Here is a 72089-nt window from a genome sequence, read left to right as displayed (position 1 = left end):
TCATGGTCAAGCAGGAGCTATGGCCAGCAGTGTCAGTAGATCATGCTCAGTCCTGGTTGACTGTCCCATGTGGACTCCTTACCTTACTGCACCAGAACATCTGTCAACTCAGCAGGAGCCTTATGCCTGGTGTGGTGAGCAAGCTCCCACGATCGTCCTTGACCATGTGGGCCAGGTGCAGAGAGCCCTGAATTGAGCAAACTTGTGGATACAGAGCTAGAACAGTTTATGCAGTATGCATAGATACACAGATTATTGATCAAATTATTTAAAATCATTCCTTTTGGCAGTGGGCTTTGAAAAGATTTTATTTTAGTTTTCTTTTCTTTTGGTTACTCTATGTTACTTAGTCTTTCTATAATAATGATTTACTTCTGAATTTTGGGAAGTATCAAGGTATGTTATTTTCAGTGTAGTTTTGGGGGCACTGATGTACTGGGTGACCATTGGATTCTGGTGTAAAATGGCCACATGATGGGGTGCCTTTGAATATATAGGAAGAGCGTTATTGTGGAGTAATGGAGTAATGTCAGTGTAGGTGTCCCTACTGCCTGCCTGTCACTATTGACATTTGTCACACAGGGTCGAATATTCAAACACTTCATGAACGCTGTTATTCCAACACAGACAGATCTGCTGCCAAAAAATCACAGTTGCATTTCCATTTCTGCAAAGAGAAAAAAAATTTTATGCTGAAATGTTCAGGCTAAGCATAACAAAGGAAGCCCAGCAAATGAATTATGAACAATTCTCCATGATACAATACAACACAACATGAATCTCCTGGAATATACAGACTTCAGCATTACTTGTGAGGTATATGGTCACTTGCAACTCACAGAAATAAATAGTTTCATTCTAATATCTATATTTTCACACTCTCTCCTTCATATGTCTGGCCAGTGTAGCTATAAATTTGACAGTCAATGCATTTCTAAAGATTATATGGGTTTCCAAGATTTGTTTTGAACACACCTTTACTGTTCTTTTATCCCCTTCTCAGTAGGGTCAAAGACAGTGTCAGCACACTGAAGGACCCAAATAAAGCAAATAACCGAGAACTCATTAACACCCAACCATCCATCCAACTATCTATTTATCCACTGAAAAATACTTCTGAATATGAATAGTACCTCTTCTATTTTATTTATTTATTTATTTATTGGTCACACCGCATGGGATGCGGTATCTCAGTTCCCCCACCAGGGATCAAACTTCTCCCCCACTGCAGTTGAAGCACAGGGCCTTAACCAGTGGGCTACCAGGGAAGTCCCCCACTACCTCTTCATTTTACTTGTAATATGACCTAAGGACCTTTAGGTAGACCATCTAAAACTGTGGCTTATATATTCATATGACTTGGGAGTGATAACTCCTATGTCACATAATGTTGGAATGATTAGATGAAGTTGTATTTACCAAGTGCTTCTGATCATTCTTTTTTCCTATCTGGTTGGGGGGAGAGATTATAGAAACTATAATTTAGTTGCCCAAATATTGAAATTTCTGCAGGGTTTCAACGGAGTGTTTGAATTACAGGTAGGACACCTGAAGGGAATTTTAATATTCTAGGCAAGTCCAGAGTAGAATGCCCCAAAGCTTCTGGCAAATCTGAGGTTTCAGGTTCCTGTAGCTCATTTGGTTATATTGAGAATACTCTTTTCACATGTACTGCCCTGAATTTATGAAGTCATACTCAATTTTTTCAACTCTCTGCATCCTTTCCCACCTCACAGAAGTGAGTCAATTTTCCCCCAAAGACAGATGCATCCAATACTTCACCATCTTCTACAGTGTATTTGGCTGAAAATAGTAACCTTACAAAGTACATGGGGATTTCTTCATACTATACACATCCCAAAATGTATCGGATTATAGAAGATTAAAAAATAAAATACTTATATTGTTAAAGTGCTCTTAGGAGAAGTCCTGTCTCCTGTTACCCAAAAATAATTTGTTTTAGGTACCTCATGATCTCCCTTTTCATACCATCTGGGTTCTGCTGTTCATGCTATTGATTGGATGACTCCCAGGCAAGCTACCAAAGTAAATAACCACCAAGTCAACTCATGAATATTCGAGCCCAAGAAGACCTATTTTGAAGCTTGGTGACCAGTATTGGATTTCCATAGAAACCATCAGGAAACTCATGGCTATGATTTTGCTGGGCTTTGAACTTTCCAAAGGTTCAGTGATTCCTAGCCTTGGCTGCAAATCCTGGAGACTGCCTTCTACGTGCCTAGATCCTCCTGTGGTGTCAAGTGCATGTAGGCCCTCTCCCTGTCTGAGCTGATGGGTCCAGACACTTCTCTGTTGTACTGAGGGACTCTGAATTCACAACAATAAGAGAGACCTACCCCTGCTGCTACTCTTCCACACCTGCTACCACCTTTTTGTTAACAAAAGTCACCAAATCAGTTAAGGTTATAAATGGTTTTACATTTGCACCAAGGAATGATTTCCTTTGGTGTTATTCTTTTCTGCTGAATGTGTTCTTTTATTCTTTCCAGCATTTAATACAGTGACAGAGAAAATCAATTAGAACATATATTCACTATCCATTTCTACATTTTCCTCTAAAATAACCTTTTTTCCTATTCATAATTTGTGATTGATGTTTACTATTAGTTTCTATCTTGATAGTGGGTGTGATGGTTAGTTTTATGGGTCAGATTGGCTGGGTCATGGTGCTCAGATGTGTGGTCAAACATTAATATGGATTTTCTGTGAGGATGTTTTTGAGTGAGATTAACATATAAATCCGTGCACTTTGAGCAAAGCAGATTGTTCTCCATAATTTGGGTGGACCCCATCTAATTAGTTGAAGGGAGCAGAACAAAAAGACTTACCTCACCAGAACAAGAGGGAATTCTGCCAGCAGAGACCTTCAGATTTAAACTGCAACAGTAGCTCTTTCTGATCTCTACAGTGTTGGTCCACCCTACATATTTTAGAATTGTCAGCCACTATAATCATGTGAGTCAAGTCTTAAGATAAATCTATTTTATATATATACACAGCCTATTGTTTCTATTTCTCTAGAGAATCTTGACTAATACAGTGAGTTGGTCCAATCAAAGGCAGAATGTTATGTAGATTCATAGAATCAGCATGCTCATTTGTTTGACTGAGATTTATCATTATTATCATAACTATTGTTGTTAAATACAAAATTTTATATAAGAAAAATTTTACCAGTTATAAAAATAAAATTACATGATTTTGGGGGTATATCAACTAAGGGAAGTATAAAATTCAGCAAACATAGGTAGGTTTAATATAATATGTGCAATGGGCTTTATTGTAATGAAAATCTGGAGCACAATTAGGAAATAATAAAGTCAATTGTGTTCGGTGTAAATCAGAAAACATTCAATTATCATCTCTGCAAGGACTCTGGCCTGGGTAGAATAAGGGATGCAGGCATAACTAAGAAAAGTCCTTCACCTTAAGGAACTGTTTGTAAACCAACTGAACCTTTGAGCAAGAGAAGACCTGTAATTTCATTGGTTCAATAAACTGTTCCCTGCAATACTCAGGACTAAACTCCTGTGGCAGTTTTAAACATGTCATTGATATGCCTCCTATAAAAGAGAAGACTGTGTGTTCTTCCCTTTTCATCTGGGCCAACTTCAGTGACTGACTTGTAGCCAAAAGAATGCAGCAGAAGTGACATTATGTAATGTCCAAGGTTAGATCATAAAATGTAATACAGCTCGGTCTGTATTACACAGACATTGCTTTTGACTCCCAAAGCCACAAGGTAAGAAATGTCATTACTCTGAGGTCACCATGCTGTGAGAAAGCCCAGGCCATATGGAGAGGCTATGTCATGTTTCTGTCTTTAGCCCCACCTGGGGTCCCAGCCAACACAAGACACATGAATAAAAACACCTTCAGATGGTTCCAACCCCAGCCGCTGAGTCACCTCCAGAGGCTATATCTTCCAGCTGGGGCCTAAGTTATTACTGAGAAGAGGTCAGTCACTCCTTCTATGCCTTGTCCATATTCCTGACCCATGGAATCAGAGAACATATTAAAATGACGCCATAAGCAGCTAAGTTTTGGAGTAATTTGTTACACAGAAGGAAGTAACAGTAACACCACCTTTCTCATCATGTGGTCTAAAGGACCTCTTTGGAAAAGTTGGATTGAAAAGTGGAAAACTGACATGGGCCAAAGTAATCAAAGGTCATTTGTTGACCTCCAGATTTGACACTAAATTTCTGAGTTGCTTTGAGCATTTCAAAGGCATTTTCAAATAAATGCCTCAGTTTGAACAGTTTTAAAATATTCTTTTTTTAAAGATTTTGGTTTATGTTTTTCATAATTCCAAACCTACTTTCTACCAGGCACTGCACTAGGTTCTCACACATATGGCCTTTATCCTTACAAAAAGCTCATGGGATTGGTGTGATTATTCAGATTAAAAGATAGGGAAATGACCATCAGCAGTCAATGGCTATTATTATTTGAGAGCTTATGATTTGTCAAATACTTTCTAAGCACTTTATGTGTAGTATCTCATTTCATCTTCATAATAACTCTGAGATAGCTGCTATTATGATTTCCATTTTATAGCTGAGGATAACGAAGCACAGAAAAGCTATGTAACTTAGCCAAGTTTACCCAACGAAAAGGTTGGTAGTCTGTGTCTTTGCTCAGGATTCCATAACAAAATACCACAGACTGAATGGCTTAAACAACAGACATTTATTTCTCACAGTTCCAAAGGCTGGAAAGCCCAAGATCAAGGTGCCAGACAATTGGTTCCTGGTGAGAGCCCTCTTCTTGGCTTGCAGACAGCTGTTTTCTCACTGTATCCTCATAGGGCAGAAAGAGAGAAATAGCTCTGGTCTCTCTTCCTCTTCTTATAAGGACATTAATCTCTTTATGAGGCCCTACCCTCACCACCTCAGCCAGTTACCTCCCAAAGGTCCCAACTCCAAATACAGGTCATACGGGGGGTTAGGGCTTCAACATATGCATTTGTGGGGGGACACAAACACTCAGAGCATAGCAGTCTGTCTTCAGAGTGCACACTCTTAACAACTGTGCTCACTCATTAAAAATACACCACAGCACACATGGAAAATGTTTTTTAAAAAAGTGGAAAAAGTCACAGAATTATATATCCTCCCTGATTAAAGAATTGGTTAAAAACATGCATAGGAAAAAGTAGAAAGAATACATCAAAAAGAAACAGGAGTGGGAATAGTAGTGTATTCATCCTTTTTTTTTTGGTCTACACTCAAGATTTTCTGTAATATTATATTGCATCCATAATATAAAAATAAAGTTCAGTATAATAATTTTATAGGCCCCTGCAGAGAAATGTCCATGCAGAAGACGAACATTTATTAATGAGTAAATAAGTGGAGAACATGTCATATTTCAATGGAAGCTCTTATGTTTTGATCTCATGCTTTGAGACGTGCTGTCTCCTTGAAAGGGAAGGAAAGCCCATAACTCCCACACCTGGTAAACCAGATGACTGCTGCATCCAGTGGGTTTTTGAGATCACATTCTGGACAATGATGGGAACAAAAGACAGACCCTAGGTTCCTGATGGATCAATAGGTAAATGTTTCTGATTCTTTCCACTTCCAGGAGTTAGGACAAGAGAAAGAAGAGGAAATTGTGTAACCATTAAAGGGCTTACTCAGATTATCTTGGCAGAATTTGGCACTCAGTCATTTGCAAAGTTGGAGAATTCACAGAAAAGGGAGGCAGGGCAGCACTGAGAGAGAGGTGAGGTAGGAGCAATGAAAGCACCCAAAAGAGTCCCCCAGAGGACCCTGCAATACCACCATCTCCAAGTCTGAGATTGTGCATCTTGAGATGTGGGAGCTGGTGTGAAGACTGGGCTTGGTCATTCCAGGTTGTCAAGAAGGGAAAGAGAACCCAGGTCTGTGTGACTCTGATTTTCTGCTCTGGCCTTTGCTGTGCAGAAATGCTCTCCAGAATAGGAGGCACACCCTCTGGATTCTAGGCCTAATCCTAACACAAATTAGAGATAAGAAGGGTTGGGCAAGAGATTTTATCTTCTGATGCCAAAAGGACATCAGGTCCTCATTAGAAAGAATGAGTTACTTTCCACCAGAGAGTGTTTTTGAGAATTTACCAGGATGATATCTTGGAGTGAAAATAAAAACTTTGAAAAGAAATTGTACTTTTCTTAACTTATTAAATAGCACCTCTGACCTGACCTGAACCTAAAGGGAGTTAGTTTACAGCCGCTAGGTCTGATATGTAGTGTGAATTTTCATGAGTTTCACTGCATAAATATTAACATGTTTGTTCATGTGGTGCTGCCCCTGGGTCCCCTAGGACAGCTGCCTAATATTAGGGAATCATAAAATCTGGAAAACCTTTATGCATATTTGGCTCTTCTAGTTTCAGATAAGGGATTGTGGGCACCTATTGCATTCATAGATACACCATCTTTCTTTCTCCCGGCTATGAGGCACATGTGGTCAGGTTTTAATCTTTATTTATTAAAACTGTTTGTGACTGTGACATTAAACAGGGGCTTATTCAGTGAATGCTATGTGCTCAGTAGCCAAAGACTATTCTTCTTCCCTAAGGGAAGAGATGGGAGAGAAGGATGCTTAACTATCTCTTCAAATTGGTTGTTTGAAAGATGATTTTTAGTAGCTCTATGTGACTACAACTATCTCCAGGGCAGTTGGGCAAGAGAAAGTATGAAATAGATTCTAGAGCTAAGAAACACAAACAAACACAAAACAGGGGTTTAAAGAAGGACACATAACAGCAATTGAAGAGCCCAGACTTTGACGTCAAATTTGGTTTCAAAATCTCATTCTGTCTGCTCTTTGTTCTTGGGCAAAGAAAAATTCAGCATTAGCTTTTAAATGGCAGTAGCAATATATCTCTCATAAGGATTAAATAGAATAAATGAGTCTTAGCACAGTGTCTGGCATTTTAACTACCTGCAAAAATAGACATTGTTTTAATAGAATGCACATGTTGATATAATGTTTACTGTGAAGTTTTGCTGTCGCAAGCTGTTTGTGGCAATCTTGACCCTCCCCAATGAAGTCTATTTTCATCTCTTGCTCATTAAGTTACTCACAGTGGCTGGAAATTTGACGGCCTTGATTTTCGAACTTCTCAGCTCTTCTAAGAGCTGCTGGTTTATTTTTCAATATTTTGCCAAACATCAAGCATCACTGAAGAATCTTCCCCAAAGACCTATGAGTGTTCTGCTCCTGGTATAATGATTCATAGTTGCAGGTTCTGGGCCAGAAAACTTAGGAAGGTGAGATTACCACGGCTCTATAAGGAAATATCATCTGTTTCGAGACTCCTGAGTCAAGAAACCATTTAAACCCCAGAGCTCTCAGCAGCTGAGCTCAAACATCAGGCTGTGTTTAGAAAGCCTTCCCTCCTCCTTTTTTTTAATGGGCCCTTATTACAGAGGGAGAAGGCCTATTAACCCAGCACCCAGAGCCTACCACCATAAATTCACCATAAAATCCTGTTGACATTGGTTGACTGTCAGGAACATAAAACTGTCAGTGGCCACATTTTCAATTATAAAGGACAATTACTCTGTGCATGTTAGTACATGCACACCACAGCTCATGTGTGGGAATCATCCCAATCTCAGACATGTATGGGAATAGTGCTGACCTGTCTTCCCACAGTGAGCTGGGGGTTTCAAGCAGTGCAAACAATGTTCCCAACACCCCTTGGATGTTAACACTGGGAAAAGAGAAGATATACTCTGATTTGTTCCCATAATGTTCTGGGCTATGTCAGAGTGCACTGAATTTGTCATTTTATTATCAGTCTCCCCCACTAGCCATTTAATGACCAAAGTTGTGTCTATTACTTGTTTTAATCTTCAGAATCTGGAATAGCACCTTCTATGTAGATGGTGTTCTGTAAATATCTCAACATAAGTCCATGACCTCAGTACTTTAGACAATTAAGCTGAGTGTGCTTCTATGCCTACATCACCTTCAGTCTCTGGGAAACTTACCTGCCAAGCAGCTATTTTAGAATGGATGCACTGAGACACATTCTCCCTGTGCCCAAAGCCAAATGATCCAACACTGGCTGAAGCAGACATCAACATTCAAGGTGAGTTCCTACTGACTTGCAGAAGACTGCTCTCTGCCAATCTGAATCCCTTCCACTTCAGGCTGTCAAAACTATCTCCAGCAGATTACCCTATCCTATCCACACAGATGGGTGCACCCTGCTAAGAACCCTACACAAAATGTTGATTTCCCAAATACCAGGTGAAAGTCCTTTATCCTAGTTTGAGACCCATTATCTCATCCCTTCTATCCAGTTCTGAAGTGTTTTCTGGAACAGATGCACTCAGTGAGATAGGTTTGTAGCTTCACCAGGGCCATGCTACCTACCAGATTTGAGCAGTTAGACAGGTCATGGTTTGACTATGCTCTGCTACATCTTAACCATGTAACCCTGGAGAGATTAGGAAATCTCAGTGAGCCTCACCGTCTTCATCTATAGAATAGGAATTAAGAGTGGTACCTGCGGAGTTGAGGTGATGTTTACATGAGATACTGAATGCAAAGTGTCCTATGGATTGTGGTGTAAAAAAAACACTAGGTCTCTTACTATAAGCAAATGTTCTCATATATTAGTTCTTCAATTCCACCTGAAATAACTTTTCCCATAATCGCTCACTATCCAAGTCCTATCATCCTTCTATAAAAGTCCAGGCACACAGGCATTTGTAGTTCGCAAAGTGGTTTTCGTATACGTGGTGCTATTTGATCTGTACCCACACAGTGAGGTAGATGACAGAGGCATTGCCTCCTCCTCACAGAAGATAAATGGGGATGTTGAGCCCAGAGAAGATAAGGGACTTTGCAGAGTGATAAAACACTAAGGTTCAGCTCTAAACACAGAGCCAAGTCTTTATAAATCAAAGTTCCTTATTTCTCAGGCCTCAGCTCCTTAGAGCAAGGGATGCATTTAGACACACTCACTTGTCCTCTTTGCTATCTTTACAGATCTCTTTGCAAGGACCCCTCTTCTTATGGCTCCAACTCTTCACCTGCATCCCCCTTTATATGGATATGGGCTTTCTCAGACCTGTTCAATATTTTCTGTGGTGAGGTTCAGTGGTATTAACTGTTCATCTTCACCGATTTGGATTTTCAGAGGACACATCGGAAGACCTATAATGTGAATCCCTAAATGTCAGACTGTAATCTTCTGTGGCATCCTGAAATAGAGGAATTTAGAGATGGAGTGAGGATGTCAAAAAAAGCACACACTTTGCTCCCTGGTCAAGGTTTCCTTTCTTTTATAGTTTTGTTAAATGCATTGATCCATTCCTGCAATATTTTGAAAATTAAACATCTTGAGTAAATGTTTTGAGCATATATCCCCAATATATGCATGCTTATTTATTTGGAAATTGTGCATATGTTCTAATATACATTGAAAGGAGATGATATAGGTGACCTAATATGTTAAATGCCTTTCTAATTGTGGTGACATTATAGCAACCATATAAAACTCAGACATCTTATATAACTTTTTTGCTTCTCATTACTAAAGTGGGATTATAATATGTAGTAACTGTATATATTTATTTTATAGGATATGTAAGTAACTTATGGGGTATCTATAACCCATGCACATAGAATTTTATAACACAATATATAGAATGATATGTGTATGATAAGGTGTACACCCCACTATTATTAACCTTGCATTTTACCCGCAATTCTGATGCTGATGACGGTGGCTATGAACCTGTTTATAGTGTTTTTCCAGGGTTTATTTTGTTTTGTTTGTTTGCTTGTTTTTTGTCTTTCTGTGTGTCCGAATTGTCTAGGTTGGCATTATTTTTATTCATTAATATGAACAGTAAAGACCTTGGAGAAGAAGAACCGTCAGTCCTGCCATTTTCTTGTTTACAAGTGCTTTGCTTGTGTTACCGGAATTTTCTTCAACCAGTCATTTCTTGTAGAAAGCCTGCCAAACCACTTGCTTACTCTCTGAGTGTTAGCAAAGTTGACATGAGATCACACAACCTGTAAATATAATTAATGAGGAGTACATAAACCCCAGTGCATTATAATACATGCTGTAGAGACTGTTGGTTGCCCAACCCCCTTGGTAACTGTGCTCTATAAAAAATAGACGTATTAGCTGGATGGGAAGATTATGTATCCTGGTGTCCCTTGCAGCTAATTTGACCATTTGACTACGTTCTGTTTAATGGGATGCAAACAAATTGATGAGTACAACTTAAATAAAAAAGGAATATGCTCTCTCCTTCTCTTTCTGTCCTACTTTCTGCAAAAGCTGAAGCAGCCATCCTGGTTCACAATAGGGAAACCTCGTGCTCAGAATGGCAGAGCAACACTATTGTAAGGTCATGGGTGTCCCACACCATGGGGCTGCTACTTCAGCGCTGGAAAGCTCAGGCCCACGCTGTTAGGGCAGTTAGAAATGAACTTTTTAAAAGTCATTGATATTTTAGTCTTTGTTAGTGCAAGAAAACCAGTATCCCAACTAATAAAATATACTAAAAGTGAATAAAAAGTGAATAGTATGGGTGACTATCAGCCCCCTTGTGTTGTGTATGTCTCAGTTTTCCCCCCACCCCAAAGGATACTTTGTTAAACATGTCAATAATATTCACACAGATTTCTTTTCTACCTTTTAAATTAAAAATATAACAGAAATTCTATTTTTTTTCTTCCTGTGCCTCAGTTTACTACTTCATTAGGGTGCTGGCATTCTAGTAGACCTCTGATTACTTGTCTTGAAAACCAGACAATTGTGTGGAGTTTTTTGTTTGTTTGTTTCTACAGATTATATGTATTGGTCTTAATCAACCTAGGGTAACTGCAACCCTCTTGAAAGCAAGGCTATTCTGTACACTTAACTGTTTCTATATTTCAGTTGATCAAAATATGCTCCTGGAATTAGCATCACCTGGGAATTTGTTAGAAATCCAAAATCTTGGCCTGCACTCCAGATTTGCTGAATCAGAAACTCTAGGGTAGGCCCCCCAAATTGGTGTTTTAATAAGCCCTTCAGGGGATTCTGAGGCCATCTGATGTATGAGAATCATGATGACTCTGCCAATCACTCTTAGACTTCAAAAGCTTAAGAAGGAGCAACTTTCTGAGCTATAGTTGGAAGTAGGGAGTGTAGAGATGGCTAAAGCTGTGCTAGACAGGAAGTGCTATAGGGGTCCACAAAAGAAGGGGGTTTGAGGTGTCCCCCCCAGTGAAGGACAGAATGTTTTCACCAAAGGATTAACAGCACACGCATGTCATAGAGGTGTTATTGTGGCAGGTAATAGGGCAAAGAACTTCCTGAAGGGAGTGTGAGGATGCTATTGGGATGGCAGAGGTGGGAGAGGTGGACTGCTTGCATGGTCTGGGTTACTGTTGGGTTCCACAAGGAAGGAGTATGAGCACATTTCCTCCCAAGAAAGCACACAAGTGTGTAAGCATGATGAGAACTGGCTACGCTAGTGGCCCCCCAAAAATGAAATATTGGCATGAGAGGATACAAATAGGTTTTATGAAAAAAAAAAAAAGATTCTGTGAGCAAAAAAATTTGGAAATTGCTGAGTTCAACAAAGTTAAATACCTTCTCTAATGCAGTACTTCTCAGAGCCATTTAATATGCTAATGAGCATTTTGAATCTCCAAGAAAGGGTACAATAGGTAACATTGTCCAAAATTATTTGACCACCTCACCCCAGAGCACTTCATGGATTAAAGATTCTTTGAAACGCATTTTGAGAACAGTGTGTTACAAATAAAATGTGTACAAAATCAAAATTTTGAATAAAGGAAGGAATTGGATGGAGTGAAGACTGAGCCCAAGGAAGGAGATTCTTGGGTAAGTTCTATAAATACCAGTGTTCACAGTTTACCTTTGTGACTTGGTAAGGGTATGACACAGTTCATTCTCAAATTCTACAACGTGATTGTGTATCACTAGGTTTTCATGATGGGTGTTTTATAAGTTGTATTCTATTGACTCTTGCCTCTTCTGATATAGTTTATCCATTATCCTAGCACCAAAAGGCCCACGAAGTAGGGTGGTTGTGGTGGGTGAAATGTGGCATCAAAATTTTTCTTTAAAATAAATAAAGCTTGAAAAAGATATGTACTATGCCATTTTATACAAGAGACTTGAGCATTTGCGGATTTTGTATCCATGTGTGTTCTGAAACCAATCCCTTGTAGATATCAAGGGATGACTGTAACTGCTGAGGTAAAGATTCTGAATGGCTTGTTGTGTCTGGTTCAGGATACAGTCCATTACTGAAGGTATCAAGAGAGTCTTGGCCAAAATTAGCCATCAGATCAGGGGAATGGCAGAAGTAAACTTGGTTCAAGATGGAAGCAGCCCAGAAAGGATACTTGGATGTATATGGGAAGGCAAAGCAGAAACCTAGGGGGGAAATGGCAGAGATCCGGGTCTTGTGGGAAAATGTTTGTGGCTGATGGGCATATATGCTCAATCAAGGCATCTCAAAGACACTATTTGGAGATGGAAGGCTAACTCCAATGGACTACATCCATTGGTTGTCTCAGCCCTCTCCTTTCTGGGGAAAATAAAATTTTAAGGCTGGAGAAAAACAATTAAAATGCATTAGTTTGATTTTTTTCAAGGATTATCATTATTGTCCATATAAAATTGCCTGGCATAAAACTGTGGTAAATAAATAGCAGCCATTATTAATATTATTTTAGATCCCATCTACTGATGAGTCAGTCTAAGGTTCCTCAGGTTTGATGAAGATTGAATCGGATGCTAGCTGCATTTGTAGGTGACAAACACCTGTGAATGTTGCTGAAAGGAAGTTAAGGTAATTCCGAGGTTTTGTGACTTTCCTAAGGTCCCTGCTTGCATGAGTTGCACCTGGGACCATTTCTATTTTCTAAATTCTCTTTCCACTAAGCAGAGCAAGGACTAGTCTAGGATAAGGATAATAAAGCACTCATCTCAGGCACAAAATTTAAAGGAACACCAAAATAACTCATTAATCAAGATAAATAATATCATATGCAGTACTTTTTAAAAGTAAAAAGTTATGTAAAATGTTTCATGATGAGCAAAACATCAAAAATTTAAACAAAGGCCTGTTACACTGAGCAATACTGTATCCTGAAGCAAAAGAAGAAAATCAGCAATGCTGATGTTGTCTTTATTTAAATTGTTGACATTTTGTTCACCATGGATGCTTGCTTGGGCTTAATTTTGATTTTTTTCAAGTATTGCATTAAAACATTATTTATCTTGACTACTGAGTTTTAGTATCTCTTTACATTTTGTGTCCAAGATGAGTGCCGTCCCTAACCCTGGTCTTGGCCCTTCTACTAAATTCTCTTTCCACTATGAATATATCGATTTTTGCCTCTAAATAATACTGTTGGGCTTGAACCAAGTCTCATAAAACAAGCAAACAAACAGACAAACAAACAAAAAAATGGTTCCAGTCCTCAAGTCATGCAGTTGGAGAGAAAAGTAGAAAGGAAAGAAAAGAATGAAACTTCTCTTGCACTGTTATTTTAGAACACTCCAAGTAAGTTTTGGGGACAATAGATTATATCATTTCTTGAGCACTCAGACAGCTCAGATAGAAGGATGCCCATTCTCCATCTAAAGAAAGGAAGAAAATACAGCTCTTTTTGCATTTGGAGAAGTTCAGTAAAAACATAACACTCATGATTGATTACTCCCTACATTCACTGTTGTGAAGTGAATTATGCAACCTCATAAGCTGTAACGGAGTTTATGTTATGAATTAACTCCTGCAGCCGTAAGGAGATTTGTTTAAGGCCTATAATCTTTTTGAGATTTGCGATAGGAGAACTTCAGGGCTACAGGATAGGGTTCTGCTTTTTTGCTGTAATGTGGGGGACCTGGGAAATGGGGAGAAAGTATAAAAATAAGAAAGTAATTCCAGGTCTCCTTGTAAGTGAAATTACAATGATTGTTAGCTCAGCACTGAAACACTTCCTAAGGCTGAAGTTCCCACACACTGGCCATACTAATTGTCTCTGCCCATGCAGTGACTCTGAGAGTGGACATGGTGGGCGCTGACAGATGGTTTACTTGTGAGCATGACTCAGAAGCACAGGTTGGAATCAGTTACTGTCCTGGGTCCAGGAAGAAACAGAGAATGAAGGGAACTTAAAAGAGGCCACAGAAGAATTGTTTCTAAGTTAGTAATTGGATCACTTTCATATTTTCACATGTGTATACACGTTTATGTATTCAACACACATTTGCTTAGAACTTGCTCTCATCCAGGCACTGTGCTGAATACGGAGTCTATGATCCTCAGCAAAGACCCACAGAAGTCCTGCCTTCACAAAGTCTATAGTCTATTAGGGAAGGCAGATAAATTACAGAATGTAGAAGAAAAACTTATAAAACATAGAAGCTGCTGCAAGGAAAGGCATCCAATGTCACGAGGGTAGGTAATACAGCCGTGACCTAGGCCAAGGGGTCAGGAAAGGTTTCCTGGAGAAGAAGAGGCATTTGAGTGATATAAATTATAAGTAGAAGGGAGAAAGTGGAGTACCCTCTGGGCAAAAGGACTAGTGTGCCCCTAGCATGGTCGTTAAGATTAGGTACTCTTGAGGTAAGCTACTTGAGTACCATTATACCATTTCAGAAAGAAGGGAAGTAAAATCAGTGAGGTTAAATACTTCGCCTGTGTTGGCTAGAGTGGTACAGGTCTGTTTCAATCCTTGGTTTGCTTCATTCAAAAACCAATGTTTTCTCCATGTTTTATCCCTACGAACAACAGGTCATTAGGAAAACATTTTGAGTGAAGAAACTGGCATCAGTGTTAGCTATTAAGGATGAGAAAATCCATCTCAAGGTCTTACTATTTTTAACTGAACTTCTGTGAACATCCGCAGAGAAAACCCTACCTCCCCAGCTGATTCTGTAAAATTTCTAATATCCAGTAAAGATGGCATTCTGAATCATTCCCTCCTACTTGATCCTGCAATGGTAAAAAGAAGATAATGTTCTTCCATGCTGACAATAAATGTGCTTTGTATTTCAAAATTATCTCCACCTTCATTATTCCTTTGCCTCTAATGCATGGCTGGGTCCGTGTTTCTGCTTTGTCTGCTGCTTTGGGTTTTGTCTGGGCTCATTTCCTGGGATTCATTTTTGAATAGAATGTACATTTATGTGTCCAGATCACAAGTATGACCTTAAATCTATTTTTTATCCTTTTTGGAGAACTTCTGAGCTCCCCACATAATAAGTAGTGAACACTTTCACACTAAAACACTTTGTTAATGGGGTTCACATCAGATATTTAAAACAAGTGGTGCAGAAAATGGCTCTTATCTAACTAGAATACAGGCAGGCTAGCATATTATATTGGGGTAGAAATGTGTTAGCTTTGGAGCTAGAAAAACTTGGCATACAATTCTAGGTTTGTCCTCCCTTCCTTCCTTCCTTCCTTCTTTCCTTCCTTCCTTCCTTCCTTCCCTCCTTTCTTCCTTCCTTCAATAAAGGTTTATCAGAATCCTGTTACATGCCAGGTGTTGTCATAGGCACTGTAAATACAGCAGGAAACAAAAGAGACAAAAATCCCTGCTTTCATGAAACATATTCTGATTCAGAGATAGAAAACAAGCAAGCAAGCAAACCAACAAATAAATATCTTTTCTGGGTATAATATGTGCCAGTTAAATGGTGACACTGAGGTGTATCATCATGATACAGTCTGATATCTCTCTAACATTGGTACTATTATTTTCCCCAGTGTACAGATGAGGGGGAAATAGAGTCCCCAAAGATTGTAACATGGATGAGGCAATTATTTCCTTCAGAATGCCAAGGTGTCAGCAGCTCACTGAGAAGGCTACATTTCAGCTTGGTCCTGAAGGGTGGTAGAGAGAAATCCATGTAGCTTTTGGGGGAGGGGGCAAAGACAGAGAAAAATCAGCTGACTGGATTTCAGAAAGAGCGAAAAGTCACTGTGGTTAATGAGAAAAAGAATTGCAGGACAAGATTAGAACATTAATGGGGAGCCCAATCCAATAGAAAAGTGCTCAGTAAGTGTAAGTTCTTTCTTTTTTTTGGAGGAAAAAAAAAAGAAGAAAAACAAAGAAAACTAACCAAACAAACAAAGAAGCAAACAAAAAAACACAATGGTTTTAGAGTACTAGTCTTTGGTCCTAAGATGAATGTTCTTCCCTTTACACAGTACTGTCCTCCATCCCCATCTGGATTATTCCAGTCTATGGAGGAAGTTGAGACGCTAAGGTAAGAGAATGGTCTTAGGCAGCTTGTATTTCTGTGGTAGGAGGTGGTTCGCCTCCACCCACATTGCTCTGCCCTGCATTCTTGGTCATGGTCAGCCCAGTGTATGATGTGAATAGTATTAAAAGATAAGAGGCTAAACCATTGAGAATAGTGCAGGAGAGGGGAAGTCTCTTTTTCTTGTCCCTAGCACCTAGTTCTTCCATACTAATCACGATAGAAAATGTTATAGACATAAGAATTCTAGAAACATAGAACATTTTAAAATTTATATTTTCTATATATTTCTTTTTAAACTCAGGTTTATTGAGGTATAATTGACATGTAAAATTGTAAGATATTTAAAGTGTACATTGTGGTGATTTGATATACATATACATTGTGAAAGGATCCTCCCACCACATCTAGTTAATTAACACATCCATCACACCACATTTTTAATTTATTTTGGGGGGAGGTGAGAACATTTTAAGTTTTACTCTCTTGGCAAATTTAAAATATACACTACAGTGTTATCAACTGCATTCACCTTGTTTCATATTAGATTCTCAGATCTTATTCATTTTACACATGAAAGTTTATACCCTTTTACCAACCTCTTGCTAGATCCCCCACCTCCAGCCCCTGGCAACAACTTTTTTACTCTGTTTCTATGAGTTGGATTTTTTAGGTCTTATGTATAAGTAATACCATGAAGTATATGAATTTCTTAGCTTTATAGTCTATGTTCATTCAGAGAAATCTAAAAATCAGCAAACAATTTTTAAAATTCTCTCACATCTTGATGGCATGCATTCTAGGCTCACTATTGTTTAGTGATGAGATTGAAATTATTAATCCATTGGGAAATAACCAGAGAAAAATTAAGATCAAAATATTATTATCATTTCTAGGACACTTGTGTGTGATCATGTGATTTAATTCGTGGACAGAATCACATTTTCTAATTCTTTACCCAAAATTTATTTGGGACATCCCACTTAAGCATGGTCTCTGCCAGCTGTAAGAATTGTAGCCTCACACAACTGATCTCAGATAGCAATAAGTGTAGGGAAGGAGGTCCCGGTTCCTACCCTGGAACATGGTGCAGAACCAGAAGTAAATTCATCAAGTCTCGGGAAACTCCATCTTCCCAGTTTCACCAACCAGAGAACTCATCTGGGATGGAAAGAAGAGTAGTCATTATTTTACTAATATTTCCAAAAAGTAGGTACTCCTATTTTATGACCAAATAAGAGTAAAAGGAAAGGTGAAAAATAATTTCTTATAGAGTGATATTTTAGGATCTAAATTTTCATAATTGTATGTGTGAATGTGTGTGTGTTCATTTTTTAGTTCTTCATACATTTCTTCCGATTTCAGTAAATACATCTCTATATAATATATGAATATACATGCATATGTAAACATATATAGATATCTAATGGGTATGAGCTTAGAATATTAAAATATAGAAGGACTTAAATTCATCTAGTTCAATATTACTTAAGCAATACTTGAATTTGCTTAGAAACCTCTGTACCCTGGGAAGCATAGGACTCTGTCTCTTTCAGTGAAACTTTAGCAGCTCTGCCTTTCATTCCTCCTTAAAACTTGTTGAAACATTTTGCCTTGTCATTTAAATATATTGGCCTCGATTTTTTTCTTTGGCCCTGACACAACAGGTACCTTCCCATATGACTATCAGATTTTGAAAACAAAACAAACAAACAAAACTACTACATCTTCTAACATCTTGTCTTATCAAGGCTACATATTCCCAGTTTCTTCAACATAATTCTTGCCAAGAACAAGCAATTAATATCCACTCTTTTAATGTCCATAAGGGAAAAGAAGAATACAACAGAGGACCCTTCAATTAAGTAATAACCACATCCTCTCTCTCCCAGAGAAAAGGGTTAAGTTGTCACAGAAAGCAACATCTTTTTGTCGTTTCACAATCCAACCTCCTTGTAATGAGTTCTCATTCATGTCATAAAAATATCTCTTTTGGACAATTTCTTTTATTAAGTGTAGAAATTAAATTAAATGTACTGATTAATGTCATTGGTAGTAAGGATATTTCTCATACTCAATTTGTATAGACCTGGGACAGAATGTACATAAGTTTACGATAAATGGAGGTAAGGGGCAACATCAATGCCCAAACCCCCAAACTGTATGATAATTTATCTAGTGAATGATGTGATAAGCAAATTAATTTGGATCAGGCCTGGAATCCAGCCTTCAGTTGTACAACTCTACTTATGTGGGATACAGGCAAATTAGAGCTGGTTCAGAGAAAATCAAGGGGAATTTCAAAGAGATCTGAATTCAGGGGCTCTATCTGTCTGATTCAGTGTTGTGTCCCTCGTGTCTATCACATTGTCCAACACATAGCAGGCACACAATAAATAAGAGCCAGTAACTGAAAGGCACCTGAAGTCTTTTTATGTGGGAGGAATCAAATGTGTTAAGAAAATTGTCATTTTTTGTTTGTTTGTTTTTTTGTTTTTTAACATCTTTATTGGAGTATAATTGCTTTACAATGGTGTGTTAGTTTCTGCCTTATAACAAAGTGAAACAGCTTTACATATACATATATCCCCATATCTCTTCCCTCTTGCGTCTCCCCCCACCTCACCCTCCCTATCCCACCCCTCTAGGTGGTCACAAAGAACCGAGCTGATCTCCCTGTGCTATGCGGCTTCTTCCCACTAGCTATCTATTTTATGTTTGGTAGTGTATATATGTCCATGCCACTCTCTCACTTTGTCCCAGCTTACCCTCACCCTTCCCCATATCCTCAAGTGCATTCTCTAGTTGGTCTGCATCTTTATTTCCATCTTGCCCCTAGGTTCTTCTGACATTTTTTTTTCCTTCTTTTTTTTCTTAGGTTCCATATATATGTGTAACCATACGGTATTTGTTTTTCTCTTTCTGACTTACTTCACTCTGTTTGACAGTCTCTAGGTCCACCCACCTCACTACAAAAAACTCAGTTTCATTCCATTTTATGGCTGAGTAATATTCCATTGTATATATATGCCACATCTTCTTTTTTTTTTTTTTTTTTGCCACATCTTCTTTATCCATTCATTTGTCGATGGACACTTAGGTTGTGTCCATGTCCTGGCTATGGTAAATAGAGCTGCAATGAACATTTTGGTACATGACTCTTTTTGAATTATGGTTTTCTCAGGGTATATGCCCGGTAGTGGGATTGCTGTGTTGTATGGTAGTTCTATTTTTAGTTTTTTTAAGGAACTTCCATACTGTTCTCCATAGTGGCTGTATCAATTTACATTCCCACCAAGAGTGCAAGACGGTTCCGTTATCTCCACATCCTCTCCAGCATTTTTTGTTTGTAGATTTTTTGATGATGGCCATTCTGATGGGTGTGAGATGATATCACATTGTAGTTTTGATTTGCATTTCTCTAATGATTAATGATGTTGAGCATTCTGTCCTGTGTTTGTTGGTAATCTGTATATCTTCTTTGGAGAAATGTCTATTTAGTTTTTCTGCCCATTTTTGGATTGGGTTGTTTGTTTTTTTGATATTGAGCTGCATGAGTTGTTTGTATGTTTTGGAAATTAATCCTTTGCTCCATTTGTAAGTATTTTCTCCCAATCCGAGGATTGTCTTTTGGTCTTGTTTATGGTTTCCTTTGCTGTGCAAAAGCTTTTAAGTTTCATTAGGTCCCATTTTTTAATTTTTCTTTTTATTTCCATTTCACTAGGAGCTGGGTCAAAAAGGATCTTGCTGTGATTTATGTCATAGAGTGTTCTGCCTATGTTTTCCTCTAAGAGTTTGATGGTGTCTGGCCTTACATTTAGGTCTTTAATCCATTTTGAGATTACTTTTGTGTATGGTGTTAGGGAGTTTTCTAATTTCATTCTTTTACATGTAGCTGTCCAGTTTTCCCAGAACCACTTATTGAAGATGCTGTCTTTTCTCCACTGTATATTCTTGCTTCCTTTATCAAAGGTAAGGTGACCATATGTGCGTGGGTTTATCTCTGGGCTTTCTATCCTGTTCCATTGATCTATATTTCTGTTTTTGTGCCAGTACCATACTGTCTTGATTACTGTAGCTTTGTAGTATAGTCTGAAGTCAGGGAGCCTGATTCCTTCAGCTCCGTTTTTCTTTCTCAAGATTTCTCAGGCTATTCGGGGTCTTTTGTGCTTCCATACAAATTGTGAAATTTTTTGTTCTGGTTCTGTGAAAAAATGACAGTGCTAGCTTGATAGGGATCACATTGAATCTGTACATTGCTTTGGGTAGTATAGTCATTTTCACAATGTTGATTCTTCCAATCCAAGAACATGGTATATCTCTCCATCTATTTGTATCATCTTTAATTTCTTTCATCAGTGTCTTATAATTTTCTGCATACAGGTCTTTTTTTCCTTAGGTAGGTTTATTCCTAGATAAATTATTCTTTTTGTTGCAATGGTAAATGGGAGTGTTTTCTTAATTTTATTTTCAGATTTTTCATCATTAGTGTATAGAAATGCAAGACATTTCTGTGCATTAAGTTTGTATCCTGCTACTTTACCAAATTCATTGAGTAGCTCTAGTAGTTTGCTGGTAGCATATATAGGATTCTCTATGTATAGTATCATGTCATCTGCAAACAGTGGCAGCTTTACTTCTTCTTTTCCAATTTGGATTCCTTTTATTTCTATTTCTTCTCTGATTGCTGTGGTTGAAACTTCCAAAACTATGTTGAATAATAGTGGTGAGAGTGGGCAACCTTGTCTTGTTCCTGATCTTAGTGGAAATGCTTTCAGTTTTTCACCATTGAGGACAATGTTTGCTGTGGGTTTGTCATATATGGCCTTTATTATGTTGAGGAAAGTTCCCTCTATTCCTACTTTCTAGAGGGTTTTTATCATAAATGGGTGCTGAATTTTGTCGATAGCTTTCTCTTCATCGATTGAGAAGATCATATGGTTTCTCTCCTTCAATTTGTTAATATGGTGTACCACGTTGATTGATTCGCGTATATTGAAGAATCCTTGCATTCCTGGTATAAACCCCACTTGATCATAGTGTATGACCCTTTTAATGAACTGTTGGATTCTCTTCGTTAGTATTTTGTTGAGGATTTTTACATCTATGTTCATCAGTGATATTGGCCTGTAGTTTTCTTTCTTTGTGACATCTTTGTCTGGTTTTGGCATCAGAGTGATGGTGTCCTCGTAGAATGAGTTGGGGAGTGTTCCTCCCTCTGCAATATTTTGGAAGAGTTTGAGAAGGATAGGTGTTAGCTCTTCTCTACATGTTTGATAGAATTCACCTGTGAAGCCATCTGGTCCTGGGCTTTTGTTTGTTGGAAGATTTTTAATCACAGTTTCAATTTCAGTGCTTGTGATTGTTCTGTTCATATTTTCTAGTTCTTCCTGGTTCAGTCCCGGCAGTTGTGCATTTCTAAGAATTTGTCCATTTCTTACAGGTTGTCCATTTTATTGGTATATAGTTGCTTGTAGTAATCTCTCATGATCCTTTGTATTTCTGTAGTGTCAGTTGTTACTTGTCCTTTTTCATTTCTAATTCTATTGATTTGGGTCTTCTCCCTTTTTTTCTTGATAAGTCTAGATAATGGTTTATCAATTTTGTTTATCTTCTCAAAGAACCAGCTTTTAGTTTTATTGATCTTTGCTATCGTTTCCTTCATTGCTTTTTCATTTATTTCTGACCTGATCTTTATGATTTCTTTCCTTCTGCTAACTATGAGGTGTTTTTATTTTCCTTTCTCTAATTGCTTTAGGTGTAAAGTTAGGTTGTTTATTTGAGATATTTCTTGTTTCTTAAGGTAGGCTTGTATTGTTATAAACTTCCCTCTTAGAACTGCTTTTGCTGTATCCCATAGGTTTTGGTTCATTGTGTTTTCATTGTCATTTCTTTCTAGTTATTTTTTGATTTCCTCTTTGATTTCTTCAGTGATCTCTTGGTTATTAAGTAATGTGTTCTTTAGCCTCCATGTGTTTGTATTTCTTACAGACTTTTTCCTGTAATTGATAGCTAGTCTCACAGCATTGTGTTCAGAAAAGATACTGGATATGATTTCAATTTTCTTAAATTTACCAAGGCTTGCTTTGTGACCCAAGATATGATCTATCCTGGAGAATGTCCCATGAGCACTTGAGAAGAATGTGTATCCTGTTGTTTTTGGATGGAAGGTCCTATAAATATCAATTAAGTCCATCTTGTTTAATGTATCATTTAAAGCTTGCATTTCCTTATTTATATTCATTTTGGATGTTCTGTCCATCGGTGAAAGTGGGGTGTTATAGTCCCCTACTATGATTGTGTTACTGTTGATTTCCCCTTTTATGGCTGTTAGTATTTGCCTTACATATTGCGGTGCTCCTATGTTTGGTGTATAAATATTTATAATTGTTATATCTTCTTCTTGGATTGATCCCTTGATCATTATGTAGTGTCCTTCTTTGTCTCTTGTAATAGTCTTTGTTTTAAAGTCTATTTTGTCTGATATGAGAATTGCTACTCCAGCTTTCTTTTCATTTCCATTTGCATGGAATGTCTTTGCCCATCCCCTTACTTACAGTGTGTATGTGTCCCTAGGTCTGAAGTGGGTCTCTTGTACAGAGCATATATACAGGTCTTGTTTTTGTATCCATTGAGCCAGTCTATGTCCTTTGGTTGGAGCATTTAATCCATTTACATTTAAGGTAATTATCAGTATGTATGTTCCTATTACCATTTTCTTAATTGTTATGTGTTTATTATTGTAGGTCTTTTCCTTCTCTTGTGTTTCCTGCCCAGAGAAGTTCCTTTAGCATTTGTTGTAAAGCTGGTTTGGTGGTGCTGAATTCTCTTAACTTTTGCTTGTCTGTAAAGTGTTTAATTTCTCCATCAAATCTGAATGAGATCCTTGCTGGGTAGAGTAATCTTGGTTGTAGGTTTTTCTCTTTCATCACTTTAAATATCTCCTGCCACTCCCTTCTGGCTTGCAGAGTTTCTGCTAAAAGATCAGCTGTTAAGCTTATGGGGATTCCCTTATGTGTTACTTGTTGTTTTTCCCTTGCTGCTTTTAATATTTGTTCTTTGTATTTAATTTTTGACAGTTTGATTAATATGTTTCTTGGCGTTTTTCTCCTTGGATTTATCCTGTATGGGTAAAGGGACTCTCTGTGCTTCCTGGACTTGATTAACAATTTCCTTTCCCATATTAGGGAAGTTTTCAACTATAATCTCTTCAAATATTTTCTCAGTCCCTTTTTTTTTCTCTTCTTCTTCTGGGACCCCTATAATTCGAATGTTGGTGCATTTAATGTTGTCCTAGACGTCTCTGAGACTGTCCTCAATTCTTTTCATTCTTTTTTCTTTATTCTGCTCTTCAGTAGTTATTTCCACTATTTTATCTTCCTGGTCACTTATCCGTTCTTCTGCCTCAGTTATTCTGCTATTGATCCCTTCTAGAGAATTTTTAATTTATTTTGTTGTTCATCTCTGTTTGTTTGCTGTTTATTTCTTCTAGGTCCTTGTTAAACGTTTCTTGTATTTTCTCCATTCTATTTCCAAGATTTTGGATCATCTTTACTCTCATTATTCTGAATTCTTTTTCAGGTAGACTGCCTAATTCCTCTTCATTTGTTAGGTCTCATGGGATTTTGCCTTGCTCCTTCATCTGCTGTGTGTTTCTCTGTGTTCTCATTTTGCTTAACTTACTGTGTTTGGGGTCTCCTTTTCACAGGCTGCAGGTTCGTAGTTTCCATTGTTTTTGGTGTCTGTCCCCAGTGGCTAAGGTTGGTTCAGTGGGTTGTGTAGGATTCCTGGTGGAGGGGACTAGTGCCTGTGTTCTGGTGGATGAGGCTGGATCTTGTCTTTCTGTTGGGCAGGTCCATGTCTGGTGGTGTGTTTTGGGGTGTCTGTGGCCTTATCATGATTTTAGGCAGCTTCTCTGCTAATGCATGGGGTTGTCTTCCTGTCTTGCTAGTTGTTTGGCATAGGGTGTCCTGCAGTGTAGTTTGCTGGTCATTGGACGGAGCTGGGTCTTGACGTTCAGATGGAGATCTCTGGGAGATCTTCACCATTTGATATTACATGGAGCTGGGAGGTCTCTTGTGGACCAATGTCCTGAACTTGGCTCTCCTACCTCAGTGGCACAGCCCTGACTCCTGGCTGGAGCACCAAGAGTCAGTCCTCCACATGGCTCAGAATAAAAGGGAAAATAAAAAGAAAGAAAGAAAGAAGAAGATCAAATAAATAAAATAAAATGAAGTAAAATAAAATAAAGTTACTAAAGTAAAAAATAAAATATAATAATTAAGAAAAAAAATTTTTCAAAAAAAAAAAAATTGACAGACCGAACTGTAGGACAAATGTTAAAAGCAAAGCTATACAGACAAAATCACAGACAGAAGCATACACATACACACTCACAAAAAACAAAAAGGGAAAAAAACATATTTCGTTGCTCCCAAAGTCCACCTCCTCAATTTGGGATGATATATTTTCTATTCAGGTATTCCACAGATGCAGGGTACATCAAGTTGATTGTGGAGATTTAATCCACTGCTCCTGAGGCTGCTGGGAGAAATTTCCCTTTCTCTTCTTTCTTCGCACAGCTCCTGGGGTTCAGCTTTCCATTTGGACCTGCATCTTCATGTAGGTCACCTGAGGGCGTCTGTTCTTTGCTCAGACAGGACGGGGTTAACAGAGCAGATGATTTGGGGGCTCTGGCTCACTCAGGCCAGGGGGAGGGAGGGGTACGGATGTGGGGCGAGCCTGTGGCAGCAGAGGCCGGCATGACGTTGCACCAGCCTGAGGCATGCCGTGCGTTCCCCCTGGGGTAGCTGTCCCTGGATCACGGGACCCTGGCAGCGGCGGGCTGCACAGGCTCCCGGGAGGGGATGTGTGGATAGTGACCTGTACTTGCACACAGGCTTCTTGGTGGCGGCAGCAGCAGCCTTAGCATCTCATGCCTGTCTCTGGGGTCTGCGCTGATAGCCGCAGCTCACGCCCATCTCTGGAGCTCCTTTAAGCGGCGCTCTTAATCCCCTCTCCTCGCGCACCAGGAAACAAAGAGGCAAGAGAAAGTCTCTTCTCTCTTTGGCAGCTCCATACTTTTTCCCGGACTCCCTCCCGGCTAGCTGTGGTGCACTAACCCCTTCAGGCTGTGTTCACGCCGCCAACCCCAGTCCTCTCCCTGCGATCCGACCGAAGCCCGAGCCTCAGCTCCCAGCCCTGCCCGCCCCGGCGGGTGAGCAGACAAGCCTCTCGGGCTGGTGAGTGCTGCTCGGCGCTGAGCCTCCGTGCGGGAATCTCTCCACTTTGCCCTCCGCACCCCTGTGGCTGCGCTCTCCTCCGTGGCTCCAAAGCTCCCCCCTCCACCACCCGCAGTCTCCGTCCGCGAAGGGGCTTCCCAGTGTGTGGAAACCTTTCCTCCTTCACAGCTCCCTCCCACTGGTGCAGGTCCCGTCCCTCTTCTTTGTCTCTGTTTTTTCTTTTTTCTTTTACCCTACCCAGGTACGTGGGGGAGTTTCTTGCCTTTTGGGAGGTGTGAGGTCTTCTGCCAGCGTTCAGTAGGTGTTCTGTAGGGGTTGTTCCACCTGTAGATGTATTTCTGATGTATTTGTGGGGAAGAAGGTGATCTCCATGTTTTACTCTTCCGCCATCTTGAAGCTCCTCAAGAAAATTGTCTTTGGTAGGAGAAGATTCAGAGAGAACATGGTAATGGCCTTTAAATGACCAAAGTGCTGTCCTTTGGAAAAGGGGTTATTTATGTTAGTCGGCACTCAAGAAATGTTTTAAAACTCTGTGGTTGGTGAAATATATACACATACATTTTACATATATAAATATATATTTATATTTAATTCAAATATATAAATGTATCTGTATACACACATATATATTTATTTATTTATATGTCATATGTATTTCACCAACTGTAGTATTTGTGATTTGAAATTCAAATTACACTTGAAAATTCAAATTCCATTCAAATACATGTGTGTATATATATATATATATATATATATATATACACACATTACACACATGCATACATTTATATAGATTTGCATGAGTGTTCTTTGCCCTCTAAAAGTAATGAAGTGTGTAGTAGACTTTGTCTGATGGATTTTAATGAGTGGAACCAGGACTAATGAGTAGAAGCTACAGAAAATGTGATGTTGACTGCAGGAAAAAAAAACTTTGCCATTTCTCCATAACTTTTCTCTGCTTGTCTAGAAAGCTCATGGTCATCCTCTTTTCTCAAACTACCCATCTCTCATCAGTTTGTCTGTCAAAGTGCTGCTTCCCCTTTAAGAATTAATTTAATGGTCACTTCTTCTGCAAAGCCTTCCCTGACTTTTCGGACAGATGGCCAAGATCCCACTGTACTTTACATGCTTCTTCTAAAATACATCATTTTGTGTCACAACTGTTGGCAAGGTTTCCTCAGACCTAGCCTTGGCAGTCACACATGGCTACATTGATGTGTGGCCTGCATTCTACTGCTCAAACACTGGTCACAGGGCTAGCTGGATTCTAGGGGAGAGGACCACATATGGGTGTGACTACTGAGAGGCATAAACCACTGGAAGGTCCTCTGTGGAGAGAAGTTACTACAGTTTCATCATCTGTAATTGAAGGAATTGTATGAGATGGTCTGATATTATTTTTTCTTGCTCTAATAATTGTCTTGTTTAAATCATTTATAGGATTATGAAACCTTTTACTTTTATTCATAGCTTTACTTGATCTTATAAAAATGATCTGCCCTTTCCCCATCTTAGTCAAAGAAAATACCTAGTCCAGAGGTGAGTTAACATATTTCATAAAGCGCCAGATAGACAGTAAATCTATTAGACTTTGTGAGCCATAGGGCCTCTGTTGCAACTTCTCAACTCAGCATCTGTAGCACAAAAGTGGCTATAGATAATTTAGAAATGAATGGGCATGGCTGCATTCCAATAATGCTTTATATACAAAACATGTATAGGGCTGGATCTGGCCCTCAGATTGAAATTTTCCAGTTCCTGGAATTGTCTATCATGTAGTAGTTTCCACTCAAATGCCAAGAGACATATTTTTCTAATTGTCGCAACAACAATAACAAAATCCTAACAGGAGGAAACAAAAACAACAAACCTTTCCCAATGCCAACTGATGACAATTACCCCTTTAAAATATGACTTTTATATATAAAATCTAGAGAGTTATAAGCTGAGAGTCAAAGGCACTGCTGGTAATGGATATTTTGTGCTGAACAGCACTATAAGTAATAGGATAATGATGACATTATTTCATATCCACCATCTCTCCAGTATTTCTCTTTCTAAATTATTTTCCATAAGATTTGAAGATAGAGCCAAAGTATTATCTAAAAGTGACACGATTGCAGGAGGGTTGCCAGCTACCATGGAAAGCTGACAATGCCTTCTGAGGAACTTGGAGATCCAGATTTTGAGGGGCTATACAAAAGTTATTTTTTATAGAATAGGAGCTCTCTATAAATCAATTTTAATAAAGTAGACATTTGTTTTCTTCAGTTTCTAATCTTAAAATAGGTCCAGATTATGGGTCACAAGGAAAATGCACTGAATACATCAGCAACATAAGGTCAGTGTGAAATCTTTTCCAGTTGAGTTCCTCATGGAGTTTGATGACCTGAAGGATCATGGTATTTCTTCTCCTTTTCACATTACCTAAGCTCTGTAGGCTCAGGTTTGAACAACCTGCAGTGCAGGCTCGTGATTTTCTGAGGAACTTTCCTAGATCATAAGTGGTTTGTGACATATGGTATCTATGGGCACATAAAGAAATTAATATTATTTCCTAAAACGTGGTCCTGTAACCTGCTATACCTAATTCTTAGAATGCTATGTTGAGTGTCCTAAATCTCTATGATACAGAGTTAAAAGAATAGGTTACTGGATCTTGGAAAAGCTGAATTAGCTGTCAATTTATTCATTGTTAAACTCAGTGTCTAATGTTATTTTATATTTACATTTTGCATTTTTCTGTATGACCATGTCTTTGTACTCCACTAGATCTTGTATGTGGGAAGTCTTAGACTTAGGTGCCTACAGATACCACACAGGCAAAAAACAAAACAAAACAAAATGAAATAATTCTACAAAAATAAAAAAATAATAAAGATAAATAACCCTAGTCTTGACATTCATGGAGAACACAAGCAATGACAGAAATTGTGAATCTGGAGAGTTCATGCCCCATCCTGGGAGGAGAAGAGCAGCCACTACAGTTCAGCCATTTGTACCATATGGAAGTGCAGACCCAGTGATTCCGTTTCTTCTGAGTGTGGAAAAGAATCTCTATCTTCCAAATGTAATGTAAAAGCTTCCAATTTTTAAATCAATATTTTAAAAAGCACATTGTGAGCCAAAAATTACATATTTGTAGGTCACACTTGCACTATGGACCATTGGTTTGGGACCTCTGTTGAAGCTCCATGAGGAAAAGTGTCTCATCTGATGCTTTGTTTGTATAACTTTTACTGCCCCATAACTGCAAGTATCATAGTGAGTAGAACATACAAGATGCTCAATAAATATTTGCTGAATGAATAAACGAACAAGTGAATTGTTATTGTGAAGGGATTCCTGTAAACCTTCATCCTCAGTGGAGTCAGAATGTTGATTTCTGTATCAGTTAGTATTTGCTGTACAACAAAACACTCTAAAACTTGGTGGTGGTTTAAAACAACAGCTAGTTATTTGTTCACAATTCTGTGGGATGGCAAATTAGGCATGGCTTAGCTGAGACAGTTTACTTCAGCTCATATGGTTTTTGTTGGGATTACTCATGAATTTGTCATCAGATGTGAGAGTTTGTTTCTCCTGGGTGTCCTGGCTGAGACTATCAGCTGGAGGGTATCTATGTAACCTACCCAACAAAATAAAACTTCTTTACATGGCAACTGCATTCAAAAAGGCAAATCCCAATGTGCAAGCATTTATCAAGCCCCTATTTGTGTCACATCTGTTGTTTTCCACATGGATTAAAGCAAATCATGTGGCTAAGCACTGGGTCAATGTGAGAGGGAATTGCGCAAGGTGTGGACACCAGGAAATGTGATAAGTTGGGGATAATTAATATATCATTTCACTAAGGTAAGTAAGATTATTTTTAAAAGTTTTATTATTATGTGTACAATAAATATACATTTTAAGGAATTAGGAGGACAATTTCTCCCTAGGCTAAAAAGAAACAGAACTTCAATGTCAACTTCCTCTCTCCCTGATGTGACCCAACTCTGATGGCCAGAAAACAATGTTTGGTCTACTTGCTTCTCTCCTCCAAATAGATCATTAACACTTCTCTTCCCATTTGGTTTGTCATATGACACCAAACTTTGCTGTGATGCTGGTCAGTGTTGTTTTTCAGTTAAGACAGTGTCCTCTATTCATGGAAATAAGACCTCCAACTCATTTTACATAGGTCAGTGAACAGCCATCAGATAGGGTGACTCATTACTGACCTCATCAGGGAGGATTTGAACCAGTGAACTACAGGTGAAGAGTTCTCTATCCTATTAGCCTGGGGGCATTTCATTCCTCTTGGAGACATTTTATTCGTCTTGGAGAACACTTAAGTCTAAAGAGTATTTGTCAACTCACATCAGCCACATTAAATACACGTTACTTCTTTTTTTTTTATAAAAGCAAAAGGAAGACTATAAGTTCTCCCTTTTCCCAACATATTCAAGAAGCTAACGTTGAGCTGAATATGGGGCAAATTAACCCTGAAGCAGGAGGATGGTCATGAGAGGACACCAATTTCAACATATTCATGTTTGGTCAGTTTTTCAACACACTTTGATTGACTGCATTGGATGCTAATGATACATAAAGGGGAATGAATGGTTCACATCCTTAATTGTATGGACTCTATAGTTATATGAAGAGGCAGTTTGTAGAGAGGAAGGTAACTGTTCTGGGGTTGGGAATAAGGGGAACTGGGTTCTATTTCTGACTTCTTCAGTAAATCACTGTTTGATCTTGGTTAATTAATTTCACTTTTTGAGAACACTGATTTCTTTACCTGCAAAAGGGAATTTATTGAATGACTGTAGTATTTTTCATGTGTTCTAAATAAGTTTTCACAGTATTCTTACAAGAATGGCAGTTTTATTTCTGCCTTATAGATAAGTAAACTGAGGCTAAGAAATACTTAATATTTGATAGGCTAACCCTCGGTTAATAAGTAGGAAAGCTGGTATTTGAAACTAGAGTTGATCTTGCTCTGATGTTTGTCTATTGTTCATTTTACCACCATGACTCTTCCTCATTGGTTGAAGAACTTTCTAAGATCCTACTATGTCTGATTTAGTCTTATCAACCTTGAAACTTGTTCCATGGTAAGCACAAATGGCTATGCCTGATCTAACTCTGTCTTGGAATTATTGCTCCTGCTCAAAATGTGGGTGAGAGATTGTCTCATTTCATATTAGTACCTCAGTATTAGCCAGTATAGGCTGGATAACACAACAGTAAAATTTTAATCCTTCCCCCATAATCTCTGTGCCTTAACACTACAAAAGTTGATCTTTTGCTCACATCACATGATTCACATGGGTTAGTAATGAGTTCTGAGTCAAAGAATCACTAAAGCTTCACCATCTTGTAATTGCCTCATGTAGAATCCATGGCATTCCTCAGTCAGGGAAAGAGACTAGAGAATGATGCATGTGCTTTGCTAGGTCTTTGCTCAGAAGTGACATGTGTCATTTATGATCATATTTTATTGACTAGGACAGTTCTCATGTTCTAACCAGCCACAGAGTGGCTGAGAAGTACCACCTTCTGTGTGCTTAGAAGGAAAAACATAAATGCTGGTGAATATTTATCAGTAATGTTTACCCTCCAAAATTTCCAAAACATAACAAACAAAAATAATATTTTATTGCTACTTTCCTATGAAGCTAGAAATATGTTATTTGGTTAAGGCAGTGTCTCAGTTTTCTCTGGGTAAAGATAATGTTCCTCGATCCTGTTAGAGTTCAAGTCCATTAGTTCCTTAGAGACTAGGGCTTTAATTGGACTGAGTGCTCCAGTTGGGACCATTCTGCTACCTACTGGCTTCCTTTTTAGTCATGGTTTCTTTCTCTTCTCAGGGTAGAAGCCCTGGAAACAGAGCCTTGCTCTGTGTACCAATCTAGCTATCTACCTTTCTTACTAATTAGATTTGATTCTGTTTATCATGCTTATTTTTGAGATTAAATTATTGGAATAATTATATTATCCCTGACCCTAATACTATTGTCGCTCTGTATTATAACTGAATATCTGAAGAACTGAGGTATCTTTTGCCTTCAACATGTGGAAGGACTCAGTTAAGATACTTTTGGTTGACAGTGACAGGTAACAAGGCTGAAATTTTTTAAATGGCATTTATTAGCTTACAAATAGTTGAAGGGAAGATGTGGCCTCAAGTGTGGTTGGATAAAGGGACCTAACTAATATAATTCTGGATGTGTACTTTTTCTCTATTTCTTAGCTTTATTTCTTCTTGAGGTTGCAAGATGGCTGCCAAGAGCACTTAGAGCTATGAGCTTCTAAGTTCAACCCCAGTAGGAAATGGTAAAACTTTTCTCAGGTTGCTTCTGAGAAGAACCTGATACTAATTTTCTTTAGATGACATACATTGTGTTCTAAGAAAGACACTCTACTCAGCATCAGCCCACCTTCTCATCCTTTAATCTTTGCCTTCCTCTACAGTATAGGCTAGAAAACAAAATTCTTAATTTCCTGCATAGGTTGGATGTATAAAACTGGCATCCAGCATCCATTCTCACCTCCTTCTGTTATGTCATTTTTTAATTCTATAAACTGAAAAGTAAAAGCTACCTTTCCAAGATTCCCTCACAGCTAGGATTTTAAATGCAAGTTATAGCCTTACCAATCACATGTACACACTAACATTTGGAAGGCAAATTAGAGCTTTATTGATCACATGCACACGCCTAACATTTGGAAGGCAGAAGTAAGTTGAAGACTATTTTTGTGCTGCTCTAGGCTTTCTGGAGACATTTCTCCTCCTCCTGAAATATCCGTGGTTTCAATATCCTGCTTTGGAGTTACCAAGAAAAATTTGCAAGAGGCAGTAGTTAGATTCCACAATCTGGTGACCATGACCGGCCTGCTGGGTGTAAAAGGCAATTGTAATGATGGTCATGGTGATGACTGACCCTAGTTTTCTGACCCCTGCTTTGTGACTAGGGTGATCTGTGCTTTAACTTATGGTTCCAGTGAACATATGTAAATTCTACATGGGCCAATATGTTATCTGTATAGACAAAGGTAACAACAAACAAATAACACTTCCCCCCTCCAAAAAAAAAAACTGTACAGAGGGATGGCACTGTTTCCTCATATAGCATAGTGATTAAGTACACAGGCTTAGTAACACAGATTCAAGTTCAAATTCCAGGTCCACCATTAAGTTGTATGACGTGGTCAAGTTACTGAAAATTTATCAATTTTTTGTTTCCTTCTCTGAAAAATGAGCATCATACTATAAATGTTGGTAAGTTATAGAAAAAGATTATATAAAACAATGCATGCAATATATCACCCTCTCTAAAAACTGAAAAAAAGAATCTCACTTGTATCCTCTTGCCCACCTGCTTCAGTGCTTCTACCTACTCACCTGTGGCCAGGTAACACCAGATACTTATCTCAACTGCAAGGCAAGGGCTTCGCCTTGTTATTCTGGCTCTCCACCCGCTCTGGTTGTTTCCTTTCCTCTTTAGTTCCATCTTGCTTTCTCAAGTCTAGAGTCTCATTTGGACAGCCTTTTTCCTGCAAACACTTCATGAAATCAGACATGCCTTTTTTTTTTTTTTTTTAAGTGACATTTTTAGGAATATGATTACCAGGAGGTGTTCAGCCAATACTTTGGACCCTCCTATAATTTGGAACAATTGCCTGCCCTTCAGGGAATGGTGAACTATTTTCGTAGCAGGCCCTTTTCAGAGGGAGAAACCTGCTTATCCTCACAATTTAAGAGCACTGTGGCTTGCTGTTTTTGAGACTAATTCTTTCCTGATCATTTCACCTCCAGCCCTTAGTTTTGGGAGACGCAATCACATTCTGTTCCTTTATCCACTTGTAAGTTTCTTGCTTTTTCAATTTACTTGAACCTATTTAAACAACAATAAAAAGGAAAACTCCTCTGTATAAATTTTTTTTTTTTTTTTTTTTTAAAGTATAGTGTCTGGACTGTGTCCTATCTGTAGACATTCAGATTTAATTGCTGCGGGGTGCGGCTCAGTCATCGGTATGTTGTTTGTTTTTTTTTTTAATTAATTAATTAATTTATTTTTGGCTGTGTTGGGTCCTCGTTTCTGTGCCAGGGCTTTCTCCATTTGCGGCGAGCGGGGGCCACTCTTCATCGCGGTGCGCGGACCTCTCACCATCGCGGCCTCTCCCGCTGCGGAGCACAGGCTCCAGATGCGCAGGCTCAGCAATTGTGGCTCACGGGCCCAGTCGCTCCGCGGCATGCAGGATCCTCCCAGACCAGGGCTCGAACCCGTGTCCCCTGCATTGGCAGGCGGACTCCCAACCACTGCACCACCAGGGAAGCCCCCTCTGTATAAATTTAATTCCAGTTACCCTGACTTCTTTGCCATCTTCTGGTTATAATTTAAAGATTTTTTTTTAAGCTGGCATGTTTAAAAGGTGATTATTCACTTGACAGCTGGAGAAACTGGGATCCTTAAAGGGAGAAATAATTAAAATTATTTTTAATGCAATCTAGCTATTCTCTGTGTTTTCAGAACACTAGAAGTGTTCTTTGACATTTTGCAGCATCCCTTCCTTACTGCATGACTGAGGATTCAACTTATTTATTCATTTATTCAATAAATGGTTATTGAGCATCTGCTATCATCCAGGACCCATGTTAAGTCTTAGGGACAAAAATATGAATAAGACATGGTCTCACCTTTCATCTGTCTTCTTGTAACCAGGTTGGATGCAAGAAAACAGAAAGAAAAGAATGAAAAGGATAAGAAGAGAAGTTATACAATTACAAGGAGAGGAAAAGAAAGGGGATGGTGAAAGAATAAGAAAAGAATTAAATGGGTTTGGAGAGGCTGAGCAGAAAAAAGAAAATTGAGAAAAGATAGAGGAGAAAAAATTGAGTAAGAAAGGAGATATAAAAATAAGAAAATGTAGTAGCATTGAAATTTATATACTGCTATTATCCTATGCATGCTTGTAATTTTCTGTATTTTCTGTAACTCAAGTAACTTGGTAATAAGCCCTCTAGTTCCACTGATGTCAGCAAAAAAAATTAGTCTTATTTTAATGTTATCTGTCTCTTCCAGTTTAAATCATAGACTGTTTTCAGTTTCATTCTGTCTATTTACGAATTTTTCTACTTTTCTCCTCTCCTTTCCCTTCTCCCAGAGTATTATCTGGGCCCAGTAGGAAGTTTACATGGCAAAATGGATGCAGGTCTCTAAGCCGAATCTTTGTTTCCGGCACCTGCTCGTTTTGCTGATGATATAAGTGGTCTCCCGTGTCCTAGTAACTGCCTCCAGCCTGAAGTTCTCTGTGGTAGAGAGAACAATGACCCCTCAAAGATGTCTACCTCCTAATCTTTAGAACCTGTGACTATGTTACTTTACATGGCAAAAGGATTTAAGGTTGCAGATGGAGTTTAGGCTGTTAATTATCTGACCTTGAGATGTGGAGATTATCTTGAATTATTTGTGTGGGTCTAATATGATCACGACGTAAGAAGTGTGCAGAAGAGGAGAATCTGGGGGAGATATGATTATGGAAGAATGGTAAAAATGATGCCATGGTGCTGGCTTTTAAGATGGAAGAAGGGGCCACTAAGCAAAGAATGTGGGAGGCTTCTAGAAGCTGAAAAGAGCAAGAAGTGTGGTCCTGTTGACATCTTAATTTTAGCCCAGTGAGACCACTGTCATCTCCATATCTACTCATTGGTACAAGCAGGAAATCTTGGATATTTGAGTACATATTACACAAGCCATGGGAAACCAGAAGAGGATTCTCAGCCCTCTTTTTGTCTAAACAAGCCATTGTACCATTTCAACTTTCCTAAGTATAGGACATCCTGCAAAGTGTCCTCCTGAGCATCTCTGAAGGGGAGAAGGCAGAATTACCCTCTCCTTTCAGGCTCTTTCTCAAAGTAAGTTTTCCTGACACCTCGGACAAGGCTCAAAATTTAGCAGTAGAGTCAGGCAACATCTCATGGAATCAGGCATCATTTTCCCTCTGGCTGTGTGCCCTCTGACATGCTCCAAACATGCCCACCAAGTCCAGAAGTGGTGTTACTCTTCTGTGTAAAGGGAATTGCCTTAGGTTATATCTTCCATCTTTCCCATTTTATGGTTAATAGTAAGACTCTGTGATCTTAACTAACCAGCCCATGATTCTTGAAATTTAAAAGAAAGCTTTTGAATTTTAGTCAACTGCTATCTCTCAGAAGAGTCTGACTCTTCCAAGCAAAAGCCTTTGCTTGTACAATGTTGGTTCTTGAATGAGTTTCAAGAGCCTATTTCTAAAAACAAAACATAAAATAACTTTCCCTCTTTCTCATCTTGGTTTTCTGCTTCTCTGAAATAGTAACCACTCCGTTTCAGTGGATGAGGAAGAGTGAGACTCACTAAGTCTAAAAATCACACTTGATCATATTTTAAAATATTTCTATGCTATTGAAGGATAGGAGAAGAAAGAAGGAGAACAAAGAGGAGAAGCAAAAATAAGCACACAAGTAAAGGACTTGAAGGATAAAAGGGAAGGAAAGCGGAGATGAGGAAATCACATTTAGGATCACTTGGAAAAAATGAAGAAACAAAACGCTTTTTCTAAAGTTTCTTTGCAGAACAGCTCAACTGTACTCTGAAAGTGATAGGACCCTCACCCACACCTAAAACATCACAATTTCCCTGAAATAGGCTCTCCTGCACCTTTAAGATTTTCTACCCCCTCATCCTCCTTGCTTTTGCACGGAGCTACTTGTCCCTTCAGTCCTCTCTTCCTGTTGCCAGGGATGACCTTTCCATCTCTCTCCATCAGGAGAGCTGAGCCAGGCAGCCCACCTGTGGGTCTCACAAGGGCAGCACTTATTGTGTGGTTCTATAATATTCTGCTAGCAGCTAATTTACTTGCCTTCCTTGTAACTCAGGCTTTCCATACACAAAATGGGATTCTGTTCAAGGTAAAATTCTATGTTTATAAGCAGCCCTGCAGTAATTGATGCAATTACATTTATGTTCACTACTCACGTTGGAACTGAACGTGGATAAGCATTCCATATATAAGAGCAAGTAGCACATGGCCTTTCCTCCTGGCCAGAAAACTTGAGCTCCACGCTCTCAACTATACCCCTGTTCTCTCATTACCATCACTCTGAGAAAAAAATGAAGACCAAAAAGCAGTCACCAAGATGTCCCTGGTTAATAGGATGAAATGATTAGCTGAGCCCTCCAGTTTCTTCTGACAGAGAGAATTGCACAAACTCATTCTTCTTCCCTTTTCTCCTTCTGCAGTTCAGCTGAAGTAATTTCATCCAACTTTTCACCAAGCTTGCACACACAAACACATGCATGACACACATGCATTTGTTCTTTCTCTCCCTCCCCTTATCTCTCTGTCTCTGTCTCTGTGTTTCTCTCTCTGCACTGCTCATTCCTGCTTCTGTATGAACACACTCTCACATATTCTCACACATGTGAACCAGCTCTCAAGCACTCTGTTACCTGCCACCCTTTTTCTTTCTTTGTCTTGGTGAAATACTGAAGGAAATGTGCACATTTCTCTTCTTGCCGCTCTTCTAAAAGCTTGTCCTTTCTTTTCCTTTTCCTTTTTTTGTGTTTCCTTCTCCCCCAACCCTGCTTCATGATAGACTTGCTGTGAATGTGCCTCACATGTGGTCATGGTGTGTTGTACCTGTAAGTGATGGAAGGCAGACATTTCCAGGAGGAGATCGATCAGATTTGAACTGTGTGAGATCATTTTGTCAGCTGGCAGGGTCATGAGCTGCAGTGGGGATGGTATGGGAGTCAGGGGAATATTGAGGACCTATCTCAAGTATGGACAGAGGCTGTGGAGAGGTGAGGTTTGTTTGGGGACTGAGGTAGGGCATAGAGTAGAGCAAGCATCTCTGCTCCACCATGGCGACAAAGTCAGACAAAACAGGTGTGTGAGCACAGACAGTATATAATTACAAGTATGAGAAACTCTCTGTGAGTGTTAGGTGTTCCTGGGACTTGAGTAGGTTCTTCCTAAGGTAATGGCCTGCAAGGCTGAAAATTAGGTGCATATATTCAATAAACCTGTAAATGGAAAAGAACAATGATGGATTGTGAACTCAGATTTTAACCTGGTTGTAAAGAGTATTTTTTTCTTACATTTGGCTAAAACTATTTATTATTCTGAAGATGAAATGCATCCCATTAGTGTGTTGAGGAGAATTTTCTCTTTGAGAATTCCAGATTATCCTTAGATGAATTTTCTCAAGATCAACTACATGTGCACAATAACCTCATGAGGCAGAAGAGCTTGGATACAGGAAAAGTGAAGGTCATGTTATTTAAGGATCATAGAGACAATTGTTGGCATGAAAATACTCGTCAAGCTAACAGGTGACCTCACCTTTTAACTTCAGATGCTGGGCCAAGGAGGTGTTTTAGTAAGAAGACAGAAAACAGATATTTTACCTCCTGAATAAAAAGGTAGAAACTGCCCAGCAGCCTTCTCCCTGAATATAACTTCAGTCTGCATATAACAAAAAAGGAGTTTAGTGTCACACTAATCATCCAGGTTAGGAAACACGGGGAGGAGATTTAGATTAGGAGATTACCTAATTACCTACCCATCTAATTACCTACCTCCTAAACCTCCCTATTTTGCACAGGTTTCTGTGGCAACTGTGAGGGATACAAATAAAACAACAGATGCTTATATTTGTGCAATAAAGTTAATAAGGCTCTGTACTTCAAAGAGAGACATCTGTGAAGTGCTACACAGGGACACCAAGAACTCTGATTTATAGCATGACTTAGAACCTGTCTGAGGAAAGGAGAGAAGGTCTCAGACAAGACTCCCTGAGACTCCTGGTTGATGTCCCCAATGCCTGGGTGAGGAGGAGTTAGAAGTTAAGCACAACTGCCCGACTGTAGTCACACACGTGCAGTATTAACATATTAATTTGACATGTGAACTTAAGGGAACTGTGATTTTCATACTTACACATCATTAACATTGTTTTAAATATACTTGGGTTTAAATGGAATGTCAGAACTTGCATGTTAAAAGTACTGGGCTGTAGCCTGCCTTCTCTGGCAAGAGCCCGTTGTGTACTTTTCTTCCCAATTCCATGCTAGGTGAAGTTAAGTTGGTAGCTTGAAGTTGGCCATAGTGGAAGGATTTCACCATTAAAATATGAGAATTCTACAAACCAGGGCTTTTTTTTTTTTTTTTTTTCAATGTATACCAATGGTTTTCAGCATAACAATCTCTCTAAACCCCTTTCACCTAGAAAAAAAAACCTGGTCTAATGCATGACTATTGAATAAATGGTCAGAGAGAAGGAGGAGAAGAGATTTAGAAGAACAAAAAGAAACTGAAGACAATCTTTTCTAGAGAGAGAACCGAGTTTTGAGGAATGCATAGGAGAAGGTATAGCTGAGAATGGAAGGTAAGAAAGGAGAAAAAAGGCTTGGCTCAGACAAGTGAAGAACAATGAAGAACATAAGCAATTATAAGAATTATGAAAGAATTGAAAATGACTTGAAAGCAGAATGCACATGGACAACGTTAGCAGATGAAGACCAAGGGTTTGGCAACAGATCTGAAAGAGCTATCCCCAACTCTAGTCAGTATCTTAGACCAGCAAAGATGAACAGACAAGAGATGAAGTAAGAAGTGTCTGCTTCATAATGATGCTCTAAGATGTGAGCCTGTTTCTGGGCAATGACTCCTTATGTTAACCTTTTTTAGTTGCACACATTTGTGTATACATCTTGGTGAATTTGGACATATTCATACACCCATGAAACCATCACCATATCAAGTTTCTAAAAGTATCTATCACTTCCAAAAATTTCCTCGTGTTCTTTTGTGTCATGTGTGTGCGTGTGTGTGTGTGTGTGTCTCTGTATGTGTTGTGTTGAAAATACTTAAAATGGTATCTATTCTCTTGACATATATATATATTTTTGGCGTCACTGCACAACATGAGGGATCTTAGTTCCCCAACCAGGGATCAAACCTGCACCCCCTGCAGTGGAAGCACTGAGTCTTTACCACTGGACCGCCAGCGAAGTCTCTTAACATATTTTAAAATGCACAATACTGTGTTAACTATAAGTACTACGTTGCACAGCAGATCTTTAGAACTTATTCACCTGGTATATATGAAACGTTATACTCATAAAGTAACAATTCCCCATTTCTCCCTTTCTCCACTCCCTGGCAACTGCCATTCTATTCTCTGTTTCCCTGTGTTTGACTCTTTTAGGTACCTCATAAGTGGAATCATGCAGTATTTGTTCTTCTGTGACTATCTTATTTCACTTAACATGATGTCCTCTAGGTTCATCCATGTTGCCTCAGATGACAAGATTTTCTTCTCTTTTAAGGCTGAAAAATATTCTGTTGTGTACAAATACTACATTTTCTTTATCTATTCATCCATCAATGGACATTGTTTCCATGTTTTAGCTATTATAAATAACGCTGCAGTGAACATGAGGCATAGATATTGCTAGTAGATCTTGATTTAATTATTTTGAAGAATTTAATTCTTTTGAAGAAACATTACTTTTGAGAAAAGAAACATAAAGACAAAGTTTGGAAATATACTCTTTCAGATTTAGTAGTAACAAAGTAATTTGATGCTGCTCAGAACCTGGTGAGCTATGAAGACCTGGTGAACAATTTTCATTATTTTCTAAGTTATCAGATGAGCTACTCTGATGACCATGCCCAGAGACTAACAGCTGATTTGCAGTCATTCACAGACACATGACTAGATCCTTACTCTTCTGGTGTTTTAGTGAGGAAGGTCTAGGGATGTCATAATGACTTCTGCTACACTATTAAAGAAAATGTTTTGCAAAGTGCATTTCCCCAAAGTGTTGTGGATGATGGGACCTCCACGGGTGAGGAGGAAAAGAGGAGAAATTTCAGTCCAACACAGCACTGGAACACTTGAGATCTCATTCAACCCCCTTTTTACACAATGGAGGAAAATGGAGATCAAAAAGGTAGTTTCACTTGGAGATATTTCCTAAGTCAAGGTCTCCGGAACTCCTCTCCCAATTGTGATGCTGTTCTTTACACCTGAAACAGGGTGCAGGGAAATCATTTGGACAGTAGTTAATGATGGCCTTTGGAGTCTTTACCTGAGTCTGAGCACCAACTCCATGTCCTAGTTGGGGTATACTGCAGATATTTTATGACCTTGCTGAACCTTAGTCTTCTCACTTATAAAAGAAAATGGAGAATAACAGGATCTACTTAACAGTGGTGTTGTGAGGATTAAAAGACATCACTAGGCAAAATGTTTAGTGTAGTCTAGGGCATATGATGAAATCTCAGTGTGTGCTAATTATTATTTTTGTTGTTGTGCTATAATGATGGTGATGATGATGATGATGATGATGGTGATGATGATGATGGCGATAATGATGGTAATAACGATGATGTTATTTTAACTTAATCTTTGGATAATGATGTTTTAGCAGTTAACATATTTTGGCAATTGGCAAGGATTTTTTAAAAAACATATTTTCAATAAATAAAATCTATAATATCACAGGAGATAATGTGCTTTCAATTTACTTCAACTGATGTTTGATATTCTTGACACTAAGCCATTAGCTTCTCCCCAAAGAAGTACTACAATTGATGAATAGCTTATGATTTTTAACCAGGTCTTCTCTGTCATTAGACCCAGGTGAAGTTTTATGGGAGGGGGTGGCTCAGAGGGTTGCAATAAAATCTAACAAGTGTCACCTGATAATTAAACAGATTAATTACTTTGACCACCAAAGCAGTTGACCACCGTGACCACAGAACATTGACTTAGCAATTTATGATGAAAACTCAGGAGGGTCATAAAACTTGGTGTCTGTGAATGTCCCAAAGAAGACTCACTTAGCTCTGAATATGGACTGCCCCCACGGTTCTGGAATACAGTCGTCCATCACCTGCTCCTCACGCACTGCAGGAAGCAGCCACCAGAAAGGAGATGCAAATCTCCAGTGGCTCCAAAGAAACCATCTGAGTGACAAATGTCTTGTGTAGTCAACCTCCAGCTCTAGGGTCTGCTATTTACTACCCACTAACTGGGCTGCTTGTTCCCACTTTTGGCCACCTCAAACCACTCTCCACATAGGGGCCAGAGGGTCTTTTAAAAATCTGACTAGGTTTTGTTATTCATTTGCTTGAAGCCATATGATGAACTTCCATTGTGCTTTAATCCTTTAAGCTGGCTTTCAAGATCCATCTCTGTTCCTCTCTCCAGCCTCATCTCAGACCTCCCCACACTTATCTCTACACTCCAGACATGGATCATTCTTTCAGAGCTTCAGACACTACTCTCTTTCAACCTTCAAAACTCACAGCCTTTGTTTTCACTGCTCCCTAGTCCTAGAATGTTCTGCTCTGTCTCTCTGTGTGACTGTCTCCTGCTCATCCTTCAGATCTCAGCTTAAAAGTCATCCCCTCAGTGAGCCTTAGTTGACTGTCCTCTTGGGTATTCTTCATTCCTGCTTCATTGCCTCACACACCGCACTTGCATTGTAAAAAGACTTTTAAATTATCTGTTTGTTTATCACCAACTTATGACATCTCTATGAAGAAGGGACTTGGTCTGCTTTGCTTGTCATCCTACACCCAAAATATTTTAATGCCTGGTACTTCTTAGGTAATCCACAAAGTAACAAGTATTAGCCCTAATACTACGTTAACATGCTTTGAACATTTACAATGGTCCAGGCTCTGAGCTAAGCACTGTGTATGCATGTTCTCATTTATTCCTCACACCAAGCCTATGATGACTGCTAATATTACACTTATTATTATTATTATTTTTTTAAATGAGGAGACAGAGGCAAAGAGTATTTATCTGGTTAATCTGAGACCACAGAGCTAGTGCTAGAACAGCAGGATTCAAACTCAGGTAGAGTTGAGGATCTTAAGCTTTACCTTGGCATTGAACCAGTAAATGCAAGATTCTTGGACAGATTGTTTACTCCCTCTGGGCTTTTGAGACTTTGCTCAAGCATCAATCACTCAGTGAGACCTACATATTCAGTCTGAAATGATGTCTCTGCTGGGATCGTTGTCACCCTGACTTCATTGCAAATAGCATTAGTCACACTATTTTGATATTGCGTATCTGTCTCCCCACAATATCTTGGTGAAGACCATGTATCTTTTATTATCTTTTCCCTCTATTCATCCTCAAATACAATAAATAATTATCGATCATGTCCTCTATCTCAATTTTATTTTAGAAACTGGGAATAGGATAATGAACAAGACAGATAAATTCCCTGCCTTATGGAGCTTATAATTTGTGGGAGATGCTAGTCATGTAAATCATTTAACAAATAAAATAATTTTAGGTAGTAATAAGTTTTATGAAAATGAAAAATACAAGGAAAAAGGATAAAGAGAGTCTAGGGGAGTGGGTACTACTATAGGCAGGGTGGTGAGGGAGGGCTTCTCTGAGGATATGACATTTGAGCCAAGACCCAAGGATGAGAAAACCTGGGGGAAAAGTTTTCTCACAAGAGGACAGAACTAGTGTCTCATGTGTAGGGCACAGTATAGAAGTCCTAATCTGGGAATGAGCTAGGCCTTTGCCAAGAGCAGAAAGCCAGTGTACTGGACCCAGGTTATGAGATACCCCAGATCTGTTGAGCTTCATTTGTCCCCAGTTGTGATGGTTAATTGTGTACATCAACTTCCCTGTGCCACAGTATGCTCAGATATTTGATTAAACATTATGTCCAGGTGTGTTTGTGAGGAAGTTTCCAGAAGAGGTTAGCATTTAAATAGGTGGACTGAGTAAAGCAGATGACCTTCCGCAATGTGGATGGGCATCACCCAATCCATCATGGGTCTGAAAAGAATGAAAAGGTGAGGAAAGTTGAATTTGCTCTCTGCCCAAATGCTTCAGCTGGGATGTCAATCTTCTCCTGCCTTTGACACTCCTGGTTCCCAGGACTTTAGGTCCAGACTGAGATCTCCACCATCATCTCTCTGGCTCTCAGGCCTTTGAACTGTACCACCAGCTTCTGGGTCTCCAGATTCAGATGGCAGATTGTGGAACTTCTTAGCCTTCATAATAGTGTGAGCTTATACCACTTATATTAAATCTCCTCCTAGTGCTTCTGTTTCTCTATAGAACTCCAATTCACACCAGCTGCCGGCTTGCTTCTCAGCCCCCCTAACAGCTCCTGTGGTCTTCAAAGTCACGAAGTCCTATGATTTTAAACCACTGCTGGCACAACTACTTTCTTTACACCACAAGTTGTTGTGCCTCCCAGGGTGAGTCTCCTCTGAGCCAGCTGAGACAGAACTGTAGCAGCTCCAGCACACAGGTCTGCAACCAGATGGGCCCACAGAGGCTCAGGTTTTTCTGTTAGCTGTCCAGGGCATCTGGTTTCAATAGTGCAAAAGTTAACAGAAGTCAATACTCTTCAGGGAAGACTTTGGCCAATTAGAGACAGAGGACAGGATGGAAGCAGCTGATAAATCCTTTATCCTTCCTTCCCTGACAAACTCTAAAATAGTTTGTTTTGCCTATGGTCTCTATAAGTTGTCCAGGAGCCTGAGAGAGAAGAACCCTTTCTTGTGGCTCCATCGCCAGCTTGGTCATGTACCACCTTGAATTGGTCTCCCTCTTTCCCTACTTCATGTCCCATGTTTTTCTCACTCTTGCTTCCCTGGGATGGCACAGTCAAATAAAATATTTTTGCATAAGATTTGGCCTGACTGTTTTCTAAGGACTGGAACTAAGAAAAAATCAGCCTGGCAGGAGCATAGTGAAAGAGAGAACAAGAGGCAGGAGATGAAGCTGAAAAGATGGATAGGTTGGCTCCTATAGGGTCTTGTAGGCCAGGGCAAGGGATTTAGACTTTATTCAATTGCAACCCATGGAAAGGAATAGCATAATCCCATTTAAATATTTTTTTTAAAAGATTGTTTTCGCTACTCTACGGGTAATAGTCTCTAATGAACAACTTTTGTGCTGTGCATTAGGCCCTCAGTGCATGTTTGATGATTGATGCATGAATGTATGTCTTCTGTAATGGGTTTTATTCTCCTACCTAGTCTGGGTTAAATCATTTATCTTATGCATGGGCCCACCTATTAATAAATGTTTGTGGTATTCATACAGCATATATACATTTTTATTTCTCCCAGGAGTTTTTCCTTTCATTCCATAAACTTGCTTCTCTCTTACACCACTGCCCTCATTTCTTTCCCTTGGGCACCATTTTTTATGGAGTGTGGGTTAAGAGCCTGTATAGTTAACTTAAATTTAAATTAAGAGATGATTTAGTAAGACTTTGCATTTCTGAAATTATTCTGTAGCTGAATTGAAAACAGGAATGTTCTTTTTGTCAAGTTATTAAACTTTGAATATTTTGTGGGGTAGTCTTGTATTACCTCTGCTCACATGCATTGTGAAGTAGAATTGTGGCCACTTATAATGGGAGAGTTAAGAATTTAAGCCTTTCTACATAAGCCTTCAAGCCTTATTTTTTTTTTTTTTCCATTGAAGATAATTATGCATGCTGGAAATCATTGGTGGGGGCTGGTGAAGGGTGGCCAGCAAGTAGAAGGCAGGACACCAGTTGTCCCTTCCTTACAAAGGATGTTGCATCCTCCAAAGAAAAATGAATGAACAATTTCTGAAATCTTGTACTGCTATGTTCCTTAGTCAATTATTCATAAAGTCCTGCATAATTTTGAAACATTCCACTCTATTTTTCCACCTGTCTAAACCCCCTTTCTAATTCTCCCTCAATATTGAAAGAGGAGGCAAGCCAGACAGAAATGGGCTCACCATTAGAAATTACAGTGCCTGCTGGCATGGCCTTTAAACCAAAGACAATCCAAGCCAGTTCTGAGTGGGAGCCAAGTCAGTAGCTGAAGAGACCAGAGCAAATCCCAAGACCAAAGGCTTAAAAAGAGATATGTAAATACAAGAAAGATTTGAAACAGAAGCTGGGGATGAAATGAACCCAAATAAGTGCATACAGAGACTACAAGGAGTGAGTTAGCATGATTACATCAAACATCTTTGAGGCACCCAGGTATTGCCTGTATCAGTCACTGGGCTCATAATGTGTGCATTTGTTGGGCTCAATTGAGTTGAAGGTTCAGGCTGGGGAATGGACTCCTCCAATCACTCTCGCAGCCTATAATCCATCTGATACCTCTAAATGCTCTCATGGGGACACTGCTTCTGGCTCTCTGTTTTCCCCCCTGAAAACTCTCCTCAAAGCATAAGAAGCATTCTTCCTCTCAATCTAGTCCTAGTATATTACCATCAATATGGATTTCCCAATAAATCTGTGTTAATTCAAAAAACTAAAAATAAAACTACCATATGACCCAGCAATCCCACTCCTGGGCATATATCTGGAGAAAATCATAATTCAAAAATATACATGCACTCCAAGGTTCATTGCAGCACTATTTACAAATAGCCAGGACATGGAAGCAACTTAAATGTCTATCAACAGAGGAATGGATAAAGAAGATGTGGTACATATATGCAATGGAATATTACTCAACCATAAAAAAGAATGAAATAGTGCCATTTGCAGCAACATAGATGGACCTAGAGACTGTCATACAGAGTGAAGTAACTCAGAAAGAGAAAATCATATATCATATAATATCGCTTATAATTGGAATCTAGAAAAATGGTACAGATGAACTTATTTGCAAAGAAGAAATAGAGACACAGATGTAGACAACAAACTTCTGGATACCAAGGGGGGAAGAGGGGGCAGGATGAATTGGGAGATTGGGATTGACATATATACACTACTATGTATAAAATAGATAACTAATGAGAACCTACTGTATAGCACAGGGAACTCTACTCAATGCTCTGTAGTGACCTAAATGGGAAGGAAATCTGAAAAAGAGGGGATATATGTATATGTATAACTGATTCACTTTTCTGTACAGCAGAAACTAACACAAGCAACTACACTCCAATAAAAATAAAAAATAAACATAAATAGTATAAAATGACATGGAATTGAATATCGTTTTATATATTGGGTTGGCTAAAAGTTCCAACCCAAAAGAACTTTTTGGCCAACCCAGTATGTACATATGTGTGTGTTTACATCCTATTCCTGTACCACGGACAATTTAAGTTGGTTAAATTAAATACATTTCTTTCCCACAAATCTTCATCTCTATACTCCACTCTACTTTCTGACCTCACTTGGGATGAGGTTACCCCATTGCTATTTAACCAAAATACATATCACCCAACCTGAAAGAGGACTACTATTTTGAAGGTTTGTCAAATTATATATAAAATATATGAGTTCACAATTTTCTGCAATTAGATGGTTAGATAGTAGAACTAAAGAAAATATACTTCAGTAAAATAGATTAACATTTGCATGAACAGGTCTACAATTCAATTCAATATGTAAATGTAAATCTGTAGAGCTAACCCCATTTCTGGGTGTGAAACTTTCTGTTGGCCTCCTTCTTCAAACACTCATTCATCTTGAAAATCAATGTGGAAGCATGGAATTGTACAAGACTTCAGTTGAACTCTTAGCTAGATCACTCATTAACTGTGGAGCATTTCTTCTTTCCTATATTGATTTTTTTTTAAATATTTTATTTATTTATTTATTTTTATATTTATTTTTGGCTGTGTTGAGTCCTCGTTTCTGTGTGAGGGCTTTCTCTAGTTGTGGCAAGCAGGGGCCACTCTTCCATCGCGGCGCGCGGGCCTCTTCACTATTGCGGCCTCTCTTGTTGCGGAGCACAGGCTCCAGACGCGCAGGCTCAGTAGCTGTGGCCCACAGGCCCAGCCGCTCCGCGGCATGTGGGATCCTCCCAGACCAGGGCTCGAACTCGTGTCCCCTGCATTAGCAGGCAGACTCTCAACCACTGCGCCACCAGGGAAGCCCTCCTATATTGATTTTTTAAATAACTAATTGAGCATCATTTTGTGTCCAAGTTCTCAGGGACCTTGCATTGAATGATTGTATGAGTCAGGCTTTGGCTAGGAAAATGGAAATGACTGTAGGTATTCCAAGCAAGAGGAATTTAATACCAAGAGTTAGATAACAATATTGTTGGAAAGTCTGAAAGATTAAAAAAAGGGAGGTGTGGTATTCTTGCCCAAAACTCTAGAACTGCAAGAAGCTGCTATCACTGCCCAGGGTGCTGCCCCTAATTTGCTTCTGCTGCTGCAAGAGGCCACAGAGTTGCATACCTGCTGCAGATGCTGGCGATTTTCTGGTGCTACCCCCACACAACCACTACTGTTGCTACAGAAACTGGCATGCACAAGTCTGCAGTCACTGTTCTTCCCTAAACAGAACACCCTGTGCCTCCCTTCTATCTTCTAATAATATGTCCTTGCCTTACCCCTCGCAGTACCAAAAGAGAGCCGTGATGGCAAGAGAGACTGGGAAGAGTGGCTTCCAGTCTTCTAGCCCTGATGGTACAAGAGAGAGTGTAGAAATGGCCACAAGTGGTTCAGAGTTGTTAGTAAAAAATATGGCACCACAATGGAGACAAAGTCATAGATTTCATAGAGAACACCTTAGAACCTGATGGACTATGCAGGTAATTAAACAGATCATGAAATGTAGAGCCATCCCTAACTAAATTCTCATACTCTCACTATCCAAATATTTGCCATGACAACTTGAAGACATTTTATGTGAATTTTACCATTTGATATAAAACAACAAGCAAAACCTGTATGTTTTTGCTAGTGAAAACATTTAAGTTATATGGAAATCCTGGCAATAGAATGTGGATCACACTGCAGTTATACCTCAAGTGTTCTCTTATAAGGATATAATTCAGTGCTCATGTATTATTGCTACAATCTTCCCAATATTATTAAGTGAAAGTATTTTCTAAGAAGCTAGAAGAGGAAAAAGCACAATGAAATACTCAACGCCAAAGCTTTAAAAGAAATTATGGATCATTCAGACAAAATGATTGTTGTAAATAAGTATCACTGTGACATAGGCAGAGGTACCATATTAAAAATGCAATTATAAGTTCAATATCTTGTTATTGTTACCTGTACAACTGTAAGCAAAGAAAAAAATAGAAGATTATATTTAGTTTTCCTTATCATTCTCATTGCTTGGTCTATGACTTTGGACGTTGATCTATAGGCATCTATTTCTTGAATCACAAACTCTAAGAAAAAAAACTTTGTCAGCTCCTCAAATTTGGATATGAGCAAATCTGATGCACTTACTATTTTACTCATTCTTTCACCATCTTCCTCCCCTCGTTTTTACCATCATCTAGCAGCCACAGTGACTACTGCCTCCATCTACCATTTCTCATTACCAAACTTCACTCAGACAGCTCTTCAATGGATAGGTAACAATTTTCTAATTGTGTTTTTTATTGGTCTTAATTTTCTAAGCTCCACTTTCATTCATCATACATTTTAACCTAGTTTATGGTTTGTTTTCATTATAGTATGCATTGGTTGTGATAAAGGAGGAAAATGTAGTTTGTATCTGATTCATATAGTATTAATCTTTACTACACCTGTGATGATAAGTGATGGTCTAGATGCCAACAGCATCTGCCATGAGCTGGGAAGACACGAGTCTTCTCTTAATTTAAAGAAAATAAAATGTGGGCTCAGGTTGTCCCAAAATATATCATCCAAAACAATTTCAGGAACAAATTAAATTTGGGTAATTAGGGATAATTTTAATAACAAAAGTGTTATTGACTATTAAGATGGGGAAACACAAAGTTCTGAAGAGGGGGACCAAACTATTTGAACTAAGACTTGAAGGATAATTGGAGTTAGATACACAAAAGAGGGAGGGGAGGTTGGCATTGGGGACAGTCAAGGAGAAGACAGATTCTTCCAGGTAGAAGAAAGAGCAGGTGCAAAGACCATAAGCAAGAGGGAGTGTTTTCTGTCCCACGTTCTGAAAAGAGGGTAAGTATAACCAAGACTTAGAATAGGAGTTGAAGAGTAGAAAGAGGAAAGCTTACAGAGCTAGGCAGACTGAGGATATCTTATTAGTCATGTCAGAGAATTTGGACTTCATCATAAGGCAAGGGAATTCTCTGAAGGATTTAAGTCGGAGAGTAAGTTGATCAATTTGAATTCTAGGAAGACTATTTTATGTGCTCTGTGGAACATGGATTGGAGGGTATAATACTGAACATGGGGAAAACTGTAAGGAAGCTGTTGCAGTAGCTTCCCCAAACCTTAATTTTCCCTTTAGTGATAGTTATACTACTTCCCTAAGTATCATTTGTAGTGAACATCTTTCTATCTTTGGGCTTTGCTAAGTTCAATATTTTTTATTTTCATCTGTGTTTGATTAATAAACTAAATCATTGATGTTGCATCCTTACAAATATTTACTTTTGCATAAATATAAATGTGTGGTTTCCTGGAGTTCTCAGTTTACCTAGTCTAAAATTGTGCATGTTAATAATAGCTAATGTACACTGAGTACTTGTGCTAGGTGCTTGGGATGTGGTTTCTCATTTAATGCTTATAAAACCATTTGAATTATTATTATATCCTTCTTATGGGTATTGGGGCTGAGGCTTAGAGAGGTAACATTTGCTCAAGGTCATGAGATTAGTGTCTCATGGAGCAACCCAACCCAGGTCTGCTAGACACTAGAGCCAAAGCTTTCATTCACCAATTGACATGTGGTTGACAGCTGTTCTTTTCCTGTAAGTTACACAACATGGAGACATCAGATGGAGAACGTAGCTCTTAGGAAATGTACAGACCAGGGAAAAAATTAAAGAGACTATAAGGATATATTCCAGTTCTTCAAGCAATAATCAAGTAGCTGGCAACATTCTATTCAGAGTAGATCTTCATTTTTCTCTCTAACTCACCATCTACAGATGAAGAAACTAAGATCTAGAGAACTGATTAGATTTGCTCAAGGTCATTCAGCTAGCCTGTCGTAGAAGTGACATTCAAGTTCTCAAGTATTCGACTCTAAAGCCAGTACTGCTTTCACTTTGTTCATTTGTAGAGAGAAATGTTCAAGTGTTTTAGAGCCTTAGTAATTTTTTTAAAATCACTTAGGCTGGTTCCACAGTACAAAGATGCATTAAGGCAAGGTCTCCGACTTGATGACCTCTCAGACCTGCCGTGTTCTAACACACTTTCCTGCCTACTTTTCTCCTGTTTGTTCATTTCTCTGTTCTCTTTGTTTTCTACAGCAGTCATTACTCTTAGCAGTGTAGGTTGTGAGGCTTTCAGGACTTTGATGAAGCTCAAAACCTTTGAAAATTATGCATGTTATTCTGCTGGGAGCTGAGTCATCCCTTATGGATGTATATTGAAAATGGATGGAGAGTATATTATTTTAACCAACCAACTAAATAAATTCAAGCAAACAGAATTGTTGATGACTCCTAGAGAATACAAGACTAAACAAGAATTTCCTGTACACAGTAGCCCAAGATTAGAAGATAATCCTCTAAGTGCCCTAGGGATCCTTTGGGAAAGATAAGGGCTTGTAAAGAACTCAACGGGCTTTTGCACAGATTGCCATGTCTTCCCCTCATGAATTTGTCTCCCTTTTATAGCAGGAGAAATTAAGATCCTAAATCACAAGCAAAAAAGGGGGCTATATCCAATACTCTCTAATTCTGCATTTTAAAAAAAATCTTCTAACCTGTGGCTCTAGCTCTCAGTCACTAATCTATACATCATAAGATGGAGGTACAGGTGTAAACACCCATTCCTATAACCCTAAGTGAAATTGATGTGACTTCTAAATGGCCTCTGGTCCAGATGGCGTGCTTATTTTACCGGGTATTTCAAGGTGACAACTGATTTAAAACAACTTGGACTCTTCCTAGAGTTATTAATTATGTTTTATATTCATGTATTTAGAAAAAATTAATACGAAATTAAATAGAATGAAAGGGTAATTATCAATCATCCAAGCTAATATTTTCTTTTTTGAGTGTGTAGTGTATAAAAGATGTTGGCACTCATGTCTTTATTAGTTATAATGCCAAGTATAGACTTCTGGATCTATCTGTGGAAAATAGTAAAAAAAGAAAGGAATATTTACAACTTCTTAATGCTTTTAACAGAGACGATAGAGTGATAAATTTTACTCTTATACTACAAAGACATGTCAAGTGAGTTAATCTATTGGTTAGTGAGCAAGCTTGTCAAAATAAAGTTAAGAAAGTTAGCTTATTGGACACAATTCTAATAAAAATATGACTGACTATAACAACAGCAGTTATCTTTAGTGTGTTCTACATGTAAGGCAATGATATAGTAACTGCACATATATTTTCTCTAATCTCTCACTCATGCTGCAGGATGAATATTAGGCTCACTTAAGATATAAGTAAATCAAATCTCTGAAAAGTCAGGTCACTTGCCCAAGATCACACTACTCTAGTGAAACCAAGATGGTGCCAGGTCTCCCTGACTTCAAAGCCAACCTTCTTTCAACAGACTAGTGCCTCTATAATAATTGATAGTTTTGCTACCCAGTTGACACCATCACTTTAAAAAAAAGACAAAAATAAGAGATAAGCAAACAAAATACTGCTTATTTATTGAGATGTTCTCATTTGACCGAAGGATAAAATGAAATGCTTAGAATGGAAAAATAGTTTGCATGGCTGGTTAGTGGTCTAGCTGTTTAGATTCTCAGTCCAGGGCTCTTCCTTGCCCACCTGCCTCTCACCTCTGACATGTACAAACCCTAGCTGATTTCCTGCAAATCTAATCTGGGTCTATTTTAATTCTATGTTTCCTTTAGTGTTTCATTTTTCTCATTCTAAGAATCCTAAGGTAGAGGAGAATAGACAGAAAGATTCCAACGCTGGTGAAGCTAAAGGAGAACTGAATGGAGAGCCCAGAGATTGGAGTTCTAGCCCAGTTCTTCAGTCACCTGAAGGGCCTTGGGCAAGCACTCAGCCCCTCTGAGGTTGACTTCTTCTCTAGGAGTCAGAAAGAGATACTGTCCTTTCCCAATGCCTAGGGTTGTTGAGGAGAGCAAGTGGGGTAATGAATGAAAGAGTGCTTTGCAAGTTTTGAAGCCTTGTATGAACTGTAATGGTCCAAAGTCCAGGACACTGTGAAGATTAGATGAGAAGTGCTGCAGACATATTCTGTGCTCCCCGCTCAACCCTCAAACCATTCTCTTGGCTCACATAATTTAAGCAAAGCTCTGGTGGGCATCTCAAGTGTGCCAGCTGCACCCTGCTTTTTCTTTTTTTTTTTCTTCTAAGTTACCTCTCAGGTCTGTAGGGCTTCTTATCCCAGGAACAGATGCAGCCTGGGAATACAGGAGTAGTCACTTCCCACAGCTGTAGTGGACAGAAGTAGAGGTATAAATGCCCCAGCTTCCTATGCTTCAGAGGAACAATTCTGAGGCACATTCTACAAGGGTCCTCAGATGGCTCCTACAGGGTTCAGCCCCAGCTACTCACCTCAGTGTCTAGCTCAACAGCCCAGACTTTATTGACTGTTCTTTCACTATCTTACTTCCTCTCCCCCATCTTTGCTTCATAGTATCCCCGCTGTGATGGTTAATTTTATGTGTCAACTTGACTGGGACACAGGGTACCCAGATATTTGGCTAAACATTATTTCTGGATGTGTCTGTGAGGGTTTCTGAATGTGATTAATATTTGAATCAGTAGATTGAGTGAAGCTGGTGTCCTGATGTGGGTGGGCCTTACCCAATCTGCTGAAGCCTTGAGTAAAAAGAAATGCTGAGTAAGAAAAAAAATCTCTCTCTGCCTGATTGTCTTCAAGCAGGTACATTGGTGCTCTCCCACCTTTGGACTTGGAATCAAACTGGAACTTATACCATCAGCTGTCCTTGTTCTCCAGCTTGCTGACTGCAGATCTTGGATTTTTCAGCTTCCATAATCACATAAGCCAAGCCGGATTCCCTTACAGTAAATATCTATCTATCTGTTTATCGATCTATCTATCTATCTGTCTATCTATCCATCTAATCTCCTATTAGTTCTGTTTCTCTGGACAACTGAGATAATACATGTCCTAAATCAACAACTTGCATCCAAATCATTGTCTCAGACTCTGCTTTAGGGAGATCTTGAATGAAGACTGGTGAGCTGATTTTTTGATCAACTGATTCCTTTCACTTATGCAAAAGTTTACAGAACTGCTACCATGTGCCAGGCAATATGCTGGGGGATAGGGGAATATGACAGGCTCCTGACCTGGAGGAATTTGCAGAACAGTGAGGGTGACAGACATGGAAATGGATTATTGAAATGCAAAGCAGTAAGGGCCAGAAGAAAGGTGAGCAGCCCTGCATCTGGCCTCATCTCTCTGTCTGGATCAGCATCCATGTTTGTCTGTGGCTCCATTTATTGAATTTTTGGTCATACTTCCTCAGTACAGACCCCTTCCCCAGGTTTGGCCCAGATTCCCAACCAAGACACTTCCCCTAATGATGTTTCTGGGCTTGTGCGCTGACACAATGACAGCTGTGAAGAATGCTCTGTCCCATAAAGGTCAACGAACAGCGTAATCCATAGACTAGCACAAAGCCCATTGCCGCAACACGGATTTTAACCTTTTGGTTTTGCTAAGGCAGTCCCCCAGCTCCTGCACCCTGCCTGGGGCTGGTGGTGATGGGGGGAGGCAGAGGTGGAATTCATTACAGGAATTCCCTATACCAGACTCCCTTCCGCCCTGCCAATCCCCTCAAATGCTGCATCTGGTGTCTTGGACCTGGGTTTACTGGACAACAAATGCCTGATTAAAAGTGGCAGTGCTGCAGCTCACATTACAGCAAATGCAAGAAAGTGGAGCATGAATAACCCACCCTATGTCTTCCTTCATGCTGTGGGCCCAAAGGATTCAGCTGCTGGCTCTCCAGCCTCTCCAAAGCAGGAAATCCTTTTTCTTTTGGCTCTTTCACAAGTTAAATTCCTGCTCTGAATCAGTCACTTTACTGGCACTGAGGGCCTGAAACTAATGAGACTACATCCACTATTCTGAGTCTCCCATAGCCCAGCAGGGAAGTCTGAGGAAACACAGGGTTGCAACACATCCTGGTCTTACTCTGTGAACACTTTCTCAGGAAGGCAGTGGGTGAAATGGTTTAGACAGGCATACTCATATTTGAATCCCATCTCTAGCTTCTGAGTATGGGCAAGTGATTTCAACTCTCTGAGCTTCCAATTCTTCATTTCAAAATGGGAGAATAGCCTTGAACAACATCTATTCCTCCACTGCTGGCCCCTAGGAAATGATAATTATGTGGTGTGATAGAGGTGCTAACTATAGCTGCAATAGCAATCATATCACACTACATAAATGTGTCAAATCAATGTGTTGTACACCTTACATTTGCACAATGTTATATGTCAGGGAACAGCAAAAATATATATCAATTTTTATTTATTTTTTTTTAAACATCTTTATTGGAGTATAATTGTTTTACAACGTTGTGTTAGTTTCAGGTGTACAGTAAAGTGAATCAGTTATATATATATACATATATAGATAACTCTTTTAGATTCTATTCCCATATAGGTCATTATAGAATATTGAGTAGAATTCCCTGTGCTATATAGTAGGTTCTTATTAGTTATCTATTTTATATATAATAGTGTGCAAAAAAGGAAAAAAATAGAAAATGGGATGACAGTATATCTGCATGGGGCAGTTTTGGGAACAGTCTGTGGGAGTAGCCAGTGCATCAGAGGTATCCAAGAAGAAGGGGAAGTTTCCTGCCCTCCGCACCTGCAGTGCTCCATCTTGTGCTTCATGGACATTCCTGTAACACTCTGTTTTGCCCTCTCCACTCCAGATTTTGATCTTCAACAACAATTAAGTCATTTAAACCACCCTGAGTCTCAGTTTCTCTTCTGTAAAAGGGGAATGAAATAAAACTGCCAGTCTTATCAATCTTATTGAATTGTTGAAGGCCAAACGAGGCAAGGGTTGTGATCATATTTTATAAATTATGAGGGCCCCTACATGGCTGCTCATTATCCACGTGAAGATACCCAAAAAGGGAAGTAATAGTGCTGAGGGAATTTTCCTGGGTTGTAGGTATAGCCGACCCCCTCCTGTCTGAGTTACGTATTTTTGGTATCTTATATATGTTGTTTTAAAAATATTTTATTATTCATGTTATAAAAGCAATGCATCCTTGTAGTATTGCATTTAAAAACACAAGAAAAATGTTCAGAAGGAAACAAAAGCCACCCTTTATTCCACTCTACACATCTCATTCTGTTAACAGTGTTGTGTATTTCCTTGCATAATCTCTGCATGTTTTGATTTGATCTGGCTTGGTTTTCAAGTTGAATAGCCTGGAAATCAGCTAAAAGAGGATAAGGGAGAGGGAAGTCAGAGGAGGGAAGTGGGTGAACACATAACACATGATTTTTAGTGAAGCACAACTGATACTTATGTCTCAGTCTTTGATCTGAATATTAAAGGAGGAAACTCCAAAGTGGAGAAATGTATATCCTCCCTCCTCAAAGTGTTTTCAAACAAACAGAAACAGGGCTCCAAGGCTTCCAGCTCAAGTGCCTAAATAATCACTTCACCAGGTACAAGCTTAGTGGCTCAGACAGAGGCTGGGACAAAAAGAGAGCTTGGCAACACTGGAAGATGGAGAATGTGTGTGTGTGTGTGTGTGTGTCTGTGTGTCTGTGTGTGTGTGTCTGTGTGTGTCTGTGTGTGTCTGTGTGTGTGTGTGTGTCTGTGTGATTTCTTTCTGGGAATTCAAGGGAAAACAGTAAGGAATCACAGCAGGCCTCAGGGATAAGGGAGAGAATGTCCATCTGCAGGAAGATTCAGGGCAAAAAAATAAAATAAAAAATAAAGCAGATGAGATAAGAAGAGTCTCTGGAGTAGCCTTGGAGGAGGATTCAAGGCCAAGAATTTGTGAAGCAGAGATTGGCTCCAACAGCCTTGGGAGCCCATGGACTTAAACATCTCTATCTTTCCCTTAACTCAGGGGCCTTAACCTGAGGTCCAAGAAACTCCAAAGGGCACAAACCACAATAGAATATGAAAAGCTGCGGCTTGGTCACCAACGAAATCACAGATCTTTTCATCACATTATAGTTGTTTCAAAATTAAAATTTTAAAATACCACTACTGTTTTATTACAGGAATTATTAAATCTACTACTAGATTGTGTTATTTAATATATTAATAAAGACATATATTACTATGTCACAGTTTCATTTTTTTTGTGTGTTTTGATAACTGGAATCCAATAATTGATTTCATTTGTAATTCTTTGTATTATATTTCATGCAGTAAAAAATATTATTCTTGGAAAGAGTCCAAAAAATAAACCATAGTTCAAAAGGGAACCATGACATAAAAGGTGAAGAACCCCTCCTTCAGTGTCTACAGGAGACTTGGAGAGAGGTTAACAGGGGCTTCCAGAGGCAGAACTGAAGAGTCCAGAGGCTTTTGTTTCAAGAAAACAGAAAATTGGACTTTGATTTAACAACAAGTGTACATATTATGTCAAACAACTTTAAATGCAGAGGTAAGACGGCTTTGAGCTAGGTTAGTTCAGTAGATCACAAAAGACATGGGTGGCCCTTGTTCTATAGGCTTCTCCACTCTGCCATCCACAGTGTCAGCTTGGAGACAGGATGGTTCCCTCATGACCATGACCTGGCTGCAGGAGCAATCGAGCTATTTGCATTGTCTTTATTTTCACCTAGCAGGACACAGAGAAACACTTATTCCATTGTTCTCTCTTATAAGAAAAGCAAAGTGTTAAAATCTTCTGGCAACTCCTCCTGACGACTCATTGGTGAAAGTTTGGCCACATGTCCCTTGCCAATCAATAATAAATAAGAATGATGTGATGACAGAATAGCTTGGGCTAATCAGAAACACCTCCCTGCTTCCTCAGGTCTAGAGTCAATTCCTAATACTACATACTGTGGCTACACAGCAGGGAGAGAGAGGAATGAATCTTGTGTGGTCCACCATGATACTTCTGGGCTTTGCAATCATCGTGTTCTTAGTATATAACTTAACATTTTGGAGTTGCTGCGTTCAGCTGTTTAAACATCTGCTACAGCATTCTGCTAAGAATCTTTGCATGCAGAAGCACCAGGAATAGTGGATGAGCAGGATGCTAGGTGTAGACTCAAGGGAAGTGATGTGTGATATTCTTCTCAGAGGAGTAGTAAAGATTTGTGCAATTTTCCAATCCTTGCACCCAAAATGGGTTAGAGGTAAGCAGAAACACTGAATATTCCAAACATCAAGGCCACTGGACAAGTCCCAGGATAATTGCCTCCATCCACAAGCAAACTCCTTCATTTTCCTTAGTGCGCCTTCCAAATGTTTATCCTATTTTATGCACGTGCCAAGAAAAAGGAAGGGAAGCACTGGCTAGTAGTTGAGAACGAAGATTTTATAGCAACATGGCTTTGGTTCAAATTTGAGCTCCACTAGCTTTGTAGCTTCTCTGTTTTTGTTTCCTCGTTTGTAAGGTGGGAATTACAATCACAATGATCTTCTTACTGGTTTATGGTGGGTTTTAAATGAGTCATTACATGTCAAGTACGTTTCTAAGTTTTTGGCATGTATAAAGCAATAGGTAAATCTTACTGATTTTTAAAAAATCTCTTTACCAATCCTCCTTCTTCTAACTAGGAGACTAAAGCAATACAGGGCCCATTATTTCAGAAATGCCTCTAGTCCAAGTGGTGCATGTTTTAAGTGCTCAAAGCTATTTTCAGAACACATACAAAAATGTATGAAATAACCACTCAGTCTTTTCACTGGTGGGATGGGCAGTTTTGGTGGGTAGGTATATAAATTGCCATGAGCTTAAGTCTGAACTTGAGGCCATAATTGTTCTATTCTGTGCATGCAAAATGTACACATACACACACCAAAAATAAAACAAACATACAAACAAAAACCTACTGTCAACAAAGACAGCACAAGTCATTATGTGCAACCTGGATACTCAGCGGTCTCCCAGTCAATGCGGTATAAATGAGATTGCATAATCACTAATCCCTGCATGTTGATATTATAGTCTGACTATAGAAATTAATCCTTTCCTCTGCCCCAGCCCTCTGCACTCAATCAAAACTAGATCGTTCTTTGAGTAGCCAGGAGCCTTACATACACTCAAGAGCAAATATGCTCATGTTCCTCCTTTGCAGCTCTCATGCCGGGTTCTCCCCAAGTCACTTGTATCCTCACCACTGCCACCTCATTGGAAAACTTATGCCTTCCTAGGATACTTGGACTCAAAGCTGCAAAGCTGTTGAGGAGCCAAATGACACTGCATCCTCTCATGACCCCTATGTGGCAAAGAAGGTCCTTCCTTCATATTTTATGTCTGTCTTTGTTACCTGGGCTCTGGGGTGACACAGCTTATCTCTGAGAATCATAAGGTCTAAACGGCCCCTTCAGATTTTTTCTGCATATCCTCTGTCTGTTAAGGGACCAGGCACCATGTTTCATTTCTGTGTCTTTGTCCAGGCTATTCTCCTCCACACACGTACACATGCTTATACACACACACAGATCCATGTTTATTCCTGAAGATACTAGAATAAACTCTGTCCCACTCCACACCATCTCTCCTACGCAACAGGCAGCCCTGCTGTTGAGATATAGGTAACTAACTACCCAAGCAGTGAGGGGAGGAGGAACTACAAATTGGTAGTTCAAGGAAAAATTCAAAATGGCAGTTGCCTCATGCCGCAACAAAAAAAAAGTAGCCACACGAGAAACCATATTGTCTTCCAGCTAGGAGTGCTGAATGTATAAGAATATAAGTTGGCAAGTGTTGACAGATTATGATGGTGGCATCTGCTAGGAACATGTGGTGCCTCACAGCGACAATGAAGATGCTCCTGGAATTAGGAAGCATCCCCCCAAACACACTCAGGCTTTACTTCAGAGTGTGTGAGATTGAATACTACATTCAATCCTAAAAGGAATGGGTTGAATGTGGTGTTGGCCTTGGACAGGTTAGTCATGTGTTGTCCTCTGTTAATTGAACCTTTCTCTTTTCCTGTATGTTCCTGTATTAGAGTATCCCAGTATGAGAGAGAAGAGATGAGCTGGTCTCTTCTGTGTAAACACATATTCTGAGATAGTGAAAGAAATAGCAGATGATATGAAATTTCCTAAATTTAATAGCCTGGGAAGCTCAGGAAAGCCAAAGAAGTTTAGTTCCACTGAAAGCAAGGCTGGAAGACCCTTGACTCAGGGGATGGTCATGCTCTTGATTGAAATTAACATACACACACACACACACACACACACACACACACACTGGCAGTTTGGAATCCTTCATCTACTTCTCTCCTTGGAATGATAGCTTCTAACTTCTAAAAGGGTGAAGGATAACCTCCAAAAAGTGTTACTAGATCATGGATTCTGGGCCAATGTTACTATTAATTTAATGTGGAAAGAAATGATCCATCTGTTTATTGAGACATTAAAGAAGGTAAGTAGGTTACTCAAAACTTTGGGCTCAGCTGGGAAGTGGTGTGGGTTTGTACAGATGTGTTTAATGTGCATACTTTAGCATCCTTCTATATCCTCCCCTAACACTGGATGACCCCTCACAGTTTTCTGTAAAGGTACCAGCATCATCTTCTCACCCTGCAGTGTCACTACTGATGTCCATCATGGGGACTTCTGTCCTGCTGAACACAGCAGTCCTGCCCTGGTGGTCAGGGCTTTATCCCAACCTGGCCCTGGGAGAGTGGTTAAGAGTACTAACATCTGCATTTACAAAAATGTACAGAACTTATGTAATCGCCCTGGGCCTTTGCCTCCTCACCTCTAAAATACAGAAAATATCAATAGGTAACATTTTCTAAGCACTCATTTTATGCAGGTACTTTTCCAAGTTTTTGCAAATGTTTACTCATTTAATACTCTTAGGGTTGAGGTAAAGACTAAGTGAATTAATAGATGTAAGTGTTTAGGACATTATTTAGGATGTAGTAAATGCTCTGTAAATGTTTCTGCTAGAACCATTACTATGACTGCTGAAGCTATTTTTTGGTTATTGTATTAGTTTGCTAGGGCTGCCATAATAAAAACCACAGATTGGGTGGCTTATGCAACAGAATTTTTTTTTTTTTGCTCACAGTTCTGGAAGCCAGATGTCTAAGATCAAATTATTATCAGGGTTGGTTTTTTTCTGAGGTCTCTCTCCTTATAGATGGCCATCTTCTCCTTGTGTCCTCACGTGGCATGGTCTTCCCTCTGTGCTTGTCTGTGTCCTAATCTCCTCTTCTTATAAGAACACCAGGCATATTGGATTAGGGTCCACACTTTTGGCCTCATTTTAACTTAATTACCTCTTTAAAGGCCTGATCTCCAGATAGAGTCACATTCTAAAGTCCTGGGAGTTATTACTTCAATATATGAATTTAGTGGGTGGGGTACAGTTTAGTCCATAACAGTTATGGTACTGTTCCCTTAAGTGAACAGTTCCCTTTTCTCTTAAGTTCCTACTGTGAAACTCCAGAGATGACTTTACAATAAGTCAATGAAAGTTGAGATTGGAAATAAGAGACAGATAAAGAAAGGAAATATAGAAAATGATTTAAAACTGCAGGTTGCTGTTACTGGTCCTTAAAGGCTGACTCTACACAATCCTGGCAGTCCACTGCTGTCTTATCTTTCCCAGGCAAAAGCATCCTCTAGCATGTTGGTTCCAATGGAAATTTGATTCTGACCAGGTCACATTCTACAAGGTCACAGAGCATAAAGGAGCGTAAAGGAAATAATACTTTCTCATGTTATTCTAAGGTCATCTTCTCTAGTTTTGATTTCTTGATTCAGGATATACAATGTCCCAGGATAAATGTCCATTTCCTTCATGAAAATTCCATCCATCTTCGTGGGTTTTGTCCTTGACCCTGAAGATGCAATCATAGTAAAACTTAATAGGTCATTCAGAATTATTCTTTAATTGAAAGACATTGTCAATGTGAAACATGCTTCAAATTTTATTTTATATTCCAAGAGATATAAATTTTACATTATTTTTCCTATTTTCTACATGTGACTTGTTCATGATTATCCTCCTATTCCTGGCCATGTTTTGAGTCATGTTTAATTTTGTTGGTGTTGCAGTCATTATTTCAAATATGAATTTCATTTCCACAATGGTTTTATTTTCCTCTTCCATTATTATTCTTTTTCTGATCTAGTCTCACTTTTTAACCTTCTTCTGTAGCATTATCAGTTTATTTTCCTTTTGATCTCTAAGATTTATCCTTTGAGCTTTTCCTTTTTTCAGAGAAACTGTGTTTTCAGTTGATTCTGGTGTCTGATTCTTTGCCATTTTCTAGAATAATTCTAAGTTTAGCTGTTTTACTTTGCTTTCATCAATGTTATTATTATTTTAAATTCAGAGTCTGCATAAGTCCTGAGCCACTTCTTTTCTGTTACATGTGTTTGAATCTTGGAAAGAACAGTTTCTTCTGAGTCATTTATTGACTCCCAGCAAGTGGGAAGGCTAACAGAAAGCAAAGGACACAGAAGGTCAACACCTTACATTTTGATTAATGGTCTCAATCGTTCTTCAATCAATGTCCTCTGGCCCAAGGGCATGTATTCATCTAGTTTGAGTATTCAAGAAGTTTTAAGGTTCACAGTAAAGTTCTGGAAATCTCATTTTCTCTGTGTTGTTACCTGCTTTTCTCCCCTTCCAGATTGCCCCTAGGTGGCTGCTTTGCTAATATTACCACTAATGAAGTTAGCCTGTCTTCATGGTTCTTCCTTCTGCTCTATCTCCCAAGCTGATTTGTGGTCACTGTGAGGATACATTCTCTTCTACCTGTACAACTCTCTTATATACCTTCATCATTAAAGGATCACCGGATGGGTCTTTCAACACTGTGACAATTATTTTAGAGAGCTGTACATCTATCCATAAATTTGAATAGGCTCTTATTGTCCTAATTTTTAAATATTTAATTTCAGACATTCTTTATATTTTGTAATTGGTTATATGGCTTCCACTCCCTTTGTGTTTTTGAAGATGGTATTATATTTTTATTTTTTTACTCTTTCTAAAATTATTTTGATGGGTTTCCAGAGAGGAAGTGGATACAAAATTCTAATTATATAAACTGCTATTTATTCTTACATATAATGTCTTTGTTTTAAGACATTTTTCCCCAAATATGTTATTCCTATTGATGTATTTATGGAATGTGATATTTTTCCCACCCAAGATATTAGCATATTTATAATTAATGGCTTCATGAATAGTAATACCAGATATAGAAAATCAATGGCTAAGTATACTTAAGGAATACCAAGAGAAGGCACTATTTTTTCCTACTCATTCTTCCAGGATAAGATGAAAACTACAGGATTCAAAAGCTGGAGCTTTGTTTTATTACTTGCCATAACACATTCCTTATGCTAGTACAAGGAACCTAGTAAATCTCAGTAAGTTTATGTTGAATGAATGAATGAAATCCATGCCTATAAGTCCTTCAGCCATCTTCATAATCTCACCCCTCAAAGAAAAAGAACAATCATTCAAAGAAAAAGAACAAATATTGTTCATAAGGAAAAACATATATAATCTTGGTTAATCTAAAATCACACAGAAAAAAGTAACCTTTTGGTCCAAAGAAACAACATGGTCTCCAAAGTCAACATTCTGCTGAAAAAGATATACAATTTATATAACTAGTAAGGACACACCTTCTGATTCTGGGATGACCATGTTTATTTTGAGCTCAGTATTTCTCCTCCAGCTCCCTGAACCAAAGAGTAAGAATTTTTTCAACTTTTTCATAACCAAAAGGAAAAAGTCCCTTTTCTTTTCTCCCAGAAAAAAGAAAATATTTGTTCCGAAGTTCAACTGATTTATCTCCAATTAGAGGACAGAAACTGCTTGTCATTTTTAGGTGAAAATTTTTTTAGCTTCTATTCCTACTAAAGTTAAAGAAAATAATTGCAGCACAGATATCTTATCACAGGTATTTTTAAAACAAATACACATTGGGATTAGAGTCGGTGTAAGTGTTAATGATTAGAGGAATGGTAATTAAAATGTGTAGGCTGTGTACCATAGAAAACTGTATGCCAATTAGCAGCTATAGGCCAGAAACACAGCTACACCTTCACTATTTAATGTTGAGTGTGAAAAGAAGATAACATAAATTCTATAGCACAATACCATATAATGTAAGTTAAATATTCACAACAAAAGAATCCATATTCTATAAAATTATTTACAGGTAAAAGGACAGATGTCAAAAACACTAGAATAGTTGTTTTTGGAAAAGGAAGGAAATAAGAATAGGGGATAAGGATGCAATATAATACATACATACATGCATAAATGCATTCAACTAGACAGGTCCTTTGCAGGAATCAATGATAAACTGAGGACTATGAAAGACTCAACCTAATGCAACATGAGATTAAAAATCATACAAATTTGTAGGACATAAGAAGGACTATGATGAAAACTCACTGGATCATGGGCTGCAAAGAAAAAAATCTACTATATTAAACAGGAAATATGATATGGGCTATGAAGAAGAAATGAAGAGTAAAAATAACCTCAAAGATTATACCTAGAACAGACTAGATAGCCCAGAAATAAACCCACACATCTATGGTCAATTAGTCTTCGACAAAGGAGACAAGAATACACAATGGAGAAAAGACAGTCTCTTCAGCAAGTGGATGTTGGGAAAGCTGGACAGCCACATGTAAATCAGTAAAGTTAGAATATGCCCTCACACCATACACAAAAACCTCAAAATGGCTTAAACACTTACCATAAAATTCCTAGAAGGGAACATAGGCAAAGCATTCTCTGACATAAATTTTATCAATATTTTCTAAAGTCAGCTTCCCAAGGCAATAGAAATAAAAGCAAAAATAAACAAATGGGACCTAATCAAACTTATAAGCTTTTGCACAGCAAAGGAAACCATAAACAAGATGAAAAGGCAACCTACAGACTGGGAGGAAATATTTGCAAATGACACGACCGAATAGGACTTAATTTCCAAATAACCAAAATATACAAACAGCTCATACAACTCAATAACAAAAAAAACATACAACTCAATCAAAAAATGGGCAGAAGACCTAAACAGACAATTTTTTTCCAAAGAAGATAAGTAGAGAGCAAATAGGTAGGTATATGAAAAGATGCTCAATGTTGCTAATTATCAGAGAAGTGCAAATCAAACTATAATGAGGTAATGAGGTATCACCTCACACCAGTCAGAATGGCCATCATCAAAAAGTCTACGAATAGGGAATGCTGGAGAGGCTTTGGAGAAAAGGGAACCCTCCTACACTGTTCGCTGAATATAAATTGGTGCAGCCATTATGGAAAACAATATGGAGTTTCCTTAAAAAACTAAAAATTGAATTACCATATGATCTAGCAATCACACTCATGGAGAAAATATTAATTTGAAAGGATACATGCACTCCAATGTTCATGGCAGCACTATTTATGATAGCCAAGACATGAAAGCAACCTAAATGTCCATTGACAAATGAATGGAAAAAGAAGATGTGGTATATATACACAATGGAATACTACACAGTCATAAAAAAGAATGAAATAATGTCATTTGCAGCAACATGGATGGACCTAGAGACTATCATACTAAGTGAAGTAAGTCAGAAAGAGAAAGACAAATACCATATGATATCACTTATATGTGAAATCTAAAATATAACACTAATGAACTTATTTATGAAACAGAAACAGACTCACAGACATAGAAAACAAACTTATGGTTACCAAAGAGGAAAAGGGGAAGGGAAGGGACAAACCAGGAGTTTGGGATTAACATACACACACTACGATATGTAAAATAAACAACAAGGTCTTACCGTATAGCACAGGGAACTATATTCAATATCCTATAATAACGCATAGTGGAAAAGAATATGATAAAGAATATATATAAATGTGTATATATATATATATATATATATATATATATATATATAACTGAATGACTTTGCTGCACACCAAAAACCCATGCAACTTTGTAAATCAACTATACTTCAAAAAAAAAAAAATTATAACTAGAGGAATGTATAAAAAGAAATACAATTAAAACACTCTTTCCAAGTTTTCTTAATTCTCCAGTGATTTTCTACATTGGAATGAACTACATGGATGTTTATATTGTTCTAAACAGATCTGCAATACTAGGGTGTAAGAGAAGGTTATGAACTGCATAGGCAGATAAAAGCATGAAGGAGGTCACTGTGAGTAACTCGGGAGAAGGTATTGAGAAGTCACAGCTTTATCCCTCGGGATGCTGAGGCAGGATTGCAGCCTTGAGGAAGAAGAGTAAGAGCAAGAAGAAAAGCTCCAGACAGGGGTATCCAGGCACCCAGGCACAAAAACATGAAGTAGAAGGTAAGGAAAGGCTTACCAAAGGATCCAGTTATGACGTTGTGGTCATAACATCTGTATATCCAGAAGTAGGCAAGAAGTGGAAATGCATATTCTGGACTGGTAAGAATATCTAATAATAAGAAAGTATGATAAGAAGAAAAAAAAATAAAAAATAAAATAAAAATAAAAATAAAAAGAAAGATTAGTAAAATAAAAATAAAAATAATATTTATTTAATTTTTATTACATGATAATAATATCAGAGTGACAGAGTAACATCTGTTTATCATAGTAACATGTTGAAAACAAAGAAGAGCAGAGAAGAAGAAAATTGTTCATAATCCAATGAACCACTATTATCATTCATTCTTTCTGGTCTTCTCAGAGCCAATGTTATTGTGTAACTTTGGTATGCATAAATATATACTCCTATGTCTTTTTCTCATTTCACATCATAATTAAGAGATTTGTGAAAGTATTGTATACGCATCACACACATATATTTTAAAGTCTGAAAAATATTACACTGAGGTAGATTAACCAAAATTGATATAACTTCTCATCCTATGGTCTCTGTTTTCACTCCTCATAATATGAAGTGATGACTATTCTCTCTACTTGTGTTTTTTGTTTGTTTTTTTCTTTGTATATTTCACAGTATTTTCTCAGGAAAAAATTCCCAGAAGTAACATTATAAAGAACAAAGGTGAGGGACATTTTAAGAATCTTGGCACGTATAGTAAAGTTGCTTGCAAGAAAGATTGTACCAATGTATACCATCACCTGGAAAGGTTGTATGTCCCAAGCACATATTTGCAGCAGTTACTGCATGAGACCAAGGATGCTAAACTTTGTAAAAATCATATGAACAGCTTGTTAAACTCCAGTTTCCAGACACCACTCATAAATATCCTGTTCCAGTAGGTCTGAAATTGACATCTTTAACAAGTAAGCTGGTGTGACTAACATAGGAATTAGAAAGAATACATGTTGAAAAATACCATTTTGAGATATCTCTAGGGGTGTCTTTTATGCAGAATTATTTTTCTATGGCAAAATGAGATGTCATAAATCCAGAAACCTCCTGTTTTCATGACATGACAACTTAATGATTCTGACAAATCTACCTTGTGTCTTACCCTGGATCTGCACATTTAACTTTTCCTGGATGTCCCCAAACTAGGTTGATTAAATGATAATTTTATGAACATAAAGTAGAAATACATCTCTCACCTTTCATTACTTGCTAATCAAAAATGCTAGTGAATCCAGGTTATCAAGAGCTAAAAATTTTTGGTAGAAAAAATATAGAGAAAAAGAAATGAGTCTTGAGACATATGGGACTTCAACATGTTCTGCATTTAGGAACCATTTCCCCCCAAATATGCCTCCTATTCTTGTCTAACCTGATTCAGTCCCAACATAGTGGGGTACTGGTGGTGAGGAAGGGAGACGTGTATCTATTGATCTATGTTAGTCCTCCTCCTGCACTGTGGAATGGTCTTTTCTGCCTTATTTCCTTGGTCTCAGTTTGATGATGCAGGGGAGACATGGGGCCCTAGTTAGCCAAATTGCTTCAGCCTCTAATCTGAGGCTTAGATTCAGAGTCACAGAATCACAGAAACATTATCCAGTGTTCTCCCATAGGATAATGAAGCTCTTAATGCTTGGGAGCTGTCTATGGTCCTGTCTGTAGTGAGGGAGAATGAAGCTAGCACAGAGAGAATAAGAAGCAGGCCTAGGAGATGGAGAAGCAGCTCTAATAGTATTTAAGCTCTCGATTCTGGATGTTCTTCAGGTCTACCTGCTTCTTTCTCCTTTTGATGCCTTAGCTATTTTACAGTGTACTCAAATATCCATGAATAATTTCCCTTCTATTCATAAGGTAATTTGAGTTGGGTTTTGATCACTTACAGGTATAATAACCCTAATTCATGCATAAATACAGTAATGTTTCCTTCCTGAACCTGCAGACAACAACTTCGGGCTTTGTCAAAGAAGAACCAGGAGATGAAGGTGGTGTGGAGGGTGAAAGTACTAAGCTTTTGATTTTTCCCCAGTTTTATTGAGATATAATGGGCATATAACATTGTACAAGTTTCAGGTGTAAAACATAATGATTTTATATATGTATGTATTGTGAAACAGTCACCAAAATAAGTTTAGCTAACATCCATCATTTCACATAGTAACATATTTTTCTTGTGATGAGACCTTTTACATTCTACTCTCTTAGCAGCTTTCAAGTATACAATACAGTATTATTAACTGTGGTTACCATGCTGCACATTACATGACCAGAATTTATCTTGTACCTGGAAGTTAAGGACCTTTCCATGCGCCTGTTGGCCATTTGCGTGCCTATTTTGAGAAGAAAAAAAAAAAAGTCTACTCAATTCCTCTGTGCATTTTTTAATTGGATTGTTTGGGGTTTTTTTGCTATTGAGTTGTATGGGTTCCTTATATAATTTGGATATTAACCCCTTAATAGATATATGATATACAAATATTTTCTCCCATTCTGTAACGTAGGTTGCCTTTTCATTTTGTTGATGGTTTTCTTTACTGTGCAGAACTTTTTAGTTTGATGTAGACTTATTTATTTTTGCTTTGATCATCCTTGATTTTGGTGTTTGATAAGCTTTTTGAGTCTTATGGACATGGATTCAATCTTACATCTAAGGTAGAGCCTTGGGTGAATTGTTAACCTCTCTAAGCCTCAATTTTCTTTATGTAATATTGGGATATTTTTCCTCATATAATGATTATGGAGATTCAGTGGAAATTTACATAAATGTGCCTATCATGGAGCCAAATACATAGTAGGTGCTCCATTTTCCCCACTCTGGGCTGTAGCTGGTGTCTTGCTTCAAAATTACAACTTTGAAGTGTTTATGTCTTCTGGTTCTATAAATATTGTCTCATTCAGGACCTCTGAAACCAAAAATCTCTTATTTCTTTTTTTCACAGACAGGACCAGGATTTACTGAAATGAAGGATGGAATGATCCAGCTTTTGAAATGGCTTTGGAAAATTTTCCCAATAATCACTTTTTCTGGGTGTGATTCCGTCAGAAAAGTCATTTACCTATTGATGAGAATAATTACAGAAAATCTTAAAGAAAGAATCTCTTGTTTTGTATTATGTTTTATTTCTGTACACTTTCCTAGGCATTATCTCACCCAAGTTTCATAAGGTCCTTCCAAGATAGTTAATGTAAATATTATCATTCCCATAAACAGAGGTCAAAATGGAGGCTTCTCCATCCTTTAATTCAGTCAAAATTCATTGGGCCAGGTGTGTATCGGTTGCTGAGGATAGATGAAGAGAGTAATAAGAAGTGGTCTCAGCCTCCTAAGGCCAAGGTGAAGGATAGACAAACTAATAGAAAGTATAACAGGGGATGATGGAGGAGCCAGGGACACAGTGAGGACTCACACTGCAGATGAGCAGAGAAACAAGGTCTGATATAAGTGACTTTGCTTTAGGACCAGAACTAAAGCTAAAGATGAATAGTGATGGCTCTTTTTGATACTCAGTAATTGTTGTCATGGAAGACAGATTAGATACTGTGGGTTCTGGTTAATCTAATTCCACATAATTGTGAATTCTGCCTATAAGGAAAAGATATTAAAGTTTTTGAGTCAAGAAAACAGAAAAAAAAAAAAATGTAATAAGCCATTCTTGGCTCTGGCCTTTACAGGTACTCTTCCAAACATCAGTTTGTTCATCATAATGTAAATTGGAAAGTCAGTGAGATGTAGTGATTAAAAGTGAAGGCTGTGAAGTTATGCTGCCTAAAACCCTAGCTCTTTCACATACCAGGAAAAATTGCTTAACTACTCTGTGCCTCACTTTCCTCATTTTTAATGGAGATAGTGATGGTGCCTACTTCATAGGATTCCTGTGATCATGAAGAAGGTAATCAATCCACAGCCTTTAGCAGAGTACCTGTTACACAGCAAAAACTCAATAATTTTTTAGTTCTAGAAGATATAGTAGTTCAGGATGGAAAGGGGCTCTCTGTAGGGCCCAGAACAGAGGTCCCAGGCTGCTGATCATCCTTTCTTAGAACTTTCCTTGGTTATGTTATTCCAAGGGTGAGAAAGAGTCCCAGGCCTGGGTTATTGATTCTAAGAGAATTATTATTATAAGAGAAAAGTAAGATGAGAAAAATGAAATAACTTCTTCTATTCCTACCAACTTATTTCCAAAAAAGTCTCTCTGGTCCTACTGGTCCTAAGACTGAGCATTTAGCCTCTGTAATCTTACAAGTAGAAGCTCCACAGCCTCATACCTTAGCTCAAATGGGGTTTCAGAGGATTTCATTAAATCCTTATCTTCTTAGGGATGGATAGCCAAGTAGCCCACCAAAACATTTGGAAAATCTTTTTGGTCTCTTACTCATTTTGAAGAGTAACTTAATTTGAATCAACTCATTCACAGTAACAGGTCTGATATTAATTAGTAAGACTGATTAGTATGCAAATTTAATGACCCAAGATGAGAAAGTTAAATTTAGGTTTTATTCAGCTAGGTATCACCTAAATGACTCCTGTACATCTTGGAAAAAATCTCATTACTCCTTACTAATCACCCTTATCAAAGTAAGTTCCAATTTTAATGCCGGCCACACTATCCAACACTTCATAACAGTTAGGAGTGCAGCGTCTACTTATGGAACACCATGATGCTCATCTCTGAGTATACAAGACCCATAACTAAATCTACTTGAGAACTAATTATCAAGCTAATGGCAATTAGAGATACTTGAGCTTTTTTTCCCCCAGGTTCAATTTATCTTTTAGAGGAAAAAATACATGTTGCATCTATTTTCTAATTTAAGTTTTCACATAAAATGCATTAGCAAATATTTTGTTCATTTTTTTAAATTTTGTTTTTGTTTGCAGATATATAGCATTTTATTTGCTGGAAAAACATGTTATGGAACCTGGATTTTCAATCAAAATTATTTCCCTTGAAACCACAAGTTAGAAGATCTCCTTTCCTTGATATTCATAGCTTTATCAGGAGTATAAGCTTACATGTTTTCACTTCCTGATAAAATATTTATGAAGGGAAAAGATTCCCTTATCCATCAAATTATATACTCTAATTTAGCAAATACCTTATCTTCTGGAACAGAAGTTTAATTGGCAAATATGGGTCTGGGCAAGTCTCTCAAGATTACTTCAGATTAAGATCTCTGAGGTTTTGCTTTTATGTCAATCTCGGCAAGAAAAAAAAAAAAATATCTGTTCTAATTTCCTCCAAAGTGTTTTGACTTTTTGCAAGCTGTATAACAATGGTTTTATTCAAATTGATGCAAATTTGAAAAGCCCTTGACATTTTCCCTTAACCAGATGTTAAAAAAAAAAAAAAAAATCTAAGTAGCAGGTGTTGAGTTTTATGCAACCAGCCATCAAATGAGCTTCTTATTTTTCCTTAAGTTTCCAGCAAACTCTGAACCCACTCTACCGTCTTGAGAAATAGGCCATTGATCCAGCAGCACATAAAACCAACTGAGTTTTTGCTCTGAAGTAGAGTGTTTGGCAGATGATTCGGTGGCGAATTTGAGGAGCATTCTTAAAAAGACTGTCAAGGACACTTTGGAACAAGGACAACTGTACATCAAATCTTTCCCTCTCTCTTCCTCTCCTGCCCACCTTCAACTATTAACTGGAGATAATGACGACTGAAACTTTTCTGCAAATACCATGAGTGCCATGAGTACTCACATTTACTGCAAAGCCTGTAAAACTCCAGACTTGTGTTTAATAAGGTGGGAGGAGAAGAGAAGGGAGAAGCCCCACCAAGGTAAGAGTTTATAGAATTCATTATCAGAAAGTTCCACTGTGTGAAGTTTATAGACTTGCAGTTTGATGCCTGGTGCATTTAAGCACCTGTATATATATATGTGTGTGTGTGTGTGTATGTATATATATATATATATATATATATATATATACACACATATATATATATTTTTTAATGAGTTTTTGTTTTTGTTTTGGTGGTGTTGTTAATTTTTTCCTTATTTTTTTAAATCAAAGACTTTAATTTACTTTCTGCGTTGCCTCACAATTGAAGGTCTAAGTGTGACTGCCTTCTAATCATCCAGTGTGATTTCCTCGAAAACTTCCAACAACTTTCTTTCATCCTGTTCTTTAAGGATTTGTAAAAAGTGAAAACT

This window comes from Balaenoptera musculus, chromosome 5 (genome assembly GCF_009873245.2).
Source record: "Balaenoptera musculus isolate JJ_BM4_2016_0621 chromosome 5, mBalMus1.pri.v3, whole genome shotgun sequence".
NCBI classification, from domain to species: Eukaryota; Metazoa; Chordata; class Mammalia; order Artiodactyla; family Balaenopteridae; genus Balaenoptera; species Balaenoptera musculus.
This window is presented reverse-complemented; position numbering follows the sequence as displayed.